Source organism: Bos javanicus, chromosome 12 (assembly GCF_032452875.1).
Source record: "Bos javanicus breed banteng chromosome 12, ARS-OSU_banteng_1.0, whole genome shotgun sequence".
NCBI classification, from domain to species: Eukaryota; Metazoa; Chordata; class Mammalia; order Artiodactyla; family Bovidae; genus Bos; species Bos javanicus.
Genome location: NC_083879.1, coordinates 7604377 through 7676465, shown reverse-complemented (window position 1 = coordinate 7676465; position 72089 = coordinate 7604377). Strand labels below are relative to the sequence as shown.

Sequence of the window (72089 nt, the reverse complement as noted above, 5' to 3'; positions counted from 1 at the left end):
TGATCCTTTGATCATTATGTAGTGACCTTCTTTGTCTCTTTTCACCGCCTTTGTTTTAAAGTCTATTTTATCTGATATGAGTATTGCTACTCCTGCTTTCTTTTGGTCCCTATTTGCATGGAAAATCTTTTTCCAGCCCTTCACTTTCAGTCTGTATGTGTCCCCTGTTTTGAGGTGGGTCTCTTGTAGACAACATATGTAGGGGTCTTGTTTTTGTATCCATTCAGCCAGTCTTTGTCTTTTGGTTGGGGCATTCAACCCATTTACATTTAAGGTAATTACTGATAAGTATGTTCCCGTTGCCATTTACTTTATTGTTTTGGGTTCGAGTTTATACACCGTTTTTGTGTTTCCTGTCTAGAGAATATCCTTTAGTATTTGTTGGAGAGCTGGTTTGGTGGTGCAGAATTCTCTCAGCTTTTGCTTGTCTGAAAAGCTTTTGATTTCTCCTTCATACTTGAATGAGATCCTTGCTGGGTACAATAATCTGGGCTGTAGGTTATTTTCTTTCATCATTTTAAGTATGTCTTGCCATTCCCTCCTGGCTTGAAGAGTTTCTATTGAAAGATCAGCTGTTATCCTTATGGGAATTCCCTTGTGTGTTATTTGTTGTTTTTCCCTTGCTGCTTTTAATATTTGTTCTTTGTGTTTGATCTTTGTTAATTTGATTAATATGTGTCTTGGGGTGTTTCTTCTTGGGTTTATCCTGTTTGGGACTCTCTGGGTTTCTTGGACTTGGGTGATTATTTCCTTCCCCATTTTAGGGAAGTTTTCCACTATTATCTCCTCAAGTATTTTCTCATGGTCTTTCTTTTTGTCTTCTTCTTCTGGAACCCCTATGATTCGAATGTTGTAGCGTTTAATATTGTCCTGGAGGTCTCTGAGATTGTCCTCATTTCTTTTAATTCGTTTTTCTTTTATCCTCTCTGATTCATTTATTTCTACCATTCTATCTTCTAATTCACTAATCCTGTCTTCTGCCTCTGTTATTCTACTATTTGTTGCCTCCAGAGTGTTTTTAATTTCACTTATTGCATTATTCATTATATATTGACTCTTTTTTATTTCTTCTAGGTCCTTGTTAAACCTTTCCTGCATCTTCTCAATCCTTGTCTCCAGGCTATTTATCTGTGATTCCATTTTAGTTTCAAGATTTTGGATCAATTTCACTATCATTATTCGGAATTCTTTATCAGGTAGATTCCCTATCTCTTCCTCTTTTGTTTGGTTTGGTGGGCATTTATCCTGTTCCTTTATCTGCTGAGTATTCCTCTGTCTCTTCATCTTGTTTAAATTGCTGAGTTTGGGGTGTCCTTTCTGTATTCTGGCAGTTTGTGGAGTTCTCTTTATTATGGCGTTTCCTCACTGTGTGTGGGTTTGTACAGGTGGCTTGTCAAGGTTTCCTGGTTAGGGAAGCTTGTGTCGGTGTTCTGGTGGGTGGAGCTGTATTTCTTCTCTCTGGAGTGCAATGAAATGTCCAGTAATGAGTTATGAGATGTCTATAGTTTTGGGGTGACTTTGGGCAGCCTGTATCTTGAAGCTCAGGACTGTGTTCCTTTGCTGCTGGAGAATTTGCTTGGTATGTCTTGCCCTGGAACTTATTGGCCCTTGTGTGGTGCTTGGTTTCAGTGTCGGTATGGAGGCATTTGATGAGCTCCTGTCAATGAATGTTCCTTGGAGTCAGGAGTTCCCTGGAGTCAGGGTTTGGACTTAAGTCTCCTGCTTCCGATTATCGGTCTTATTTTTACAGTAGTTTCAAAACTTCTCCTTCTATACAACACCATTGATAAAACATCTACATTAAAGATGATAAGTTTCTCTACAGTGAGGGTCACTCAGAGAGGTTCACAGGGTTACATGGAGAAGAGAAGAGGGAGGAGGGAGTTAGAGGTGACCCAAATGAGATGAGGTGAATCAATAGTGGAGAGAGTGGGCTAGCCAGTAGTCACTTCCTTATGTGCACTCCACAACTGGACCACTCAGAGATGTTCACGGGGTTATACAGAGAAGAGAAGAAGGAGGAAGGTAACAGAGGTGGCCAGAAGGATAAAAGGGGGAATGAAAAGGAGGGAGACAGATCCAGCCAGTAATCAGTTCCCTAAGTGTTCTCCACCGTCTGGAACACACAGAAATTCACAGAGTTGGGTAGAGTAGAGAGGGGTTAGGGAGGAGACACAGGCGACCTGGTGGAGAAAAAGGAGGGTCCAAAGGGAGAGAGAGCAGTCAAGCCAGTAATCTCACTCCCTAGTGAAAAATGGGTCCTGAAGATTGGGTCCTTAAAGGTACAAAATTGGTAACAAATACATAAAAGCAAAAATTAAAAATCTAGAGTAGAGTTTGGAATTTCAAAAATACGATGTTAAAGAAAAGAAGAAGGAAAAGAAAGAGAGAAAGAACGAACAAACAAAAACAAACAAGGTCGCGAAAATTATAAAGAAAGTACAGGTACAAAATTGATAACTAATACCAGAAAGCGAAAATTAAAAATCTAGAGTAGAGTTTGGAATTTCAAAAATACGATGTTAAAGAAAAGAAGAAGGAAAAGAAAGAGAGAAAGAACGAACAAACAAAAACAAACAAGGTCGCGAAAATTATAAAGAAAGTACAGGTACAAAATTGATAACTAATACCAGAAAGCAAAAATTAAAAATCTAGAGTAGAGTTTGGAATTTCAAAAATACAATGTTAAAAAAAAAAAAAAAAAAGAAGAAAAATAAAGAGAGAAAACAAACAAACGAATACGAACAATGTCACAAAAATTATAAAGAAAATACAGGTACAAAATTGATATCAAATACCAAAAAGCATAAATTGAAAATCTAGAGTAAAGTTTGGAATTTCAGATATACAATGTTATATAAAAGAAGAAGAGAAAGAAACAGAGAAGAAGAAAAAAAAAGAATCACAGAAATTATATAAAAAAAACTATAGGTACAAAATTGATAACATATACCAAAAAACGAAAATTAAAAATCTAGAGTAGAGTTTGGAATTTCAAAAATACAATGTTAAAGAAAAGAAGAAAAAAACAAAAACCACCACCACCAACAACAAAAAAACAACAAGGTCAAAAAATTATAAAAAATATATATATATGAAGTTTGCTGAAGAAGAAAAAAATAGGGTCTTTTTTTTTTTTTTGCAAAGTAATAGGTTATAAAAGTGAAAATTAAAGGAACAATAGAGGACTTAAATTTTTTTTTTAAATTAAACAAAAAAGAAAGAATGATCGTAAAAATAATAAAAATATATCTAGGACTTTTTTGTTTCTTTTTTTGTGGGTGTTGTGGGTTCAGTTCATTTTTGGCTAGTTCCTTGGTCAGATTTATATTTCTCAAGATCTATAGGCCCCTTCCTATGTAGTCCGTAGTAACCACAGGGTTTTGATCTATTGCCTGTAGCTTCCAAGGCGTTTCCCTCCGTTATATCTTCTTCTGTTTGCTAGTCTCTTCAGTATCTGGTTTCCGCCCTGACTCAAAGGGCACGGTGGAGGACACTTTTTTTTTTTTTTTTTTTTAGGCTTACTTGTTCAGTCGCGCTGTGGGGAGGGAGGGAGGGAGGGTGCAAACAAATAACACTGGCGTGGGCTCGCAGTGCCTCAGCCACCCTGGGTCTGCCCCCGCTCACGGCGCGTGTAGCCTCCCTGTCCACACTGCTCGGACTCTAGGTTGTTCCGCCGGGAACAATCCGAGGCTGGCCCTGGGCTGCATGCACCTCCCAGGTCTAAGCCGCTCAGGTTCAGGCACTCGGGTAGTCCTCAGAGGCGCAGACTCAGTTGGGCCTGCGTTTTGTACTCTTCCCAGGTCCGAGCGCCAATTTGCTCTTCCCAGGCGAGCGCCAATGCTGCGACTTACCGCCTCCCCGCCACTCGGTTATCTGGATGTAAAACCGGCGCACCTTCTCAGGCAGATGTTGACCGTCCAGACCCCCAAGAAGTTTTAGTTAGCAAAGAAGCCTGCTTACAATTTTATAGATAATGTCTCTCTGGGGCTGCGATTGCCCCCTTCCGGCTCTGGCTGCCTGTCACCGGAGGGGGCAGATCTGCAGCCGGCTATCTCTGTTCAGTCCTTTGTTCCGTGCGCGGGCCTGGCGGTCTTAGGTTAGGGCTGGCTTTTCGCGTGGTAGGTATCCCACAGTCTGGTTTGCTAGCCCAAATTATTTTGCTCAGATAGCGCTCAGGGTATTCAGGCCAGATTCTTACTCTCAGCGATGCAGCCCACGCGGCGCCTCCCTGCCCAGCCCCGATTCGCTAATGGCGGATGCAGGCGTCTGCGCTGCTTCTCTGCTGGGGGAGTTACCGTAGGGCTCGCAATCTGCGAGTTTTAAATTGTTTATTTATTTTTTCTCCCTGTTATGTTGCCCTCTGTGCTTCCAAAGCTCGGCACAGATTCGGCAGTGAGAAGGTTTCCTGATGTTTGGAAACTCTCTTTTTAAGATTCCCTTCCCGGGACGGAACTCCGTCCCTCCCTCTTTTGTCTCTTTTTTTTTGTTTTAAATATTTTTTCCTACCTCCTTTCGAAGAGTTGGGTTGCTTTTCTGGGTGCCTGATGTCCTCTGCCGGCATTCAGAAGTTGTTTTGTGGAATTTACTCAACGTTTAAATGCTCTTTTGATGAATTTGTGGGGGAGAAAGTGTTCTCCCCGTCCTACTCCTCCGCCATCTTGGCTCCTCCTCCATCTCTTCTTTTTTATGTTCTTTCTCAAACCTTTATCAAGCGTAGGAGAATAACTTTGTATCCATATATTTATATATGGTATGCCTACTATAATATTATATATATATATATATATTTGAAAACTTATAAACATCTGCCTAGCTAAAAAGTTGACACTTTGATTCCACTTGTTTGACTTGTATGAATAGAATACTGGATTTCTAAAATAAAAAGAGAGATACTCAACAAGCAACAAAGAATATATTAAAAAAGAGACATTACTTTGCCAACAAAGGTCCGTCTAGTCAAGGGTATGATTTTTCCAGTGGTCATGTATGGATGTGAGAGTTGGACTATAAAGAAAGCTGAGTGCTAAAGAGTTGACGGTCTTAAACTGTGGTGTTGCAGAAGACTCTTGAGAGTCCTTTGGACTGCAAGGAGATCCAACCAGTCAATCCTAAAGGAAATCAGTACTGAATATTCATTGGAAGGATTAATGCTGAAGCTGAAAGTCCAATACTTTGGCCACCTGATGTGAAGAACTGACTCATTGTAAAAGACCCAGATGCTGGGAAAGATTGAAGGCAGGAAGAGAAGGGGACGGCAGAGGATGAGATGGTTGCATGGCATCACCAACTCAATGGACATGAGATTAAACAAGCTCCAGAAGTTGGTGAAGGACAGGGAAGCCTGGACTGCCGCAGCCCATGGGGTCACAAAGAGTCAGACACGACTGAGCGACTGAGAAAACTGAGCAACTGAAAACAAAAGCAGCAAAGGTTTACAGTATAGCACAGGGCACTACAGTCAGTATCTTGTAATAACCTATAATGGAAAATAATCTGAAAAATAATACATGTGTGTATGTATAACTGAATCACTTTGGTGTGTACCTGAGCTACTTTAAGTCAACTATACTTCAATAAAATAAATATATTAGAATCCACATTTTTTTTTTAAATCTGTGTATTAGTCACTCAGTCATGTCCGATTCTTTGCGACCCCATGGACTGTAGTTCTCCAGGCTCTTTTGTCCATTGTATTCTCCAGGCAAGAATACTGGAAAGGGTGGCCATGTTTCCTCCAGGGGATCTTCCCAACTCAGGATGGCACCTCAGTCTACTGCATTGCAAGCACTCTTTACCATCTGACCCCCCAGAGAATCCCTAAAAAAAAATGAAAAATCTAAGAATATATATAGAATTCACTAAGAAGGGAGTGAGTGGCTTATAACATTTAAAATGTTGCTTTCTCTCAGGCCAAACTTGATAGATAGCTGCAAAGCATTAAGTGATGTAATATCCAGGTAAAGAACATTTCAAATAAAATGGACAGCAACTGCAAATACTCCAAGGAGGGAGAGGGCACGCCTTTGTATTAATCATAAAGGAAACTAGTGTGGCCTTAGAAGAGTAGAGAGGGAGAGAAGAATAAAACAAATATCCAGTGAGGTTTTGGCAGAGAGAATGGATGCTAAAGCTTGTTGCATATGGCTCAGTATTTGTTGTTCAGTTGCTCAATAGTGTCTGACTCTTCGCGACCCCATGGACTGCAGCATGCCAGGCTTCCCTGCCCTACATCATCTCCTGAAGCTTGCTCAAACTCATCCACTGAGTCAGTGATGCCATGCAACCATCTCATCCTCTGTTGTCCCTTTCTCCTCCCACCTTCAATCTTTCCCAGCATCAGAGTCTTTTCTGATGAGTCAGTTTTTCTCATCAGGTGGCCAAAGTATTGGAACTTCAGCTTCAGCATCAGTCCTTCCAATGAATATTCAGGACTGATTTCTTTTAGGATGGACTGGTTTGATCTTGCCTGTCCAAGGGACTCTCAAAAGTCTTCTGCAGTACCACAGTTCAAAAGCATTGATTTTTTGGTGTTCAACCTTCTTTATATATTATGAGGTAATAATCGTTATGAAGCAAAATAAAGTTCGGAAGTAGGATGGGGTTAGTGTTTTCTATAAACTTGAGAACACTCTGCTACATACTACACTTTGTTATCCATTAAATATGGTAATCAATAAGCAATCTGATATGAACATTCTCTACTAAGACTAGTTCTGTACTTATCCACCATTTTTGACTTGATATGCATATTTTTTTTTCCTTGACTTACCTGTTTCAGAGGATCCACAGTGGTAAAGAATCCACCTGCCAATATAGGAGATGCAAGAGATGTGAATGTAATCCCTGGGTCAAAAAGATCCCCTGGAGTAGGAAATGACTACCTATTGCAGTCTTCTTGCCTGGGAAATCCTATGGACAGTGGAGCCTTGCAGAATACAGTGCATGTGGTCACAAAAAGTTGGACATGACTGAGCAACTGATCACACACACACAAGCACGCACAACTCTCAGTAAGCCCTCTATTTCATATCTTTCTACTCCTCACTACGTATCACATGTCTCAGTCTACATGACAATAATTTCTGCCTTTTAAATCCTTTTCCCAAATATTGAAAAGTTGATTTTCATCATTGCTTACTTTTAAAGGCCTCTGGTATGTTTTTATATTTCTATTGAAGCATACCATCTCAACTACAAGCTTGGCAGAAAACAGATTCTTCACTCTAAGAAACACAATCTAGAAATATTATTTTTCTGAAATGTATGTGTAACCAGAAAACTTCGGGCTACATCAGCCAGTGAGAGACATTGTGTTACATTTAAATTGATACCACAATGATTATATATTTGAAATAAGGTCTCTGAAAAATTCTAGAAAATATATAACCACTGTATTTCAATGTTCCCCTATTGCCTGCATTTTAACAGATCTGAAGAACTGCAATTCTTCTGCATTGTCAATGCCGTGTCACTGTAATTCCTGAGACCTTTGATCTCTGAGTAGAAACTCAGATAGTTTAATTGTAACCCTGTAATCTGTCTTCACACTTGCTGCAGTCTTATTTCCAAGCAGGATTTGATCTTTGTGTTTCCAAATGAAAGCTGAGCCAATTTGTGTGTGAACTGATTGTTTAGTACCACAGAAGTGTTGCTTGTCAGACTGAACCCATTCTGTTAGCTGAGTCTGTCAAATTATATAGAAAATCTCCATGGCACGGTGAATGAGAGTACCCAGTTAATTTTGCAGTAAAAAAGCCTGCATCATTAGTAGTTCCTCAATTACTTCCCTACTCAACAGTACACTGACTTAACTTACATTTGTTTTGTTATAGCTTTAGCAAAACTTTAATCTGAGAGTATGCTAGTTCTCCCAGCAGGTGTTCAGAATGGCTTCTACAAATACCTGAGTGACCTTGTTCATTGTTTTTCTCACCTCATCACAGCATTAAGTAAAGTGACTGTGTTCAGAAAAACTTACAGTGTTTTCAAAAAGTGAATAAGACAAAGAAGCAATCAGTAGGAGGATATATTTTTGGATACAACCAGAGGTAATTTTGACAAGTGGACAACACTATTCAAATAATAATGTGATATACTGCCACACACACAAAAAAAAGAAAATGAAATCTTGTTAAGCAAATAGAATATTCCCTTTCACTCGTTCATGTCATGTGTAGACTTACATATCCACATTCAAAACATCGCTGTGATCATGAGGATGTTCTTATTTTTAATTTACTTAGTTTCTCCTTACTTGCTTTCAGGAAATAATTTCACAATATGATCTGGCATCCTTTGATGTTTGCTTCACAAAGCATTTCTGCACAGTGAAGATCATGATGTGTGTGATTTGGTTGCATTCTTTGACTTCAAATGCATGTTTAAAGTTATGTCTCCCATACTCTAGGCACCGTTGAAGTTTTATTTGAGTTCACTTTTGCACAGTTTTCCATCCTGATAGAGCCCTATAAGTGAGTTTTGAAGCAGGAGATTCTTCCTGCCAGCTTTCTTTTGTACCTAATAACTCTCAGACTTCAGACTTTAGCTGGACTGACAATTGCCTCTTATCTGTTCATTTTTTAGCAACAGATAAACTGTACTCTTGTTATCTTACATTATTCTATCAAATTAAATGGATGTGGACAACTTATGAATATTAGTAGATTTGCTTTAGTAGTTCAAGAATATCTCTATTCATTAAAAAATGTTCTACATAGCATCAGCCATGTATTGATCTAAGGGTAGAGCAGAATTTTATCTTTCTTTGAATGTAATTAATATTATTAAAATTTAATTAGAAAAAGAAATTAGATACCATTTAAACATTAAAAATAGATTAGACACCATTCTCAAATTTATATATTATTGGAATATAACACCCCTCCATGTGAACATGAAAATTACAACTTAATATGTTATTCTCTGTAATACAAGCTATTGTATGACTCTGGAGCTACATATTAGGAGGTAATATGAGAAAAAGTGTATCTAAGAAGAAAGTTTTTTTTTTTTTTCACACAGCTTTCATTTCATTTATAGGTCTTTTGCCTACATACATTTTACCCTTACATTTTGGCAAAGTTGAAGAAATTCCATTATCAAAAGAATGGGGAATAAATCATACTCATTTAAGTGATGGTTTCTTTAGAAATTTAGTTTTCATTGATGTTGACCATTTTCCTGTTTGGTCTTGACAATTAGTTCTGATATCCTGTGTCTTTAACATTTTCTGTACATAACATTTTCTGTATCTTCTCATCCTTGTTTTGTGTTCAGAGGCAGAGGAAATAAGAGCAGCAATCTATAAAATTCTGTAATAAAAGGACCTTAAGCTGAATATTTGTTAGTTGCATTTATTGACATATACAATAGAAAGCTATTTTAAAGTGTGTTTCTCCGTATACCCATCAGATAACTCCTGAGTAATCAGAGATTATGCATAAAGGGAAAAAAAGCCTTATTGGAAATTAAAAATAAGGTATCATCTTTTTTTTTTCCAATTCCAGTCATCTAAAGGTATTCCTCTTCAGAAACGGTCTTCTCATAAAGAGATATCATAATTAAATAAATCAATGATACAATTAAAAAGCCTAACTTTAAGTAAGTATTGTAATGGATTTATATTCACTAAACGGGAGTTGATCCCCAATAAATGCTGATAATTTTACCTTCTCTTTCCATAACTTTGAGTGTAATCCCATGGCAAAGCACAGAGAATGTATCCTCAATTCTTTCTTTTTTACTACTTTATTTTTGGAAAGCAGCTTTAGGTTTACAGCCAAAGTCATAGAATATATAAATAATTCTCATATATCCCTTGCTCACACACATTCAAAGCCTCTTCTTTTATCAGCATCTCCCACCAGAGTGGTACATTTGATAAAATTGGTAAACCCACACAGATTCATGACTATCATCCAAATTCCACAGCTTACATTAGGGTTCACTCTTAGCTATTTTACATTATGTGGATCTAAACAAACAGAGTGACATGAATCCACATTATAGTATCATACAAAATATTTTTTTGATCTGTCTGCTTATTGCTTCTTTCCACTTTCACCCCAGCACTGTGAACCATTTATCTTTATTCTGTCTCCATAATTTTGCTTTTACAGGATTTAGTTGGAATATTGTTGTAATCATATATAGGGAGACTTTTCAGATTGCTTTATTTCACTTGAAATATGGATTTAAGATTCTTCCATCCCTTCCATTGCTTGATATTTCATTTATTTTTACTAATAGTGCTGTATCTATTCTCTGTGTGTGCCACTGTCCATCCTTTCACTTACTGGGCATTCATCTACAGCAAATCTTGGTTTCTTCCAAGTTTTGGCAATTATAAATAAATCAGCAATAAAAAAACACGTGCAGGTTTTTGTGTGAACATAAATTTTCATGCCCTTTGGGTAAATACCAAGGAGTTTAATTGGTGAATTGTATAATAAGGGGTATCTAATTTGGTAAGAAATCACTAAACTTTCTTTCAAAGTAGATGTACTGTTTTGCATTCCCATCAACAATGAACGGCTTTACAGTTCTTATAGATAGTAAATTGTGATATTAGAAAGAAGAATCTCAAGCTTAAGTTTGGCAAACATATATTCCCCTCTTTAGTTATGATTTATTCTATTAAGCCCCCAATATGATTCGTAATAGGGCTTCCTTGGTGTCTCAGATGGTAAAGAATCTGCCTGCAATACAGGAGACCCGGGTTTGATCCCTGGATCTAGAAGATCCCTGGATGAAGAAATGACAACTTACTCCAGTATTCTTCCCTGGAGAATCCCATGAACAAAGGACCCCAGGCTACAGATCATGGGGTCACAAACAGTCATACAGGACTAACAGACTAATATTTTTACTTTTCACATGAGCCATAACAGCATAAAACATACTTAAAATTAAATAACAGGCATTTTTGCAGTAAAAGATATTTTTTCCTGAAATACTTGCTTTAGTATATTTAGTAATCACTATACATAATAATCAGAAACTCTTTAGGTAAAAAGGAAAGATATAAAATACTGTTTGTATAGTTATCCAGTTTGTGTACAAATAACAGACAAATATATGTAAATACATATAAAAATAAAGACATGTAACACAATATTAATCAATTGAATTTTCTTTGGGATTAGCCTGAGCTGATCAAATTTCATATTCATTATATTCCCACCTTGTGTGAAATATTTATAAGAATACAGTATATTATTGTGAAAATAATGAGGTTATGTGAAAAATGAGAAAAGTGACTTTATAGTAAGAACATATTTTGTTGATTTATTCCTTCATAATTTCATTAACCAATACCACATGTTCTTAAAATTTCTTAAAATTTTGTATCAACATAAAAATAACATGACTCGTGTGTGTGTGTGTGTTAGTCGCTCAGTCATATCTCACTCTTTGAAACCCCATGAAAGGTAGCCTGCCAAAGTGAAAGTTGCTCAGTCCAGTCCGACTCTCCTATGTACTATATGGTCCATGGAATTCTTCAGGCCAGAATACTGGAGTAGGTAGTGGTCCCCTTCTCCAGGGGACCTTCCCAACCAAGGGATTGAACCCAAGTCTTCTGTACTGCAGGTAGATTCTTTACCAGCTGAGCCACCAGGAAAGCCTCAAGTTAAATTTGTATGACATATGTCAAAATATTTCAGAAAAATAAAATGTATGATTAGGTTATTAAGCAAAGCTGTAATTTTTGTTGAACATGTCTTTATTACTTTCATAGTACATTTGTTAACTTGGATTTTAAAAACATACAAAAAGACATATGTAACTATATTGAAATAGATAAACTAATATTTTGAAGTAGTGTGACTATCTTTTGTGAATTGATATGTTTGACAGATTGTGGCCCACTGGAGAAGGGAATGGCAAACCACTTCAGTATTCTTGACTTGAGAACCCCATGAAAAGTATAAAAAGGCAAAATGATAGGATACTGAAAGAGGAACTCCCTAGGTCAGTAGGTGCCCAATATGCTACTGGAGATCAGTGGAGAAATAACTCCAGAAAGAATGAAGGGATGGAGCCAAAGCAAAAACAATACTCAGTTGTGGAAATGACTGGTGATAGAAGCAAGGTCTGATGCTGTAAAGAACAATATTGCATAGGAACCTGGAATGTCAAGTCCATAAATCAAGGCAAAAGGGAAGTGGGCAAACAGGAGATAGCAAGAGTGAACGTCAACATTCTAGGAATGAGCAAACTAAAATGGACTGGAATGGGTGAATTTAACTCAGATGACCGTTATATCTACTACTGTGGGCTGGAATCCCTTAGAAGAAATGGATTAGCCATCATGGTCAATCTCAACAATGACAGAATGGTCTCTGTTCGTTTCCAAGGCAAACCATTCAATATCACAGTAATCCAAGTCTATGCCCCAACCAGTAATGCTGAAGAAGCTGAAGTTGAACGGTTCTATGAAGACCTACAAGACCTTTTAGAATTAACACCCAAAAAAGATGTCCTTTTCATTATAGGGGACTGGAATGCAGAAGTAGGAAGTCAAGAAACACCTGGAGTAACAGGCAAATTTGGCCTTGGAATATGGAATGAAGCAGGACAAAGGCTAATAGTGTTTTGCCAAGAGAATGCACTGGTCATAGCAAACACCCTCTTCCAACAATATAAGAGAAGACTCTACACATGGACATCACCAGATGGTCAACACCAAAATCAGATTGATTATATTCTTTGCAGCCAAAGATGGAGAAGCTCTATACAGTCAACAAAAACAAGACCGGGAGCTGACTGTGGCTCAGATCATGAGCTCTTCATTTCCAAATTCAGACTTAAATTGAATAAAGTAGGGAAAACCACTAGACCATTCAGGTATGACCTAAATCAAATCCTTTATGAGTATAGAGTGGAAATGAGAAATAGATTTAAGGGACTAGATCTGATAGATAGAGTGCCTGATGAACTATGGACTGAGGTTTGTGAAACTGTACAGGAGACAGGGATCAAGACCATCCCCATGGAAAAGAAATGCAGAAAAGCAAAATGGCTGTCTGGGGAGGTCTTAAAAAAAAAACAAACAAACAAACAAAAAAAAAAACTGTGAAAAGCAAAGGAGAGAGGAAAGATATAAGCATCTGAATGCAGAGTTCCAAAGAATAGCAAGAAGAGATAAGAAAGCCTTCCTCAGCAATCAATGCAAAGAAATAGAGGAAAACAACAGAATGGGAAAGACTAGAGATCTCTTAAAGAAAATGAGAGATACCAAGGGAACATTTCATGCAAAGATGGGCTCGATAAAGGACAGAAATGGTATGGACCTAACAGAAGCAGAAGATATTCAGAAGAGCTGGCAAGAATACAAAGAAGAACTGTACAAAAAAGAGCTTCAGGATCAAGATAATCATGATGGTATGATCACTCACCTAGAACCAGACATCCTGGAATGTGAAGTCAAGTGGGCCTTAGAAAGCATCACTATGAACAAAGCTAGTGGAAGTGATGGAATCCCAGTAGAGCTATTTCAAATCCTGAAAGATGATGCTGTGAAAGTGCTGCACTCAATATGCCAGCAAATTTGGAAAAACTCAGCAATGGCCACAGGACTGGAAAAAGTCAGTTTTCATTCCAATCCCAATGAAAGGTAATGCCAAAGAATGCTCAAACTACCACAAAATTGCACTCATCTCACATGCTACTAAAGTAATGCTCAAAATTCTCCAAGCCAGGCTTCAGCAATATGTGAACCGTGAACTTCCAGATGTTCATGCTGGTTTTAGAAAAGGTAGAGGAACCAGAGATCAACTTGCCAACATCTGCTGGGTCATGGAAAAAGCAAGAGAGTTCCAGAAAAACATCTATTTCTGCTTTATTGACTATGCCAAAGCCTTTGACTGTGTGGATCACAATAAACTGGAAAATTCTGAAAGAGAGGGGAATACCAGACCACCTGACCTGCCTCTTGAGAAACCTATATGCAGGTCAGGAAGCAACAGCTAGAACTGGTCATGGAACAATAGACAGGTTCCAAATAGGAAAAGGAGTACATCAAGGCTGTATATTGTCACCCTGCTTATTTAACTTATATGCAGAATACATCATGAGAAATGCTGGGCTGTAAGAAGCACAAGCTGGAATCAAGATTTCCAGGAGAAAGATCAATAACCTCAGATATGCAGATGGTACCACCCTTATGGCAGAAAGTGAAGAGGAACTAAAAAGCCTCTTGATGAAAGTGAAAGAGGCGAATGAAAAAGTTGGCTTAAAGCTAAACATACAGCAAATGAAGATCATGGCATCTGGTCCCATCACTTCATGAGAAATAGATGGGGAAACAGTGGAAACAGTGTCAGACTTTATTTTGGGGGGCTCCAAAATCACTGCAGATGATGACTGCAGCCATGAAATTAAAAGACGCTTACTCCTTGGAAGAAAAGTTATGACCAACCTAGATAGCATATTGAAAAGCAGACATTACTTTGCCAAAAAGGTCCGTCTAGTCAAGGCTACTGTTTTTCCAGTGGTCATGTACGGATGTGAGAGTTGGACTGTGAAGAAAGCTGAGCACCGAAGAACTGATGCTTTTGAACTGTGGTGTTGGAGAAGACTCCTGAGAGTCCCTTGGACTGCAAGGAGATCCAACCAGTCCATTCTGAAGGAGATCAGCCCTGGGATTTCTTTGGAGGGAATGATCCTGAAGCTGAAGCTCCAGTACTTTGGCCACCTCATGAGAAGTGTTGACTCACTGGAAAAGACTGATGCTGGGAGGGATATGGGTCAGAAGGAGAAGGGGACGACAGAGGATGAGATGGCTGGATGGCATCACCGACTCGATGGACATGAGTTTGAGTGAACTCCGGATTTGGTGATGGACAGGGAGGCCTGGAGTGCTGTGATTCATGGTATCGCAAAGAGAGTCAGACACAACTGAGCGACTGAACTGAACTGAGCTGATGTTTGACAAAAATGTTTTGAGAAAATTTTCCCAAGTTTTCTATTAATCATACAATCTTATACGTTCTTATAGGATAAAATATGAGTGAAATGTTCATTTATTTTACAACTGAGTACTGATTTTCAATCTTTTGTGTATTGTTGCTCTTATCTGAAATAAAATCATAAAAGTTATTTGCTATAAAAATAAAATACGATGTATTGGTAAAACAGTAACCAAGTAGCCAACTTAATTTTACCATATTCCAGAATGCCCTGTATCAAAGCAATACATACAATAATTATTGATTTCCAAATGAAAACAAAATTAGAAATTGTCACTTAAATGCATATGAAATAGAGAAATCCCTAAATATTAAAATTAAAAAAAAGGTTAAAGATAGTTTCCTAAAGGGTAAAAAGTTAGCAAATATATGATTTGTCCTATCTGAGAGAATTTGTCATCTGGATAAAATACCCATGAATTTGTTCAACTCTCTAATAGCAAGAATCAGAGCATAAAATCCAAGAACCCCAATAGGATAAATCAAGTAGACATGACCAGAGGAATAAAAAAAAATTTGGTTGTTTTAGAATTGTAATTTAGATTTGACTATGATCTATATTTTTGCTACTCTGAAATAAAATATGGAAATGCTATAAACAAGTTAAATATAAAATATTGGTACAGGAAATGCTGGATTGTGTGACCCCTCTTTTGTTACACAGAGAAGTTTGTAACTCAGCGTCTTATTTATAAAAAGTCTCCTTTTCAGTGACAGGAAATGGAGAAGGACACATAAAGTACCAAAACCCTATTTACGTTCCTGTCCCTACATTATTATTACCTTGGGAATATTTTCTTCTTTTTTTTTCTAACTCTGGCTGTAATGAATATTTGTTGTGGATGATTCTATGCAAGTTAACCAGAATTACTAGTGAAAATTCAGAGTTTCAAGTTTCTAAGAGTGACACTGACCAGGGTAGAAAATGTATGGAATAATTATTCAAGGCATTCCAAAGGAGATTGCTTAATAACTTATCCCATAACATAAACTCAGGTGTGCCTCATGCTATTACCATCCCTTAATCGTTAAGGATATATTTTCTTTCTTACAAACTAATGGTAATCTCCCTATACCTCTCAGCAACGCTGTAAAGAGAATATGGAATTTTCCTGGAAATTTATTTCCAAACATATTATGTTTTTTGTTGTTTGTTTGTTTGTTTTTAAACAAATATCTTCAACATCCAGATAAAATTGTATCTGGTTACCTTATTGCTGTTTACATCAAAGTTTAAGAACTTTTATCATTAACAGTACTTCATTTTAATTATTTTATGTTAAATTAAATATCTAAAGGCTTCTCTCATAGCTCGGTTGGTAAAGAATCTGCTTGCAATGCAGGAGACCCCAGTTCGATTCCTGGGTCAGAAACATCCGCTGGAGAAGGGATAAGCTACCAACTCCATTATTCTTGGACTTCCCTTGTAGCTTAGCTGGTAAAGAATCCTCCTGCAATATGGGAGACCTGGGTTTGATCCCTGGGATGGGAAGATTCCCTGGAGAAGGGAAAAGCTACTCATTCCAGTATTCTGGCCTGGAGAACTCCATAAACTATATAGTCCGTGTGGTCTCAAAGAGTGGGACACGACTGAGCGACTTTCACTTTCACTTAAATATCTAAAAATCTAACATTTCACAAAAACATATAAAGTAATATCTTTTCTTCATAATTACATGCTGTAGAAGTAAAAAATGTATCAAATTATGCAAACTCTTTCATGGTAGCTATAAACTGAAAATTAAGTAAAGATGAAATAAATGTTGATTGCTATAATGTAAAATAAACCTAATCATTCTTCTTAAATATAGCAATAGAAAAAAATAAATTCCCTAAAATAGGAAGAACTCAGAGTTCTGATTTTTTTAAAAGACAATCTGACCTGAAAACTCTCCAGACTTGAATAATATTAAAAAGACTATATATATTAGCAGTCAGAACCTACCAGATCACTAATTATTCAGTTATTCAACCCAAGTCCTTAGCATCTACTAATTTCTGTTTCTTCTCTCTCCTTGGGCAAACTCTTACATCTCTTTTGAATTTGATTTTGAATGTCACCTCTATACCATAATTTGGTAAGTGTGTTTCTCTCTTAGTGCTTTTCTGAGCTTTAAATATTTCAATATTGATTGCCTATTTTTCAAATGTATTTGTGTACCTAATTCAATCCTAGCACAAACAACTTGATCTCGTCATTTGTAAGAAACGAACTACTTAAGAGGGAATTAAATTTTATTTTTCTTTCATATCTCATACTTGATCTATTACCAAATAGTATCCATTCTACTAGTGATGGAAAACCATTGTCTTTCTGCAAACTATATCGCCATTAGGTTAAACTAAGAAACCACCATAATCTTCTTTCAAGAGTCTATTATATCATAATTGTACATGAGAAAATATATAATAATTCTAAGATATATCACATTTGAAGTGAAATATATTGCCTAGCATATGATTACTTAGGACATATATTTTATTAATACTTATTGCAAATAATCCCCTTGATATTACTAAAATAGAAAAACTATCATGGAAATAAGATAAAAAGAGAGAAAGAAAAATACAAATTGGCCTCAGAGTTTTCTCATTTCATGAAAACTGAGCATGTGCCCTTTAGTGCATGAAGTAATAAAATCACAAGAGAGAAAGATGTGCCAGGTTTTTTTGTTTGTCTGCTTTTCCCCTTTGCTTTTTCTATCTTATTTTGGCCTGGAGCTTTATTTTCTCTGCTTAAGAAGAACTACTGAAGCAAGAAGACTAAAGGGGTTCCAGGGAACCCAGGAGAATCAACAAGGACCAAACTGCTCAGAGCTCAAGACTAGAATTTCAAGTGAAAATTGGTCCATTGGAAATCACCAAGTAGGAATCAAGTCAGGATTTCACAGTAAATTTCTCTGAGAATGTAAGATGTGGATTTTTCCTTCAACCACGTCTGGTTGGCATTTGTAGAACTTCTGAGGACAGAATCATCGTGCAAGACAGAAAGGAACTAACTACTTTACTGAATCATGAATAGTTTTACATAGCTGAAACTTCTGAAAAACATGTTTCACTATCAAGAACCAAAATGTTTATATCTTAAATATATGAATGAATGAATGAATGAGTGTTAGTCATTTAGTCATGTCCTACTCTTTGTGACCCAGTGGACTAGCCTGTCATGTTCCTCTGTCCATGGAATTCTCCAGACAAGAATATTGGAGTGAATAGCTGTTCCCTTCTACAGGGGATCCTCCTATAACCCAGGGATTGAACCCAGGTTTCCTTCATTGCAGGTGATTCTTTATCATTTGAGCCACCAGGGAAGCCCCTTAAATATCTACTGCAGTACTAATTTTATTTTAACTTTGAAATAGGTTAAAAAAGAATCTCAGCACCATTCAAAGAGTGTTAGATTTCTAGCAATCCTCCACATAGTACACTTGTTGCACAGTAAGTTTGCAGAAATGTCCGTTTTTTTTTTTTTTTTTCTCTCTCACTTCTTCAGCCCACTTAGAGAAGCCTCAAAGTTTCCATGCTCTTACACAAGCCACCCAAGTGTTCAGGACTTTGGCTGTAACCAGGAAGTTACATGAAGTTAACCAGGATAAGTGTCTATATTCTGAGTATCTGAAAGGATCTAAACTTGCATTGCCTGAAGTATGCAACACGGCCTCCTCTCTTTGGGTTAGAAGCAGTTACCCCTCTGTTTAGACTATCAAAGTATCTCTTTATCATTTTTAATAGGGGTGATCAATTTCCAGCTGAGCTATTTCAATCCTAAAAGATGATGCTATTAAAGTGCTACACTTAATATGCCAGCAAATTTGGAAAACTCAGCAATGGCATAAGGGCTGGAAAAGGTCAGTTTTCATTCAAATGCTAAAGAAGGGCAATGCTAAAGAATATTCAAACTACCATATAATTGTCCTCATTTCACATGCTAGCTAGGTAATGCTCAAAATACTTCAAGGTAGGCTTCAACAGCATGTAAACAAAGAACTTCTCCATGTACAAAATGGATTTAGAAAAGACAGAGGGAAAGTGAAAATGAAAGTTGCTCAGTCTTATCTGACTCTTTGCAACCCCATGGACGATACAGTCCATGCAATTCTTCAGGGCAGAATGCTGGAGTGTGTAGCCTTTCCCTTCTCCATGGGATCTTCCTAACCAGGGATCAAACCCATGTCTGCTGCATTGTGGATGGAGTCTTTACCAACTGAGCCACAAGACAGACCAGAGATTAAATTGCTAACATCTGGTGGATCATAGAAAAAGCAACAGAATTCCAGAAAAAAAAAAAAAAATCTACTTCTGCTTCACTGACTGTGCCAAAGCCTTTGACTGTGTGGATCATAGCAAACAGGAAAATTCTTAAAGGGATGGGAATACCAGACCACTTTATGCCTCTAGAGAAACCTGTATGCAGGTCAAGAAGCAATGGTTAGAACCAGACATATAACAAAAGACTAGTTCAAAATTGGGAAAGGAGTACAACAAGAATATATTTCATCACTCTTGTTGCTTAACTTCTATGTAGAGTACATCATTTGGAATGCCAGGCTGGATAAATCACAAGCTGGAATCAAGATTGCTCGGAGAAATATCAATAGCCTCATGTATGCAGATGATACCACTATAAGGAAACTATAATAAAGCTGAAACTCCAATACTTTGGCCACCTGATGCGAAGAACTGACTCATTTGAAAAGACTGATGATGAAAAAGATTGAAGATAGGAATAGAAGGGGACAACAGAGGATGAGATGGTTGGATAGCATCACAGACTCAATGGACATGAACTTGAGTAAACTCCAGGAGTTGGTGATGGCATGCTGCAGTCCATTGGGTCACAAAGAGTCAGACAATGACTGAGTGACTGAACTGAACCACAATAATGGCAGAAATGAACAGGAACTTTGAGCCTTTTGATGAAGGTGAAAGAGTAGAGTGAGAAAGCTAGCCTAAAGCTCAACATTAAAAAAACTAAGATCACAGTATCTGGTGCCATCACTTCATGACAAACAGATTGGGCAAAAGTGGAAATAGTCACATATTTTATTTTCTTGGACTCCAAAATCACTAGATGGTAACTGAAGCCATGAAATTAAAAGATGCTTTCCCCTTGGAACCTATGACAAACCTAGACAGTGTATTAAAAAGCAGAGACAGCACTTTGCCAACCAAGGCCCTTACAGTCAAAACTATGGTTTTTCCAGTAGTCATGTACAGATGTGAGAGTTGGGCTCTAAAGAAGGCTGAGTGACAAAGAATTGACACCTTTGGTTGATGGTGCTGGAGAAGACTCTTGTCTGTTTCACGGACTGCAAGGAGATCAAACCAGTCAATCCTAAAATAAGTCAGTCTTGAATGTTCACTGGAAGGACTGATGCTGAAGGTGAAACTCCAATACTTTGGCCACCTGATATGAAGAGGCAACTCACTGGAATGACCCTGATGGTGGGAAAGACTGAAAGTAAAATTCAGTTCCGTTCAGTTCAGTCCCTCAGTTATGTCCGACTCTTTGTGACCCCATGAATAGCAGCATACCAGGCCTCCCTGTCCATCACCAATCCAGGAGTTTACTCAAACTCATGTCCATCGAGTCGGTGATGCCATCCAGCCATCTCATCCTCTATCGGCCCCTTCTCCTCCTGCCTCCAATCCCTCCCAGAATTAGAGTCTTTTCCAATGAGTCAAATCTTTGCATCAGGTGGCCAAAGTATTGGAGTTTCAGCTTTAGCATCAGTTCTTCCAAAGAACACCCAGGACTCATCTCCTTTAGAATGGACTGGTTGGATCTCCTTGCAGTCCAGGGACTCTCAAGAGTCTTCTCCAACACCACAGTTCAAAAGCATCAATTCTTTGGCGCTCAGCTTTCTTCACAGTCCAGCTCTTACATCCATACATGAATACTGGAAAAACCATAGCCTTGACTAGTCGGGCCTTTGTTGGCAAAGTAATGTCTCTGCTTTTGAATACGTGGGTCATAACTTTCCTTCCGAGGAATAAGCGTCTTTTAATTTCATGGCTGCCATCACCATCTGTAGTGATTTTGGAGCCCCAGAAAATAAAGTACTGTTTCCACTGTTTCCCCATCTATTTCCCATGAAGTGATGGGACCAGATGCCATGATCTTCGTTTTCTGAATGTTGAGCTTTAAGCCAACTTTTCACTCTCCTCTTTAACTTTCATCAAGAGGTTTTTTAGTTCCTGTTCACTTTCTGCCATAAGGGTGGTGTCATCTGCATCTCTGAGGTTATTGATACTTCTCCTGGCAATCTTGAAAGTAAAATTACAAAGGGGCAAAAGAGGATGAGATGGTTAAACAGCATCACTGACTCAATGGACATGAATCTGAGCAAACTCCTGGATACCGTGGAGGACAAAGGAGGCTGGTATGGTGCAATCCATGGGGTTGCAGAGTTGGTCATGATATAGCGACTGAACAACAGAAGTAATACAGCTCTATTAAAAATGAATGTAACTATTGAAGAATGTTCTAAGTATATGGAAGTGGGTATAAATGACATGTTTTTTAATCTACTGAATGTAATCAGGCTCTGCCAAATCTCCACATTCATCTGTAAACTGTATCTTGAGCAGATATCAAAATTATCTGATCACTTAGAGGTTATAAAGAAATAATATTTTTCTAATTAATTTTCCTCCTCCTCCTCCAAAGACACAGCCCAATTCTTATTTTTTTCTGAGACTTTAAATGGTGCAAATGAAAAAGGAAGTTTACATTTAACTTTAAATCACTTTTTGTAGTTTTCCTTTTTAAGGCTAGATTTTTCAAACTTATTGAGGAGATTGAAGAGAGCTGGGAAAAGAAGCATCTTTTTATCCAACTGACACTTGCTTTTTTTACTTTGCTATTTGTGACACTTTGGTTGACATTAATTGTCCATGCATGTCCTTTGTGTGGTGCAATCCAAGATTAACATTTAAGTTCTTTGGAGGACCTGGAGAAATTCTAGCTATGTAGACCTAATTTGACTGAGTCCTTTCATAGGAATGCCCTGAACTTCTGCCCTCAGGTATCCACAGTTCATGCTGTTTGTGTTCATGAATTGCCCATAGTCCTCTGGGAGAAATAACAACAGCTCAAGTTCTACTCACTTCTGGGGTATACACTTACCCTGTTGAAATATCCACTTCTTCTGGCCTAGAAACACACAGTGGACGGTTGGTTTTCCTATTGTTTTTATCCCTGCTCTATATTTCTTCAATTCTCTACTCTGTTGGCTCAGAGATGGGCAAGGGAAATGTTGGCAGTTTTTAAATTTCTTTTTAAAAGATACTTATATGGATCAACTTTATTCAAAGAGAATGCATAGAGATATTGCAGCATGCAGAAATTTCCCCAGTGTTAATCCCTGTGTGAGAGCTTTGTTTGTTTGTTTTAATTTATTATGAAGAAAAGAATCTACTTATGGTGCATACATGCTAGTTTGCTTCATTTGGGTCCAACTCTTTGTGACCCTATGGATTGTAGTCCACCGGGCTCCTCTGTCCATGGGATTCTCCAGGAAAGAATACTGGAGTGGGTTGCCATGCCCTCCTCTAGGGCATCTTTCCAAGCCAGGGATCAAACGCATGTCTTTTATATCTCCTGCATTGTCAGGTAGGTTCTTTAACACTAGCAGTATCTGGGAAGCCCAGTTTGTTTGTTTGTTTGTTTGTTTGTTTTTTCCTTTATTTACTATAAAGAAAATAATCTGTTCATAGTATTAGCCACTTATTTTTTTCTGAGAGTTCTTTGCTTTTTTGCATGCTCCACAATCTATTTTTTCCACGTAAAGATGTGCTCTTTCCTTTCCTAAATTAAGGTCTGGACAGAGGGGTCAGGTAATTTAACAGCTTCATTTTTTTGACAAACTGAAACGTTTCACTTGGGTGTTTTGATCCAAGAGCAACCTTCATAATAAGCATGTTTTAAAGTTGAGTGATATAATCGTGGGCAGGATGACAAACTGCACAATGTTGCGGATTTCAGCAGAAAGTCTTAATGGTGTCTTGTAGTACATTTCCAGAAGTCCTTCCCTAGATCTCCCAGCTCCCTTCTGAGAAGAAGACACAGGTTTTATAGATTACAGCATGCCATGTAGGGGGCTGGGGAGGGTCATACCGTGAAGCTGAGAAACCTAAAGTCTGTTGTGGTTGTTTTAGTGGCTAAGCCACGTCTGACTCTTTTGTGACACAATGGACCATAGCCTGTCAGGCTCCTTCTGTTAATGGGGTTTTCCAGGCAAGAATACTGGTGTGGGCTGCTATTACTTTCTCCAGGGGATCTTCCTGACCCAGGGACTGAACTCGAGTCTCCTGCATTGGCAGGTGGATTCTCTACCATGGAGTCCCCAGGAAAGCCCAGACTATAGGTACCACTACAAAAACTCAACATAAATGTATTTGGGCCCCAAGACAAAAAATTTCTTTCCCCTTTGAGCTGTACTAGTGAATAATTGAGCAAATGCAATAGAAGACCATTGTTTCTTTCCTAGAGCACAGGTTTAAGGGTCATATTCTCAATCTCTTGCTCATCAGTTCTTGGCTCTTCTACCTTTGGATTTGCCCATCCTGGGTGTCTCCAAGGAGGCCCACCCACTTGCCACTAGAAGCTTCTTTATGTTCTTTCTACTTGCATGATCAAACATCTGAGCAATTTCATTTTGAATGAAATGTTTTGGCTTATTCTAAGTCAAAGCCTAAGCATCAGCTGCAAATGTTATGGGAACAAAGATAATAACTGAAGCAGTATCTTCACTCACATATTTCATTAAAAAAAAAAAAAACACTTTAGTTGCTTGGGTTTCAGTGAAACAGAGTCAAGCACTTGTGATATTCTGAATCAAACACATCAGATTTTTCTTTATTCTCTCAGCTATGATATCCAGGGGCCAGGAATGGGATATGGGAGCCATTGACTGCAAATGACACTGATTTGAACTTATAAATCAGAATGTCATGCTTCCTGGTCTCCAATTTTTAACCCTACAGGAGTCACTGTTTCATCAATTTTTTCTTTGTCATTTTTTAAAACAGTATAATACAAATTCTTTATATTTTCCTGAATGAAGTTTTCAAATAAAGGTTTTCTTTAAACCTTTTATAAAGGTTTGTTTCCATTTGCCTAAAATTCAGGTGATGAATAAACTTTCAATCTCTCCTTTTGGAGAACATACACACTCACACACATACATATGATGCTAATGGGAGAGCAAACCATGCTTCTCCCCAAATCTTGGACACCAGACCCTGAGCAATTTGACTACACCACCTGTGAACTTGTGTCTCCCTCACTTCCACACTGGCTCTGGCTTTTTTCCTTCCTGGTATTTTTACAGAGCCTGGAAAATTTGGTAATATGTCTTGCTCACTTTAGTCCTAACGAAATCTGATTTTGACTGGTTATCTGTAAATGTGGGTTAGTTTGGGCATTTCTTTGGCCCCAATTCTGATTCAATAGGAAAGGCATTACTAAATATCTTGCTTTCTTATAATGATCAGTAAGTATTCCAGCTTTTACTCTGGACTAAACTAAATTGAGAGCTTCTTTGGTGACTCTCTCTGTCATGTCTGACTCTGTGACCCCGTTGAGTGTAGTCTTCCAGGCTCCTCTGTCCATGGGATCTAGGAAAGAGTACTGGAGTGGGTTGCCACACCTTTCTCCAGGGGATCTTCCTGACCCAGGGATCAAACCTGGGTCTCTAGCATTGCAGACAGATTCTTTATCATTGGGTTTACCTGCTGGCTCAGATGGTAAAAAATCTGCCTGCAATGCAGGAGACCCAGGTTCAATCCCTAGGTATGGAAGATCCCTGTAGAAGGAAAGAGCAATCCACTCCAGTATTCTTGCCTGGAGAATCTCATGGACAGAAGAGCCTGGGTAGCTACAGTCCAAGGGTCACACAAAATAAGACAAAATGGAAATGACTTAGCATGCATGCATGAATAGATTATTATATATATATATATATATTTAGATACTATATAAATGATATCTACATTGAAATTATGTACCTATATTTTTATACATAGTTAATTTTGTGCTGCACTCAATATGCCAGCAAATTTGGAAAACTCAGCAGTGGCCACAGGACTGGAAAAGGCCAGTTTTCACTCCAATCCCAAATAAAGGCAATGCCAAAGAATGCTCAAACTACTGCACAGTTGCACTCATCTCACAAGCTAGTAAAGTAATGTTCAAAATTCTCCAAGACAGAATTCAGCAATATGTGAACTGCGAAATTCCAGATGTTCAAGCTGGTTTTAGAAAAGACAGAGGAACCAGAGATCAAATTGCCAACATCCCCTGGATCATCAAAAAAGCGAGAGTTCCAGAAAAACATCTATTTCTGCTTTATTGACAATGCCAAAGCCTTTGACTGTGTGGATCACAATGAACTCTGGAAAATTCTGAAAGAGAGGGGAATACCAGACCAACTGACTTGCTTCTTGAGAAACCTATATGCAGATCAGGAAGCAACAGTTAGAACTGGACATGGAACAACAGACTGGTTCCAAATAACAAAAGGAGTACATCAAGGCTGTAGATTGTCACCCTGCTTATTTAACTTCTATGCAGAGTACATCATGAGAAACCCTGGACTGGAAGAAGCACAAGCTGGAATCAAGATTGCCAGGAGAAATATCAATAACCTCAGATATGCAGATGACACCACCCTTATGGCAGAAAGTGAACAGGAACTAAAAAGCCTCTTGATGAAAGTGAAAGAGGAGAGTGAAAAAGTTGGCTTAAAGCTCAACATTCAGAAAATGAATTTCATGGAATCTGGTCCCATCATTTCATGGGAAATAGATAGGGAAACAGTAGAAACAGTGTCAGACTTTATTTTTGGGGCTCCAAAATCACTGCAGATGGTGACTGCAGCCATGAAATTAAAAAACGCTTATTCCTTGGAAGGAAAGTTATGACCAACCTATATAGCATATTGAAAAGCAGAGACATTACTTTGCTAACAAAGGTCCGTCTAGTCAAGGCTACTGTTTTTCCAGTGGTCATGTATGGATGTGAGAGCTGGACTGTGAAGAAAGCTGAGCACTGAAGAATTGATGATTTTAAACTGTCGTGTTAGAGAAGACTCTTGAGAGTCATTTGGAATGCAAGGAGATCCAACCAGTCCATTCTGAAGGAGATCAGCCCTGGGTGTTCTTTGGAGGGAATGATGCTAAAGCTGAAGCTCCAGTACTTTGGCCATCTCATGCAAAGAGTTGACTCATTGGAAAAGAGCCTGATGCTGGGAGGGATTGTGGGCTGGGAGGAAAAGGGGACGACAGAGGATGAGATGGCTGGATGGCATCACCAACTCGATGGATGTGAGTTTGAGTGAACTCTGGGAGTTGGTGATGGACAGAAAGGCCTGGTGTGCTGCTCTTCATGGCGTTGCAAAGAGTCGGACACGACTGAGCGACTGAACTGAACTGAATTTTCTTCATGTTGTTGGTTGCTGATTGATCAGAGTGGTGGTTGATAAAGACTGGGTGGTTGTGACAATTTCTTCAAATTAGAAAACAATAAATTTTGCCTCATTAATTGACTTTGTCCTTTTGTAAATTATTTCTCTATAGCACACAGTGCTGTCTGATAGCATATAACCCATGGTAGATCGGTTTCGTTGAAACCCTTTTCTTGAAAATTACAGTCAGTGCTCTCAAAACCTGCTACTTACCATTACTAAGATGAGTAATAGTCTAAATCCTTTGTTGTGATTTCAACAATCTTCACACTGTCTGCACCAGGAGTAGATTCTGTCTCAACAAACAAACAAAAACACATTTTTATTGCTCATTTATAAGAGGCAACTCCTTATCCATTAAAGTTTTATTTTGTCATGAGTTTGTATTCAGAAATTTGGTCATATGTTCAGGTTTGACTTGTAATTCTTTTGTGTGTGTGTATGTTTGCTTTGTCTTCCTTATCTACAGTTATTTCCTCCACCATAATTCTGAGCAGTTCAAAATAATCCATAAGGGTTGGAATCAACTTCTTTCAAATCACTGTTAATGTTGATACTGTGACATTTTCTCATGAATGTTTTTAATCACACTGAGAATGGTGAATTGTCTCCATAAGGTTTTCAATTTACTTTGCCTGGATCCATCTAAAGAATCACTACCTCTGCCACTTATAGGCATATGAAATTCATTTCTTAAATGATAAAACTTGAAAGGCTAATTACTCCTTAATCTGTGGGCTTCAGAATAGATGCTGAATTAGTAAGAATTAAAGTAAAATCTACTTGTACATCTCTATCAGAGCTCTTTGATGACCAGGTATCCTGTCAACATACAGTAGTATGTTAGAGATTTTTTTTTTTCCCTTGAGCAGTAGGTTTCAATGGAGAGCTTAAAATATGTGATAAACCATGTTGTCAATAGATGTACTATTATCCAGGGTTTTTTATTCTGCTTATGGATCACAGGAAAGGTAGATTTAGTATAATGCTCAAGGACACTAAGATTTTTGGAATGGTAATAAATGAGTAGTGATACTAGTGGTAAAGAATCTACCTTCAATGCAAGAGAAGACCTGGGTTGGTTTCCTTAGTTTGGGAAGATCCACTGGAGTAGGACATCACAACTCACTCCAGTATTCTTGCCTGGAGAATCCCATGGACAAAGGAGCCTGGAAGGCTACAGTCCATGGATCCACAGAGAGTTGAACACAACTGAGCAACTAAGCACAAATAAATAGTGTTTTCAAATTAAAGTTACCAACTTCATTAGCAGTCAGACTGGCCTTTGAAACTTTGAAGCTAGGCATTGCTTTATCCTCTCTAGCTATGAAAGTCCTAGATGGAGACTTTTTCTAATATAAAGTAGTTTTATTTACACTGAAAATACATTGCTTAGTGTATTCATCTTAATTATTTTGGCTTGATTGAATAACTTGGTGAGGCTTCTATATCAGTGCTTATTGCTTCACCTTTTACTGTTATTTTTGGAGATGGCTTTTCTTCAATCCCATGAGCCAACCTCTTCCTAGCTTCAAAAATTTCATCTGCAATTTCCTCAGCTATCTCTGCCTTCATACAATTGAAGAGAGTTAGGATCTTGCTTTGGATTCTTTGAGTTAAGGGGAATGTTGCATTTGGTTTAATCTATCCACATCACTAAAACTTTCTCCATATCACCAAGAAGGCTGTTTTACTTTCTTATCATTCACGTCTTTACTGGAGTAGTACTTTTATTTTTCCTTTGAGAAATTTTCCTTTGCAGTCACAACTTGGCCAGCTGTTGTATGTAAAAGGCCTAGATTTTGGCCTGTCTCAGCCTTCAACATGCCTTTATCACTAAACTGAACGCTTTATGGTTTTTCAATTTAAAGTAAGAGATGTATGACTCTTCCTTTCACTTAAAGACCACTGGAGAATTATTAATAGGTCAATTTCAATATTGCTGCATCTCAGGAAGAGGGAGGTCCCAGGAGAGAAAGAAAGTTGGGGAATTGCTGGTAAGTGAGCAGATTGTCCAGAGAAGGCAATGGCATCCCACTCCAGTACTCTTGCCTGGAAAATCCCATGGACGGAGGAGCCTGGTGCACTTCAGTCCATAGGGTCTCTAAGAGTCAGACACGACTAAGCGATTTCACTTTCACTTTCCACTTTCATGCATTGGAGAAGGAACTGGCAACCCACTCCAGTGTTCTTGCCTGAAGAATCCCAGGTACGGGGGAGCCTGGTGGGCTGCTGTCTATGGAGTTCCACAGAGTCGGACACAACTGAAGCGACTTAGCAGCAGCAGCAGTAGCAGCATCAGGAGAAGATTGTCACACACATTTATTAAGTTCAGTGTCATATAGGTCGGAGAAGGCAATGGCACCCCCACTCCACTACTCTTGCCTGGAAAATCCCAAGGATGGAGGAGCCTGGTAGGCTGCAGTCCATGGGGTCACCAAGAATCGGACACGACTGAGTGACTTCACTTTCACTTTTCACTTTCATGCATTGGAGAAGGAAATGGCAACCCACTCCAGTATTCTTGCCTGGAGAACCCCAGGGATGGTGGAGCCTGGTGGTCTGCCATCTATGGGGTCGCACAGAGTCGGACACGACTGAAGTGACTTAGCAGCAGTCTTATAGGTGTGATTCATGACATTTCAAGATAATCAGAATTACTGATTAGAATTACAGTTATAAAAAGATTACTGATCACCATAACAAATATAATAATAATAATAAAGTTTGAACTATTGAGAGTTACCAAATGTGACCATTATCACATGGTCATATGTGATAATGACCATGATATAATACATCATAATATTATATGATATATAATATACCATCATGATATAATATGTCATAGATATATATGAGGAAATATTGCTAGAAAAACGGTACCTATAGACCTGCCCTATATAGGGTTGCCACAAACCTTCAATTTGTATAAAATTCATTATCTGTGAACCTCAACAGAGTGAAGCACAATAAAAAAAGATATGACTATATATCAACTTATCACCTGATATTAATACTGCCCAGATCATATATTACCTTTACGTAATAGGGCTTAAGCTCTCTTAAGCACAGATATGAAATGGAACAATTACTCAGTTATACTTGAACCAAAAAACTGTGAATTTAGCAACTCAATATTCTGCAAATCTTAATTATACTTGCAGAAATGAAATGATGATTATTTCTATGAGTGGAGATGTTAATATTAACAATGTTCAACGTTTTTTCTAATTTTTTTCTCACAAAATTGAAATGTTACTATAAAATAGGATGTTTCAATGAAATTTGATTAATGAATGATTTTGTATATCACAAGGCGTTATATTTTCCCAGTATAAGAATCTGTATAGGCCATATGTATATTTCATTGAATTATTCCCAGTGTAACTGTATACTTAAATATCTGAATAGATTATCTTGTGAGATGAGACAGCATGTTCATGTTATGCTATTTTTTCATTCTGTTAAAATTCTGATATTTGAAAAAAATTAGAAGTCATTTGTTTACATGTCTATAAGATATATTTCTTTATAATCAGAAGCAAGGGTTTTAGTGCAGTATAATTCTGAGTAACACTTTCAGTATTTCTAATTTCTTAATCTCATAAATATATCAATTTTATCATTATATTTAAGGTCCATAGACACAAATTAGAGATATAAGACCTTATTTTTCCTTCCTTTTTTTTAAATTTTGGATTAACAATTTTCAATACACTTTATTTATTCAGCTATTTTACATTGTACAGCAGTAATTTTTACCTGAGATAATCTCTTACTTATATATGAAACCTATATATATATGAATAGAATATCTTGATCATCACATTGTAGATTTTCTATATATGATACACTTAAGTAATACTGAATCTATAATTTAAAAAATTATCACCATATAGAGGGGGAACAAATTATAATAAATATGATAAAAAAAAAAGCAAATAACTTAGAAGCAAAGAATATAATCAACCAGTTAGTGAACACTACTTAGGGAAATTTATATTTGCCAAATATTGTTTTGCCACAATAAGGGAAGTCTGGAATAGCTTAATATCAAACATTCATAATATACCTGACTCTATCATCATCTTTTCATATGGCATCAGCTTATTTAAAATCCACAAAAATGTAATGAGGTAGATATTACTGTCTTCTTTTTATAAATGAGGAAACTGAAATGCAAGATAATGTGTAACTTGTCCATGTTTGTATGTAAGAAAAAAGAAATGAGATTCACACCCAGTTTGTCTTCCTCCTGAACCATTGATCAATATTGTCCTTTCACAAGGTGTCCATTCTATTCCTTGTGTGTTTCTATTAATTTTTAAATTGTCTCTTGGTAAGTGAAAAATGGATTATTCTCAAGTTTGAAGATATATAATGAGTTCACCCACAATTCAAACCAAGTCTATTGATTATTCAAACTCACAGAACAAGCTCATGATCTTAGTAGAAGATATATCAAAATAAACACATACAATTGGGAAGAATTGTTTTCATGTCTATTACTACTCTGTTGGATTTACCTAACATTGCAGTGTAATTGTTAGGGAAACAATTATGTCCTAAATTAAAGCAAGAACATTTTATCAAATTGATACTAAACATCAGTTGATTATTTAACTTTATGTAATTCCATTTTTGTTGTTTCTTTGGGAACTCATAGCAAAACTGTATCTTTTACTCTTACTATTATTATATTATAGTAAAACAACAACAAAGAAAAAACATTTGTTTTTAGTATATTGAGATTGGGGTTCCCTGGTGGCTCAGACAGTAGAGTCTGCAATGACAGTGACAACTGTGACATAAAGTAGCTTACAGCTTTTTTATTTTCTTATTTACTTTATCTCTTGGATAAAGTGTGCAGAACTTACTAATGTGTATATAGCTTGTAATGCACTGGATCATTTCAATGTGAACCTATGAGAAATGCTTCTGCCCAGTGACCCTATGCTTTCAGTCCAGCAGTAGAATTGACTTAGAGCATTTTCTGGGCCTTCTGCAATATCTCTTTCTCTTCCAATTACTCAAATTAAGTTAAGGTTCTTTAGATACATTTCCATGTATCTAAATACATGTAAATAAGTATAAAAAGATTTTTTGATTTTAGATTTCACAGTCCCCAGTTTTAACTATATATAATGAAAATTATATTTTTGTTTTCTAATATGAACATAGAAAGGGGCAACTTTCAGCAGAAAAATAATTCAGTGTACATACCAGACATGTTTGACTAAAAAGTGAAAATAAAAATTGAGTAAAAGAAGACATATTTCTAATCTATTCATGATACAAAAGCAGCATAAACCAATAAAGCATATTCATCATGTTGTGTGAAGCTTTCTTATTTTTTTATTTCTTTTAACTTCTGCTTTGTGGAATATTTTTTTTTTAATACGTAAAATGGCAGTTGAAGCTGATATATTTTTGAAGTGCCATTTAAGAGAGAATTTTTGAAATTTAAGCTCTAAATGTGGTTAGCAGGGTGCATGTGACCAGAATAAAGACACTGGTGAACTTTTAGCTCATGATTAAGTTTTTACCTTCTCCCCTTAAATCTCACAATAAATCCTTTTTTCTTTTCATTCTTCTATAATATGTTTTTTTTTTTTTCCCTCTTGTTTCTGTAAACACCAGTCACTTGAAATTGAATATCCATAGATCAGGCATTTTAAGAATATGTCCTACCTTACTAAATTATACTAATATAGGGCATTCTAAAGGATGTAAGTTTGTGACCAACCTAGACAGCATATTAAATAGCAGAGACATCACTTTGTCAAGAAAAGTCCATGTAGTCAAAGCTATGGTTTTTTCCAAGTAGTCATGTATGGATGTGAGAGTTGGACTATAAAGAAAGCTGAGTGCTGAAGAATTGATGCTTTTGAACAGTGGTGTTGGAGAAGACTCTTCAGAGTCCCTTGGACTGCAAGGAGATCCAATCAGTACATCCTAAAGAAGATCAGTCCTGGGTTTTCATTGGAAGGACCAAAGTTGAAGCTGAAACTCCAATACTTTGGCCACCTGATGCAAAGAGCTGACTCATTGGAAAAGTCCCTGATGCTGGGAAAGATTGAAGGCAGGAGGAGAAGGGGACAACAGAGGATGAGATGGTTGGATGGCATCACTGACTCAATGGACATGGGTTTGGGTGGACTCCAGGAGTTGGTGATAGACAGGGAGGCCTGGCGTGCTGCGGTTCATGGGGTCACAAAGAGTTGGACGTGACTGAGTGACTGAACTGAAATTTTCCATTCAAGGCAAATGTCACCACTAACTACCACTAACTACTAAAGTATTATTACAGGTGTATCTATTCATATAGCAAACATTAAAACCTGTGATTTAGTTGAAATTTTCTTAGTCTCTAAGATTGCCTCTAAAACTCATGTAAAACTAAATCACTTTCATGACAGATTTATTATGGACAGGTGATATATTAAATCCTTGGAAATTATATTTTACAGTAGAGGTAAATTAAAACCTTAAATGTGTGCCTGGATAAGCCCAGTCTCACCAAACAGTAATCAGGTAGTGTTTAATTTTCCAATACTAGATAGATTCATCAAGAACCACTGAGCCTCTCTGGTAATTTTCCTTATCCCCCATATGTCTGACAGTTGCTTCATTAGAATCAGGTCTCCTTACAATCATAAGGCAAACCACATTTTTATATTACAGATAATAGGATGGCATTGCTATCTCAATATTATAATCTGGAAAAATATATCTGCTGTTCTCTATAATGATATATTTGGTAAGTCAAATATCCTTAAAAGAAAAGTTTATTATAATAAATACAGTCTACTCTTTACATACTTAGATAGTGGATAGAGTTTCGTGTGTATACATAAGTTTAAGTTGTTTGTATGGTTTAGTTTAAAATTTATAGATTAACAAAAATATTCAGCTCAAGTACAGTAAATGTATTTTACCAAAAAAAGTTGTTGTCGAGCATTACTGAGCCAATAGGGCATCAAAATAACACATTCTTGACAAACATGATTTGCAGTCACCAAATTATGAAAGCAATTTAGGATGGGGTTAGGGGGAAGGAGAGTTAATACACACTATAGCAGTAGAAGTCTTCAAATTACCTTCTGAACAAGGCTGCTGATTGCTCCTTTCATCTCCTCTTTTGACCTTGTGTTCCCCTAAAAAGAGAATCAATGGAGCATCACAGTTGGCAATTTGATACAAGTTTTTGGACCTACACAATGTATCCTCTGGCTAAATTACATGTTGTTTCCATATATGAACTGCTCTGGTAGCTCAGCTGGTAAAGAATCCACCTGCAATGCAGGAGACCCCTATTTGATTCCTGGGTTGGGAAGATCCACTGCAGAAGGGATAGGCTACCCACTCCAGTATCCATGGACTTTCCTGGTGACTCAGATGGTAAAAAAAATCCACCTGTAATGAGAGAGACCTGGGTTTGACCCCTGGGTTGGAAAGATCCCCTGGAGGAGGGCATGGCAACTCACTCTAGTGTTCTTACCTAGAGAATCCCCATGGACAGAAATGCCTGGAGGGCTACAGTTCATGAGGTCACAAAAAGTCAGACACAACTGAGTGACTAAACACAGTACAGCACTCCTACAAAGTAGGCTCAGCTGCTCCACCAGTCAGTCCCTCAGTACTTATAATTTCCTCCATATCCACCAATGTTCAAAACCTCCATCACTACGCTCAGCAAATTCTCTGCAGCTGCTTGTGGTTGCTTCCACCACCTCCACTCCCGCTGGCACCAAGCTGGAATTGCTGGCAACACGACTATGTTGATAACCTCTGATACAAATCTGCCTCAGAATCTACACTCTTATAATATCCATGGCTGCTACCCTTGTAGAAGTGTTGATATGCCACCTTTTCAAATGATGGGGGCACTTTTTGTTTCAGTTCAGTTCAGTTCAGTTCAGTCACTCAGCCGTGTCCGACTCTTTGCGACCCCATGAATCGCAGCACACCAGGCCTCCCTGTCCATCACCAACTCCTGGAGTTCACCCAGACTCACATCCATCCAGTCAGTGATGCCATGCAGCCATCTCATCCTCTGTCGTCCCCTTCTCCTCCTGCCCCTAATCTCTCCCAGCATTAGAGTCTTTTCCAGTGAGTCAACTCTTCACATGAGGTGGCCAAAGTACTGGAGTTTCAGCTTCAGCATCATTCCCTCCAAAGAAATCCCAGGGCTGATCTTCAGAATAGACTGGTTGGATCTCCTTGCAGTCCAAGGGACTCTCAAGAGTCTTCTCCAACACCACAGTTCAAAAACATCAATTCTTCCATGCTCAGCCGTCTTCACAGTCCAACTCTCACATCCATACATGACCAGAGGAAAAACCATAGCCTTGACTAGACGGACGTTTGTTGGCAAAGTAATGTCTCTGTTTTACAATATGCTATCTAGTTTGGTCACAACTTTCCTTTCATGGCTGCAGTCACCATCTGCAGTGATTTTGGAGCCCCCAAAATAAAGTCTGACACTGTTTCCACTGTTTCCCCATCTATTTCCCATGAAGTAATGGGACCAGATGCCATGATCTTCATTTTCAGATTGTTGAGCTTTAAGCCAACTTTTTCACTCTCCACTTTCACTTTCATCAAGAGACTTTTTAGTTCCTCTTCACTTTCTGCCATAAGGGTGGTGCCATCTGCATATCTGAGGTTATTGATATTTCTTCTGGCAATCTTGTTTCCAGCGTGTGCTTCTTCCAGCCCAGCGTTTCTCATTATGTACTCTGCATATAAGTTAAATAAGCAGGGTGACAATATACAGCCTTGATGTACTCCTTTTGCTATTTGGAACCAGTCTGTTGTCCCATGTCCAGCTCTAACTGTTGCTTCCTAACCTGCATATAGGTTTCTCAAGAGGCAGGTTAGGTAGTCTGGTATTCCCATCTCTTTCAGAATTTTCCACAGTTTATTGTGATCCACACAGTCAAAGGCTTTGGCATAGTCAATAAACCAGAAATAGATGTTTTTCTGGAACTCTCTTGCTTTTTTTGATGATCCAGCGGATGTTGGCAATTTGATCTCTGGTTCCTCTGCCTTTTCTAAAATCAGCTTGAACATCAGGAAGTTCATGGTTCACATATTGCTGAATTCTGTCTTGGAGAATTTTGAGCATTACTTTACTAGCGTGTGAGATGAGTGCAATTGTGCAGTAGTTTGAGCATTCTTTGGCATTGCCTTTCTTTGGGATTGGAGTGAAAACTGACCTTTTCCAGTCCTGTGACCACTGCTGAGTTTTTCAAATTTGCTGGTATATTGAGTGCTACACTTTCATAGCATCATCTTTCAGGATTTGGAATAGCTCAACTGGAATTCCATCACCTCCACTAGCTTTGTTCGTAGTGATGCTTTCTAAGGCCCACTTGACTTCACATTCCAGGATGTCTGTCTCTAGATGAGTGATCACACCATCATGATTATCTGGGTCGTGAATATCTTTTTTGTACAGTTCTTCTGTGTATTCTTGCCACTTCTTCTGAATATCTTCTGCTTCTGTTAGGTGCATACCATTTCTGTCCTTTATTGAGCCCATCTTTGCATGAAATGTTCCCTTGGTATCTCTCATTTTCTTGAAGAGATCTCTAGTCTTTCCCATTCTGTTTTTTTCCTCGATTTCTTTGCATTGATCACTGAGGAAGGCTTTCTTATTTCTTCTTGCTGGTCTTTGGAACTCTGCATTCAGATGCTTATATCTTTCCTTTTCTCCTTGGCTTCTCTTCTTTTCACAGCTATTTGTAAGGCCTCCCCAGACAGCCATTTTGCTTCTTTGTATTTCTTTAGCTTCTGCCAAAAAAGATCTAATGAATCTTTGGTCATATTTATGATTCTTACTTAAAGAACAAGCTGGCAAGGCCAAGATTTCCTACACATCCTGTACAGTCAAGGCGATGCATATTTCTTTCAATGTCATTCTTCTGGGGAGAAAGCAAATTAGCCAAGATGGAGAGTCAGGCTGTCTTCCCCCATGTTTTGTAAATAATGACTATGTAATAGCTGAGAGCACTTGTAGCACTGTGCATGCCCATCACAAGGTACTCACATGGTCAGGAGCTACTTTATGCTGTCCAGATATATGGGCTCCACCTGAAAGTGGTGGCCTTTCTGTTGCATCACAGCTGCGTCTGCTGGGTCAGCCACAAGAGGAGAGAATACAGCATGTATACTGCTACAGCTGCCACCTCAACTAGGTGAGAATGCTGTTATGGCTGCTGCGCCAACCAGGAGAGAGGTTGCTTTATGCTATGGCTGCTGCATCAGCCAGGAGAGAATACGTGTGTCTGCAGTTCCTACAGCTCCTTGAGTCTTCTTCCAGCCTCTTAGATCACACCTTGCCCACCAGCGAGCAGTGCAAATAGTGTGAAAAAAAGATAACTGGCGCTGTGAGGAGGATGAAGAGCAATACAATTCTGAAAATCAAAATTGATAACTTGTTTCCCGTTGAAAATGTCCAGTCCTCTCGCTGCTACTGCTCTGGTCACTAGAATTGGGCTTTTCCCTAAGAGGAATTTGTGAAGTTTTCTTCATCATCTCTTTAAGATCATTTTCCCTGGGTCCTGGTTCAAGCATATTATCCTTCATGGTGTAAAAAATTCTCCAGGGAATCTGTACCCTTTTGGGGCTCCACAAACACTATGGTCAAGAAATTCATTCCTGATGCATTTGCTTATCCGACTCTTTTGATGTGATGTTCTCAAAGGTAGCTTTCCTGGTGGCTCAGATGGTAAAGCATCTGTCTTCAATGCAGGGGACCCGGGTTTGATCCCTGTGTTGGGAAGATCTCCTGGAGAAGGAAATGGCAACTCACTCCAGTATTCTTGCCTGGAGAATCCCACAGAGGGAGGAGCCTGGTGGGCTACAGTCCATGGGGTCGGGTCGCAAAGAGTCGGACATGACTGAGGACTTCACTTTCACTTTCTCAAAGGTAGAGCTGACATTCCTACAACCAAAAAGATGTATTTGTGATTTCATCAAGAAATCATGACCAAGTACCTGTATTTCCTTTGGGAAAGGAGCACTAAACATGTTTTGGTAAACTTCCTTCACTGACATACTATCTTGTTCAAATATTCTATATATCTGAGCTTTATATATCATGTCAGTATCAGATTCACTTTACCCAATACCTGATATTTGTGGAACTTTAATCTTTTCTCTTTCCTTCATGTCTACCATGCCTCCAGGAGTAGCTAACATGTCCCATCCACATTCTAAGTATCAAACCTGATAACCACTATCAGCATCACCATAAATGATGTAAGGACTATCTTCAGACCATTATGAAAAATTTCTGGCTTCCTTATAGATGAGTACTGCCAAATTTCTCTTGTTGGTGCTAATACCAAGGAGACTGGATATTGTTGGCAGAGACCATACTTTGCATTTTCCTTCCTGGCCCTCAAAAACTTTCCTTGACCATATGAATAAATCTGATTCAAGATCAGCAAGAGGAATGCTGCAAGTTTTAGAAATGTTGTTTGAGTAGAAGACATCAAGTGCATGTTTTTTTTTTTTTTTTAATCTTTCATAAAATGAACAGCACAGTTTTGCAATGGAGCCAAGTGAGTATAACAACAAATAAAATTGATATTTCCTATAATAATTTCTCCCGTCTCAAGATCAACAAAACTTTCAATGGGTGGGAGACAACTTTTGCCTCAATTTAAAGGTCATATTTTTCAGTTAATCCCAGTGTTATATTTAGAAAAAAGTTCCTATTAAAAATATTAACTTGGTGGAAATGTTTTTTTTTATTTTATTTTATTTAACTTTACAATATTGTACTGGTTTTGCTATATATCAAGATGAATCTGCCACAGGTATACATGTGTTCCCCATCCTGAACCCTCCTCCCTCCCCATACCATCCCTCTGAGTCATCCCAGTGCACCAGCCCCAAGCATCCAGTATCGTGCATCGAACCTAGACTGGCGACTCGTTTCATATATGATATTATACATATTTCAATGCCATTCTCCCAAATCATCCCACCCTCTCCCTCTCCCACAGAGTCCAAAAGACTGTTCTATACATCAGTGTCTCTTTTGCTGTCTTGTATACAGGGTTATTGTTACCATCTTTCTAAATTCCATATATATGTGTTAGTATACTGTATTGGTGTTTTTCTTTTTGGCTTACTTCACTCTATATAATAGGCTCCAGTTTCATCCACCTCATTAGAACTGATTCAAATGTATTCTTTTTAATGGCTGAGTAATACTCCATTGTGTATATATACCACAGCTTTCTTATCCATTCATCTGCTGATGGACATCTAGGTTGCTTCCATGTCCTGGCTATTATAAACAGTGCTGCAATGAACATTGGGGTACACGTGTCTCTTTCAGTTCTGGTTTCCTCAGTGTGTATGCCGAGCAGTGGGATTGCTGGATCATAAGGCAGTTCTATTTCCAGTTTTTTAAGGATTCTCCACACTGTTCTCCACAGTGGCTGTACTAGTTTGCATTCCCACCAACAGTGTAAGAGGGTTCCCTTTTCTCCACACCCTCTCCAGCATTTATTGCTTGTAGACTTTTGGATGGCAGGCATTCTGACTGGCATGAAATGGTACCTCATAGTGGTTTTGATTTGCTTTTCTCTGATAATGAGTGATGTTGAGCATCTTTTCTTGTGTTTGTAGCTTTCTGTATGTCTTCTTTGGAGAAATATCTATTTAGTTCTTTGGCCCATTTTTTGATTGGGTCATTTATTTTTCTGGAATTGAGCTGTAGGAGTTGCTTGTATATTTTTGAGATTAGTTGTTTGTCTCTTGCTTCATTTGCTATTATTTTCTCCCATTCTGAAGGCTGTCTTTTCACCTTGCTTATAGTTTCCTTTGTTGTGCAGAAGCTTTTAAGTTTAATTAGGTTCCATTTGTTTATTTTTGCTTTTATTTCCAATATTCTGGGAGGTGGGTCATAGAGGATCCTGCTGTGGTGGAAATGGTTTTGACCAAACATCTTCATCTATTTGTCACTCCAGTGATTTTTTCCACCTTATTCAAAATTTTCAAAGCCACATCTGTCACCATGGCAACCACTTTTGTCATAGACACCCCCTTCCTTATCATCAAACTTTCCCTTTAGTCACTTCACAATCACTGAAGGATCTAGACTTGCCTCTTGAATACTGTGAGACTCAAAATACTGTCTGTGTCCTTATCTTTACTAGAACTCTGCCCTGAATTCTCTTTAGAGTGTGTAAGAACCTTGTTAGGCTCATGTTAGGTCCATGTCAAGATAATTTTGAGTGGTCAAACAGGAGATGGCAAGAGTGATCATGGACATTTTAGGAATCAGCGAACTGAAATGGAATGGAATGGGTGACTTTAATTCAGTTCACCATTACATCTACTACTGCGGGCAAGAATCCCTTAGAAGAAATGCAGGAACCTTCATAGTCAACAAAAGAGTCTGAAATGCAGTACTTGGGTGCAATCTCAAAAACGACAGAATGATTTCTGATCTTTTCCAAGGCAAGCCGTTCAGTAGCACAGTAATCCAAGTCTATGCCCCGACCAGTAATGCTGAAGAAGCTGAAGTTGAACAGTTCTGTGAAGACCTACAAGATCTTCTGGAACTAACACTAATGATTTTGAAGCTCAAGAAAATAAAGTCTATCACTGTTTCCATTGTTTCCTCATCTATTTGCCAGGAAGTGATTGGACCAGTTGCCATGATCTTAGTTCTTTTAATGTTGAGTTTTAAGCCAGCTTTTTCACTCTCTTCTTTCACTTCCATCAAGAGGCTCTTTAATTCTTCTTGCTTTTTGCCATAAGGGTGGTGTTATCTGCGTATCTGAAGTTATTGATATTTCTCCCAGCAATCTTGATTCCAGCTTGTGCTTCATCCAGCTCAGCATTTTTCATGATGTAATCTGCATATAAGTTAAATAAGCAGGGTAATAATATACAGTCTTGACATATGCCTTTCCCAATTTGAAACCAGTCCATTGTTCCATGTGTGGTTTTATTTGGTGCCTCTTGACCTGCATACAGATTTCTTAGGAGGCAGGGAGAAGGTAGCCTGATATTCTCATGTCTTTAATAATTTTACTCAGTTTATTGCAATTCATACAGTTAAAGGCTTTGGTTTAGTCAATAAAGCAGAAGTAGATGTTACAGAGTCAGATATGACTGAGTAACTGGACTGAACTGAATTGAACCCTGAACTGTCTTTACCATAGATTTGTTTACTAATTTCTTCATTCCTTGAGTGAGAAGAAATATAATACCCTTTGTGGTTCTACTTCCTTGACTGATATTATCTGTAGAATTCAGGTATGCACAAACTGCTGGCCCAGAGGAAGTGAATTTTCTACCATCACAGGATCCATCCATAAAGAGTACAGAGAATTTGGAATCTCCCTCTGCTGATGAGTATGTTTGATTAACAGTAAAGGTGCTCTCATTTGAGAACGGTGGCTCTCTAACATGTATAGAATTTCCAGATATATAACATCTCCAGATATATAACCATGCTTGAAAGAAATGTCTTGGAATAATTTACAATTCAAAAAAAAGATTATGACATTATCATTCAATGAATATAAGTATGGCTAAAAAAAGCATTTAATAAATGTGTAAGTTAATATTTTATAAATTTTCTAAATAAATTTTAAATTACTTAATCTAAAAAACCTCTTCAAATGTGTTTCATTGATAATTCTCTAATCACAGTATCATTTCTATTAAAGCATTATAAGGTATATTTCAGTCAGAAAAACTGAGATTTTATAATTTGTTTTTTTTGTTTGTTTGTTTATTCTATTCTGAGCTCCAATATGACTTAATTATATATTCTTTGTGATAAGGAGTTAAGTTTTTGGCTGCTAGGCAAAGAACTGTGAATTTCTTAATGGTCTGAATGTAGCATAAAGCCATAATGTAATTGTGCAAAGTGGAAACTATAATTTTAGAGATTGGTTTGGATTTCAATTTTGACTACAAATGGGTTTATGTTGAATATGACATGCAGTTAAAATTACTATAACTATGTGGACTTTGGAGTATATTATATAAATTAATTCACAGATAATGCTTCTTGACATATTCAAGGTTAAATACTGACAAGTGCAGTGCAAACTCTTTACCCTCCTTTTAAGTATTGCAAATATTATACAACAAGTGTAAATGCTACAGGTTAAAAAATTTCCAAAATTTTAAATCTGTAAATATATTTTTTTTTTGGTTTCAAAATGCAATGAAGAAAATCACAAGTCTAATACAGAAGACATTATTTTATTATCGATCTTTCTTGGATTATGAGCAGATGAAGTATAACCAGTACTTGGTGCTTTTTGTTCCTTTGAAATTGATAAAGGATAATACCATTTAATTTTTAGAATGATCTGATTTTTCAAATTGTTAAAGACTTATAAAATACATATCCAGGCTATTACCTTCAGATCATATCAGATCAGTCGCTCAGTCGTGTCTGACTCTTTGCGACCCCATGAATCGCAGCATGCCAGGCCTCCCTGTCCATCACCAACTCCTGGAGTTCACTGAGACTCACGTCCATCGAGTCAGTGATGCCATCCAGCCATCTCATCCTCTGTCGTCCCCTTCTCCTCCTGCCCCCAATCCCTCCCAGCATCAGAGTCTCTTCCAATGAGTCAACTCTTCGCATGAGGTGGCCAAAGTACTGGAGTTTCAGCTTCAGCATCATTCCTTCCAAAGAAATCCCAGGGCTGATCTCCTTCAGAATGGACTGGGTGGATCTCCTTGCAGTCCAAGGGACTCTCAAGAGTCTTCTCCAACACCACAGTTCAAAAACATCAGTTCTTCGGCGCTCAGCTGTCTTCACAGTCCAACTCTCACATCCATACATGACCACTGGAAAAACCATAGCCTTGACTAGATGAACTTTTGTTGGCAAAGTAATGTCTCTGCTTTTGAATATGCTATCTAGGTTGGTCATAACTTTCCTTCCAAGGAGTAAACGTCTTTTAATTTCATGGCTGCAGTCACCATCTGTAGTGATTTTGGAGCCCAGAAAAATAAATTCTGACACTGTTTCCACTGTTTCCCCATCTATTTCCCATGAAGTGATGGGACCAGATGCCATGATCTTCATTTTCAGAATGTTGAGCTTTAAGCCAACTTTTTCACTCTCCTCTTTCACTTTCATCAAGAGGCTTTTTAGTTCCTCTTCACTTTCTGCCATAAGGGTGGTGTCATCTGCATATCTGAGGTTATTGATATTTCTCCCAGCAATCTTGATTCCAGTTTGTGTTTCTTCCAGTCCAGCGCTTCTCATGATGTACTGTGCATATAAGTTAAATAAGCAGGGTGACAATATACAGACTTGACGAACTCCTTTTCCTATTTGGAACCAGTCTGTTGTTCCATGTCCAGTTCTAACTGTTGCTTCCTGACCTGCATACAAATTTCTCAAGAGGCAGACCAGGTGGTCTGGTATTCCCATCTCTCTCAGAATTTTCCAGAGTTTATTGTGATCCACACTGTCAAAGGCTTTGGCATAGTCAATAAACCAGAAATAGATGTTTTTCTGGAACTCTTTTGCTTTTTCTATGAACCAGCAGATGTTTGCAATTTGATCTCTGGTTCCTCTGCCTTTTCTAAAGCCAGCTTGAACATCAGGAAGTTCACGGTTCACATATTGCTGAAGCCTGGCTAGAAGAATTTTGAGCATTACTTTACTAGCGTGTGAGATGAGTGCAATTGTGTGGTAGTTTGAGCATTCTTTGGTGTTGCCTTTCTTTGGGATTGGAATGAAACTGACCTTTTCCAGTCCTGTGGACACTGCTGAGTTTTCCAAATTTGCTGGCATATTGACTGCAGCACTTTCACAGCATCATCTCTCAGGATTTGGAATAGCTCAACTGGAATTCCATCACCTCCACTAGCTTTGTTCGCAGTGATGCTTTCTAAGGCCCACTTGACTTCACATTCCAGGATGTCTAGCTTTAGGTCAGTGATCACACCATCATGATTATCTGGGTCATGAAGATCTTTTTTGTACAGTTCTTCTGTGTATTCTTGCCATCTCTTCTTAATATCTTCTGCTTCTGTTAGGTCCATACCATTTCTGTCCTTTATCGAGCTCATCTTTGCATGAAATGTTCCTTTGGTATCTGATTTTCTTGAAGAGATCCCTAGTCTTTCCCATTCTGTTGTTTTCCTCTATTTCTTTGCATTGATCGCTGAAGAAGGCTTTCTTATATCTTCTTGCTATTCTTTGGAACTCTGCATTCAGATGTTTTTATCTTTCCTTTTCTCCTTTGCTTTTCGCTTCTCTTCTTTTCACAGCTATTTGTAAGGCTATTACCTCATATATAAAGAAATAGGGATCAAGAAGTTAACTGACTTGCCAGTTCCAAGTTTGCAATATAGTACCAAATTTAATAGAATAAGTTCAGAAGCTTAATTCTTATGTCACTGAAACATTCTGTACAAGATACCACCTTTCCTTTTAAATTGACATTAGTTCACAATAAAGAGATGTTTTACATAGATGCTATTATTCCTTTAATGCAGCCTTCTCTTCTTACCATGATCACACCTTCTGGATTAACTGAGAAAATACAAGATTTCTTCTTTATATTCTGAGTACACAGCTTTCCCAGACTCCACCTTATATGAAATTTTCTACCTCTACCAAAACCGAATGAATAAGAGAAAATTAATTTCTTCTTTTTTCCAGTTATTCAGAAATTGCCCAGAAATAATTAAAGCAGAAGGTTTCATGAGAAGATGAGGCATACGCTTAAAAGTTTTGTGTTTTTGGGAATTTAAGCATTCTTGGTAAAGAATATTTAAGTATGGGAATGTACACTATTTCAACATACAGATTTCCTCTGATGAAACAGAATTCCATGAACAGAGGAGTCTGGTGGGCTATAGTCCATGGGGTCACATAAAGTCAGACATATCTGAGGGACTAACACACACAGAATCTAAAACAAGAGGGGATATTTATGTATATATACATAAGTGATTCACTTTGCTGTACTGCAGAAACTTACACAGCATTGTAAATCAACTATACTCCAGTAAAATTTAATTAAAATGTTCAGTTCAGTTCAGTTGCTCAGTCGTGTCCAACACTTTGCAGCTCCATGAACCGCAGCATGCTAGGCCTCCCTGTCCATCACCAAATCCTGGAGTTCACCCATCCAACCATGGTGATACCATCCAACCATCTTATCCTCTGTTGTCCACTTCTCTTCCTTCCCTCAATCTTTTCCAGCATCAGAGTCTTTTCAAATGAGTCAGCTCTTTGCATCAGGTGGCCAAAGTATTGGAGTTTCAGCTTCAACTTCCGTCCTTCCAATGAACACCCAGGACTGATCTCCTTTAGGATGGACTGGTTGGATCTCCTTGCAGTCCAAGGAACTCTCAAGAGTCTTCTCCAACACCACAGTTCAAAAGCATCAATTCTTTGGTGCTCAGTTTTCTTTATAGTCCAACTCTCCCATCCATACATGACTACTGGAAAAACCATAGTAATTGGATTAAATATGGTAGTACATGTTAAAAAGACTATTTTACCCTGATTTTGTATATGCTTCAATATAGCATGATTAAAAATGAATTATCAAAATATTTCATAAGAAAAATGTACTCTGGTAACTACAGAAATTGGCAGATTAACAAATTATTTTTATAATCTTAGAAGAGAAGCTCAAATGAGATAAACTTTAATATGTACTTTAGCTTAATTTTACATTCTGAACCCTAAGTGAAATATCAAAACATTTATCTTTATGAATATTTAAATGGATAGCAAACTTTCCCAAAGCTGTACAGTAAGGGATTTAATTCAGAGAGATTAGTGGTCCCTTGGTCCCTTGAATTGACTAGTTCATTTCCCAAACTTAGATGAAATTTATTTATAAGTCCTCAGGCTTTTATTGTTTAAATTATAAATATCCCCCAAAAAAGCTATTCCCCAAACTAAGTATATAAAAAAATAAATTAGCAGAAACAATACAAGTCTACACATACTTACATTTCTAATTCAGCAGATGATTAGGTACAGGTCCCCATATCTTCACTGAGGCTGAGGTGGATCAGTGAGGAAGTCTTGTAAAGATCTGCATCTTGACAAACTACCATAACTATTTCAAACTATTTTACTATTTTTATTCATAGCCCCATAATTGAAAGCTGTGCCACTAGATTCATATTTTTTAATTATGATTTTCAATCCCTTTAAATTTTTTTACTCCCACAAATAAAAGGAAATGATTTGATTTCCTAGATAATGGCTATGGTGAGTTACTTATGTTATCATTATTATACTTATATTAACATTATTAAGATATAACAGATAGGTTTATGCTGGAGAACTCTTTAATATAAGTGATTCCAGGAAATATCTTACCCAGAGCATAGTCACATCCATCAGTTGACTAGCTTCGGAGGTATCATACTGAGATAGTTTTATCAAGTTTAGTTATCAAAAATCATACAGTAATGTAGGGTATTGTATTTTCTCTTAATTTGTCTATTTCCTTATGTTTGTCATCCTTTTATATTTTTTCCCAAGTTCCAGCTCTTTTGACTGATTAACTGTTTGATTAAGAGGTTCGATGCACGATACTGGATGCTTGGGGCTAGTGCACTGGGGCGACCCAGAGGGATGGTATGGGGAGGGAGGAGGGAGGAGGGTTCAGGATGGGGAACACATGTATACCTGTGGCGGATTCATTTTGATATTTGGCAAAACTAATACAATTATGTAAAGTTTAAAAATAAAATAAAATTAGAAAAAAAAAAAAAGAAAAATCATCAAGCATTTATAGAACCTCAACTGTGTGCTACTCAATATGTTGATGGATTTTTTGAAACATCTCATTTTTTTCAGCTTTACAGTTTTGTGGACTGAAAAATCACTCATCATTTCAAATGAAGAACTTAAAGTTTAAAGTTTAAAGAAATAAAGAGTGTTGTTCAAAGTCAAACACGATAAGTTTTAATTATGGTTTTACTCCAGATATATATATCACAGAAACCTCCTTTCTTGATGAGAAAATAAAATTCCAGAGTTATTTCTACTGTCTTAATGTGATTTTTCTGTCTTCTGAGCATTTAACAGAAATATATTGGCTGAATTATATAAATTGCCTACAGGTGGAGTTAGTATTAATATGCAATTATTATAGGGTAGACAAATATTTTTAAAGTATTAATAGTATTTTTGAGGTCAGACAGAAAGTCTGAATGCCAGTTGCATATGTAGTAAAGATTAAATTTATTTTCTAATCTGACAAAGGTCCATATAGTCAAAGCTATGGTTTTTTGAGTAGTCATGTATGGATGGGAGAGTTGGACTATAAGGAAAGCCTAGTGGCAAAGAATTGATGCTTTTGAACTGTGGTGTTGGAGAAGACTCTTGAGAGGCCCTTGGACTGCAAGGAGATCAAACCAATCAATCCTAAAGGAAATCAATCCTGAATATTCATTGGAAGGACTGATGCTGAAGCTCCAATACTTTGGCCACTTGATGTGAAGAACTGACTCATTTGAAAAGACCCTGATGCTGGGAAAGGTTGAAGGCAGAAAGAAAAGGGGATGTCAGAGGATGAGATGGTAGCATGGCATCACCAGATTGATGCAAATGAGTTTGAGCAAGCTCCAGGAGCTGGTGATAGACAGGGAAGCCTGGTACGCTGCAGTCAGTGGGGTTGCAAAGAGTCAGACATGAATCAGCAACAGAACTGCACTGGATCTTTCTGTTAAGCACTCACTTATGTTTAATATTGATAAACAATTGTTTTAGATTTTCAGGATTCATAGATTATGTGCTAGCCTGAAAAAGACCATACTATTATGACAATTTACTTAAATTTATATAGATTATATACTGTCTTAGTTCCTGAGGTGCTATAACAAAATACCACAAACTAAGTAGCTTATATACAATAAATATTGATTTCTTACAGTTCTGAGATCAGTGTGCCATCATGTTAAGTGAAACTTTTCATTGGGTCCTCACATGGCAGAAAAAGAAAGAAAATGCTAGCTACTCAGTTGTGCCCTACTCTTTGCAACCCCATGGACTGCAGGTCACCAGGCTCCTCTGGCCTTGAGATTTTCTGGGCAAGAATACTGCAGTGAGTTTCCGTTTTCTTCTCAAGGGGATCTTCTTAACCCAGGGATTGAACCCAGGTTTCCTGCACTGAAGGCAGATTATTTACTGACTGAGCTATGAGGGAGGAAGAGTCCTTGTATTTCTCATAATGTTATTTTAAAAATTCAATCCAATTTACTAGATTTCCACCATCATGACTTAAACTCCTCCCAAAGATCCTACTACCATCACCTTTGAAAGTTAAGATTTCAACACATAAATTTTGATGGCACATAAGCATTCAGACCATAGCAAATAGGCTCAAAACAGCTAGAGGTTTTAAGATTTGAATTTTCATTTGGATTATACTTGGTTGCCTATAGGAAAGTTGTTCTGTTTTATTTTCCTTTTGGTATTTTAATTTAATATACTACCATACATTCTTGATATAGTAGAACTACAGTGTTCATAGCAACATTGTTGTGAGATCAGTTAGTTTATATACATACCAGGATTTCAGCCATGTGGAAATTATTTATTCTTTTATAGCAAGATCAGGTTTTGCCTCTCTGTAACAATATGTGCTTCCCTTTTAAGCTCTAATGGAATCAGTTAATATTAAAAGTCTTTTAAAATGTAATTAGTAAATCCTAAGCACCTAAAATATAAATTTTGTCTGTCTTATTTGTGTTTAATCCCCATCTACTGAGTAGATTTCTGGCACACAGTAAAATGTCAATGAAAATTTACTAAATAAATAATAATTCTGGAGTTTCCAGTTCTGCATGTAAGAAGTTTAGAAGCCAGCTCTTTGTTCTACAAGTAAAAGTTAAACAACTGAAAAATCTTCAATTCTTCTAAAATCTCCCAAAGAGATGAGGACACAGGCACAGTAATGCTTACAAGGGAGACCAGATGGACAAATACAGAGAATAGCAACTTACCAAAGCAGAAATTGGCGGAAACTAACATGGGAACCCGTGCCCAAGTAGGAAACCAGAACTGTATTTGCCATATTGCTGGAGGTTAGATATGGAAAGTTCTGAGAGTTAATACTGAATGGGGGAAAAGAAATATACCATGGCTTGCTCTCAGCTAAAACTAGTTCAGCAGAACCTAACCTGCCTGCAGAAGGGTTATCAAATCCTAATTAACTGGGAGAAAGTAAAAAAGCAAACAAACAACTCAAGACCATGGTAGCCAAACTCTCCCACCTAAGGGGAGTAGAAAAAAAAAAAAGAAAAAAAAAATTAAACGTGAGAATTTTACAGTCCAGAGGCAGGGATGGTAAAATAAAGTCTGACACTGTTTCCATTGTTTCCCCATCTATTTCCCATGATGTGATGGGACCAGATGCCATGATCTTCATTTTCAGAATGTTGAGCTTTAAGCCAACTTTTTCACTCTCCTCTTTCACTTTCATCAAGAGGCTTTTGAGTTCCTCTTCACTTTCTGCCATAAGGGTGGTGTGATCTGCATATCTGAGGTTATTGATATTTCTCCTCACTAAAATACTGAGCCTTAATCTCAAGACTCAAAATGCTTCCCCTGTGCCCTCACCAAAACATTAGAGAAGGCCAATTTACACAGTTCCTTTATCCAATCCATCCTGTCTGGCTATCAAGAAAAATTATAAGGTATAACAGAAGGTCTTTACCAATCAGTTGGCTCTTCACATCAGGTGGTCAAAGTACTGGAACTTAGCTTCAGGAACAATACTTCCTGAAAAACAGAACTTGAAGGGGCAGAATAAATCAGAATCAAACATAACAAGGATGTTGAAATTATCCAAAGCATAATTTAAGACAACTGTGATCAATCCCCTTCATGGATCACAAAACCAAAGAGTGTCTCATAACTCAATGAGCTATGAGCCATGCTATGTAGGGCCACCTAAGACAGATGGGTCATACTGAGGAGTTCTGAAAAAAAAAAAAAAAAAGTCTACTTCTGCTTTACTGACTACGCTAAAGCCTTTGACTCTGTGGATCACAACAAACTGTGGAAAGTTTTAAAGAGATGAGAAGACCAGACCACCTTACCTGTCTCCTGAGAAATCTGTATGTGGGTCAAGCAGCAAAAGTTAGGATTGGACATGAGACACCTGACTGAGTCAGTATTAGGAAAGGAGTACTTCAAAGATGTATATTGTCACCCTGCTTATTTAACTTATATGCAGAGTTCATCATGCAAACGCTGGGATGGATGAATCAAAAACTGGAATCAAGTTTGTCAGGAGAAAGAGCAAAAACTTCAGATATGCAAATGACCACTCTAATAGTAGAAAGTGAGAAGGAACTGCATAGCCTCTTGATAGGAGTGAAGAGGAGAGTAAAAAAGCTGGCTTGAAACTCAACATTCAAAAAGGTGATTCATAAGGGAGATTTCATCTGTATATCTGAGGTTATTGACATTTGTCCCAGCAATCTTGATTTCAGCTTGTGCCTCATCCAGTCTGGCATTTCATGTGATGTACTCTGCATATAATTTAAACAAGCAGAGTGACAATACACAGTCTTGACATTCCCCTTTCCCAATTTTGAACCAGTTCATTGTTCCATGCTAACTGTTGGTTCTTGACTTGTGTGCAGGTTTCACTGAGGCAGGCAAAGTGGTCTGGTATTACTGTCTCTTTAAGAATTTTACAGTTTGTTGTGATCCATACAGTCAAAGGCTTTAGCATAGTCGATGAAGCAGATGTTTTTCTGGAATTCTCCTGATTTTCTATGATCCAATGAATGTAGGCAATGTGATCTCTGGATCATCTCTCTTTTCTAAATCCAGATTTAACATCTGGAAGTTCTCAGTTCATGTACTGTTGAAACCTAGCTTGAAGACTTTTGAGCATTACTTTTCTAGCACATGAAATGAGTGAAATTGTGCAGTAGTTTCAGCATTCTTTTGCATTGCTCTTTGCTGGAATTGGAATGAAAATTGTTCTTTTCCAATGCTGTGGCCACTGCTGAGTTTTCCAAATTTGCTGGAAAATTGAGTGTATAACTTTCACAGCGTCATCTTTCAAGATTTGAAATAGCTCAGCTGGAATTCTGTCAACTCCACTAGCTTTGTTCATAGTGATGCTTGCTAAGGCCCACCTGACTGCACTCAAAGATGTGCCGCTCTAGGTGGAGTGATCACACCATCGTGATTATCTGGGTTATTAAGATCCTCCTCATATAAGTCTTCTGTGTATTCTTGCCACCTCTTTTTAATATCTTCTGCTTCTGTTAGGTACATATCGAGACAAATATAGACAGCATATTAAAAAGCAGAGACTTTTCTTTGCTTACAAATGATCATATAGTCAAAGCTATGGTTTTCCCAGTAGTCATCTAAGGATGTGAGAGTTGGATCATAATGATGACTGAGTGTGGAAGAATATATGCTTTGGAATTGTGGTGTTGGAGAAGACTCTTGAGAGTCCCTTGGACTGCAAGGAGATCAAATCAGTCAATCCTAAAGGAAACCAGTCCTGAATATTCATTGGAACGACTAATGCTGAAGCTGAAGGTCCAAAACTTTGGCCACCTGATGTGAAGAGTCAACTTATTGGAAAATACCCTAATGCTGAGAAAGATTGAAGGCAAGATGAGAAGGGGGCAGCAGAGGATGAGAAGTTTAGATAGCATCACCGAATCGATAAACATAAATTTGAGCAAGATCCAGGAGATAAGGAAAACAGTGAAGTCTGGCATGCTGCAGTCCATGGAGTCCCAAAGAGTCAGGCAAACTTAGTGACTGAACAAGAACAAGAACAAATGATTAATATGCTAAATGTTCTCTTGGATAAAATAGATGTCATACAATAGCAGATAGGCAAGGTAAACAGAGAGATGGAAACTCAGAGATTAAAAAAAAAAAAAAAGAAAGAAAGCTAGAAATAAAACTAGTACAACAGAAATGAGAAAAATATCTGATGACCTTACTAGTAGACTGGTCATAGCTGAGGAAAGAGTCTCTGAGCTTAGGGCTAGGGTATCTCAATAGAAACCTCCCAAATTGGAAAGCAAATAGAATAAAAACTTTCCCAAAAAAAAAAAGAAAAGAACATTCAAGTACCGTGGAATAATAATAAAAGGTATATAATATGCATGATGTAAGTGTCAGGACAAAAAGAGAGAAAGAATATTTAAAAGACCAATGAACAGTAATATCTCCAGTATAATGTAAGATACCAAAGCATTAATTCAGAAAGCTCTAGAACATCAGGAGGATAAATGTCAAAAGAACATCCATGTAGGCATGCAATAATCAAATTACAAAAAAAAAAAAAATCAAAGATAATGATTCACAGACTCTAACAAACATCTCACAAGGAAGATAAAGAGTTATGAAATAAGTATATGGAAAAATGCTCCACATCATGGATTAAAACAGCTTAAAATCTGGAACACTGACAAAAACAAATGCTGAGGAGAATGTGGAGATATGGTAGCCCTTGGTGGAAATGAAAAAAGGTTCAAATACTTTGGAAGAGAGTTTGACACTTTCTTATAAAAGTCAACAAGGTTTTACCATATAATTCAGCAATTGTGTTCTTTGATGTTTACCCAGAGAGTGTGAAAACGATGTCCACATAAAACCTGCATATGATGTTTACAACAGTTTATTCATATTTGCCAAAATTTAAAGCAATCAAGATGTCCTTCAGTGGATGAATGCATAAATAAATTGTAGTACATATAGATGAAGGAATTTTATTCAGTGCTAAAAGGAAATGAGCTTTCAAGTCACAAAAATTCAAGGATGAACTTAAATGCATATTACTAACCTAAAGAAGCCAATCTCAAAAGACTACAAACTATATGACATTCTGTAAAAGTAGAATTATGAACCCAGAAAAAGATCAGTGTTTGTCAAGATTCATGGAGGAGTTGATGAGACAGGATGAATGGGCCAAGAACAGATGATATTTAGGGCAGTAAAAATACTCTGCATGATGTTAGGACGATGAATACATGTCATTATACATTGGTCCAAACCTTTAGAATATACAACATTGAATGAACACTAATGTAAACTATGGACTTTGGGGATTATGATATAGCAGTGTCAGTTTATCAACTGTAATAAAAATAATAAATATATTACTCTGGTGGGATAAGTTGGTAATGGAGGTTAATATACATGTGTGAGGACAGAGGATATATGGGAAATCTCTGTGTCTTCCTATCAATTTTTCTGTGAACCTAAAACATTTTTTTTAAGTCCTTTAAAATAACAATCATAATACTTTTGAACTGTGTGAATTTCTTTCTGTATCCTACTGCTTACACTCAACAGATAATAATATTCACAGTAATTTAAAAGTGAATATGATGTTGTAAAAGCTAAAAAGATAAATTTGTTATGCTATCAGATTTAAGGAATTGAAATCAATTGTAAATAAATTCACTTCAGTAAAATATTTAGATATGCATTCAAAATTCACTTTTCCAAAATTATAGATTTATACATTTATAATTATCTCCACTTACAAACATCTGTATGTTTGTAAGATAGAAAAGCAAAAATGTATGAGATAAGATTTAAGCTGTGACTATATGTCCAAACCTTTTGTACCTACTTTCCATAGGAGACTGTGTCCTGCCCACCATATTGCAATGGATTCATTAAGTTGCTGGAACTCATATGTTTGGCCCAAAATATAACCAGCTTTCTTAGCTCCCAGATCAAAGATAAACAATGCCCTCTCTACGGAAGTAAACTTCTATATACTGATACCAGAGTACCAGACCACCTGACCTGCCCCCTGAGAAATCTGTATGCAGGTCAAGAAGCAACAGAACTGGACATGGAACAACAGATTGGTTCCAAAATGGGAAAGGAGTATGTCAAGACTATATGTTGTCACCCTGCTTATTTAACTTATATGCAGAGTACATCATGTGAAATGCCAGGGTGGATGAAGCACAAGCTGGAATCAAGATGGCAGGGAGAACTATCAATAAACTTAGATATGCAGATGACACCACCCTTACGGCAGAAAGCAAAGAACTAAAGAGCCTCTTGATAAAAGAGGAGAGTGAAACAGTTTGCTTAAAACTCATCATTCAGAAAGCTAAGATCATGGCATTCGGTCCCATCACGTAATGGCAAATAGATGGGGAAACAATGGAAACAGTGAGAGACTTTATATTGGGGGGCTCCAAAATCATTGCAGATGTTGTCTGTGGCCATAAAATTAAAAGACACTTGCTCCTTGGAAGAAAAGCTATGACCAACCTGCTGCTGCTGCTGCTAAGTCGCTTCAGTCATGTCCAACTCTGTGCAACCCCATAGACGGCAGCCCACCAGGCTCCCCCATCCCTGGGATTCTCTAGGCAAGAATACTGGAATGGGTTGCCATTTCCTTCTCCAATGCATGAAAGTGAAAAGTCAAGGTGATGTCACTCAGTCGTGTCCGACTCTTAGTGACCCCATGGAATGCAGCCTACCAGGCCCCTCCAACCTAGTTCAGTTAAGTTCAGTTCAGTCACTCAGTCGTGTCCTGCGACCAAACTAGACAGCATATTAAAAAGCAGAGACATTACTTTACCAAAAAATGTCCATCTAGTCAAAGCCATGGTTTTACCAGTAGTCATGTGTGGATGTGAGAGTTGGACTATAAGGAAAGCTGAGCACTGAAGAATTGATGCTTTTGAATGGCGGTGTTGGAGAAGATTTTTGAGAGTTCCTTGAATAGCAAGGAGATCCAACCAGTCCATCCTAAAGGAGATAATTCCTGAATATTCCTTGGAAGGACTGATGCTGAAGCTGAAACTCCAATACTTTGGCCACCTGATGCGAAGAACTGACTCATTGGAAGAGACCCTGATGATGGTAAAGTTGGAAGGCAGGAGGAGAAGGGGATGATAGAAGATGAGATGGTTGGATGGCATCACTGATGTGATGGACATGAGTTTGAGTAGCCTCTGGGAGTTGGTGATGGACAGGGATGGTTGGCATGCTTCAGTCCATGGGGTTGTAAAGAGTCAGACATAAATGAGTGCCTGAACTGAACTGAACTGAAATTTTAATTTTAACTGGATATGATTCTGGGGATTTACCTATGGGAAAACTTATACCTGAACATTTTATTTATGAACCCTGTTTCACCAGAGATTTCATTAACTAGTTGTTCCCTATCTGTCCATACTGTAAGCACTATATCCTGTATGTCAATACACCATAGACTCCATAGAGCAGATTTTAATACAGAATGAATATTTTTGGACTTTTGATACAAGAATAAAAAATTATGTTGAGATCCTGCCTGTAGGATGGGCTTTAGAATGGGTGCTTTGAGAATATGTCATTGTTTTTTATAGTAGCATTGCTGTATTAAAAATAACAAAATATTAAGTAGTGACAGGAACATAATTGGCATGGTTTAAATTACAGTATTTTTTGTGAGACTCTGGATTAATATACTCTGATTACATGTGGCATTTAATTAAATTATTTTATAAATTTCATTTAAATACTGCATTCTATAAATATCATTAACATAACACTTTCATTCAGATCACCAAATATTTGAGTGATATTTGAGAATTCTGATCATATGCAAAGCACTGGAGATTTTAAATGAACGCCATGTTATCTCTCTATTTTTTTCCTTTAGTTGCAGTAAATCTATAGGGGAAGACATGAGGATAAAATTATCATTTAATTTTGGTAAGTAAAATACTATATATTTGAATGTAGATTTTCAGTGGCAGAGAAAGTGATCAAAGCAGCACATATGGGAAAGGAGACATGGACAGAACATATCTGCAAAAGTATCTAGTACAGGATTCTTAATTGTCTTAATCTGAAATCTTGAGCAAATAGTTTTACAGTTGATCAAGTTCCTTTAATTGTTGAATAATTGACTGACATTTAAAACAGCTAATATTTCTTATCAAGCTTCACTTTATTAAAAAAAAAAAAAACTACTCAAGCTTTTCTTAAGTGATTAGCCTCCAATTAAAATAAATAAATTTATAATAAAAAAAGAATATGGAGATCTTACCAAGTAAGAAATGAAGTCTTAGTGGTAGTATATAAAGAGAGCCCAGCATCAAAGAAACATATCACTGAATTCTACCCCCTGCTAGTTAATACATTCAGATCACAGTATTGTTTTCTAAGATCCCAGAGGAAAAAGTAGTATAATTGTCTGAAACATGATGAAAAAATGGAAAAGATGATAGGTGCATTCAGCTACCTACATGAGGAAGACAACACTTTTTTTTTTTTTTTAATTTCATTTATACTAGTTTCTGTTAAGGTAACAACTATCAAAAAGATAAAATACAAATGAGACATTTTGAAGTGTGATTTCACAATAAAAAATCAGATGACCATGCATTATAGTGATGCTTTTGCTTTTGATCTATTTGGGGGTGTTATAATATATGGCAGGGTCTGATGAGAGTAAAGGTGCTAAAGTATTTCCACTGAAGTAACTGAGATTACAGCGTGAAACTACAAAGTTTTCCCCACCACAAGTGAATTCTCTAATTTGTCTCTAATAATAAATTAAAATATATTTCTCCTCAAGGAATATCTCTTCTTTCTAAATTAAATTTCAAATGAATTTGTTGCAAGCTGATCTTTCTTTTACATTTACAAGCAAACATGGGAGAAGAGGGAATTCATGTAGTGTTAGGTATGCTCATAAACACATTCGGTTAATGTAAAAGGGAATTATTTATCTTTCCTGAAAGTTTTCAAAAACTAATACCCTAAGTAGCTAACCTTGTGTCAACAAGATGAAAATTGAATTGCACACAGAACCTGAGATGTATAAAATACATAAGTGCCATACAATCTACAGATTTCTGCACAAATATATTCTCTTCCAAGAAATGATTTTTGCAAGTCCTTGTTCTCCACTGATATTGCTAGATATTATGAGGACATACGAGAAGGGTTATAAGATGTTAAGACATAGAGTTTCAGAAATACGTTTTTTTTTAAAACATCAATCAGTGAAAATATTGACTGCCCACTGTTTAAGAAAGTTAATCCTGAGGATATATAAACCATTAAACCTTGAAAAAAATATGTCTAAAAAACTGTACTGCTACCCCCATGGGTAGCTATATTTTCCATCTGGGTGAATTGAGCTGTGCAAATTAGAGTGCAATCACAAACCAAGACCAAAATAAATCCAAGTCATGAGGGAAAAGTATCAAACAGGGAGGTTGAGAGAAAAGTAAAAAAGAACCCCTGTCTCTTTTTCCAACTGCTTTCCTATTAGGTTTTCAAAGAAATTTGTGTTGGGCGAGAAACACTTTTATTTTCAGAACCACAGACAGATTTTCTTATATATATGGGAAACAGTGGGGGGTAAAAAAAAAATGGCCTCAAGGTAGAATGAGCAAGTCAATAGTATCTGAAAAGATGCAATGAATTGGAAAGAATTGTCTATTCTTAAAGCATCTACAAACTTGAATAAGTTAAGTATATCTAAAGAGAAATCATAATTCTTTCTATTTTGGAAATATTTATGAAAATCAAAACCATTTTATTTCATTTTATTTTAAACCTAGGTAAGAGTTACATTTCTTAGGATCATATTTTTGATTATCTATTATGGGTCATTATGTTACTTTCTACATTTACCCTATATGTGTGTAAATCACTCAGACATAAGATTTTAATACAGATGACAACATATATGCACTGAGAAAGAATAGGAATATTTACTACTAACATACTAAAACTTTCTACAGAGAAGATAGTTGACTCCCAAGCAGGTCCAAAAATGTTTTGAAAAAGGAGTAAATAAAGGTTGGCTTTGGTTTCTCCAGCATAAATCTCCTGAGAGTGCCCAAAGAGGGAGCACTCAGACTTTCTTACCAACCTGCACAGATCAGTTCAGTTTTATGGCCTGAATGTGATGTACTTTTGTAAATATTTCAAGTATGCTTGAGAAGATGTGTTTTCTGCAGTTGGATGGAAAATTCTGTAAAGTTAGTTTGATCAAGTTAGTCAGTCCATAGTCCTGTTCAGGTCAACTCTGTCCTTCCTGGTTTTCTGTTTGCTTAATCTATCAATTTGTAACAGAGAGGTTTCAAATTCTCCAACTTTTTTGTTGATTCTCTTTTTTTCTTAACATTTTTCCTTTGTGTATTATTTAGTTTTTCATTTTTCTTAAAACTATGTTAATAGTTGTCCTAGAATTTACAATATGTGTGTTTACATAATGTATGTGCACCGGCCCTTCTCACTATAACACTTTCTTTGCAACTGTCAGGACCTCAGCTGAGTTGAGCTAAAAAGAACCTAGCTGACAGATGTCGGAGGAGCCAACTAAAACAACAAGCTAACAAAGGAAAGTCTTTAATCATTTACTGCAATGGGGAATAAGCAAGAGGCTAAAACCAAGGTAGTCCAGCTTCCGCCTTTCCTTTCCCCAGGTGGACCCGCTCAGATGTGGGGACTGGCTCACTGCTGAGAGCCTACGAGAAGGACCCTGAGTCAGGGTTTGGTGGTGGGAGAGGGGGGTTGGGGGTGGGGAGCGGACCGGAGTGGAAAGCACCTGGGACTGAGTCCGAAAGTGCCATGGAGAATGTGAAGAACCTGACTGCTCGGGAGCCTCAGACCCTCCTGCAACCCTCTCCAGAGACTGAAATGCAGGAGTTGTGCACCAAGTCCAGGGTGGGGAAGGCAGCTTTAGCCTGTAAGACATGACAGGCAAAGTCTTTATAATTGACTATAATCAAGTCTGAAGATACACACATTGCTTTTTTATCCCAAAGACAATCTGGTGTCTCAGATGGTAAAGAATGTGACTGCAATACAAGAGACCCGTGTTCAGTCCCTGGGTTGGGAAGATCCCCTGGAGAAGGGCATGGCAGCCCACTTGAGTATTCTTGCCTGGAGAATCCCCATGGACAGAGGAGCCTGACCCACTACAGTCTGTGGGATCTCAACGAGTCAGGCACAACTGAGTGACTAAGCACAGCAAAATTTCAATTACGCTTAAGCATTTATCTTCACTTCCTCTGTCCCAGAGCTTGTGATATTGCTGCTGCTGCTGCTGCTAAGTCGCGTCAGTCGTGTCCGACTCTGTGCGACCCCATAGACGGCAGCCCACCAGGCTCCCCCGTCCCTGGGATTCTCCAGGCAAGAATACTCAAGTGGGCTGCCATTTCCTTCTCCAATACATGAAAGTGAAAAGGGAAAGTGAAGCTGCTCAGTAGTGTCCGACTCTTCGCGACCCCATGGACTGTAGCCCACCAGGCTCCTCCATCCATGGGATTTTCCAGGCAAGAGTACTGGAGTGGGGTGCCATTGCCTTCTCTAATATCAATTACGATAGATTCTACATTCTTGATATGTTGTTACTAGATTGCTTTAAACAGGCAGCTGTCTTTTATATCAGTAGAGAATAAGAAAGAAAGGCTTTATTTTGTTTTCATTTATACCTTTGGCAACCCTCTTTTTTATGTAGATCCAAGTTTCTGACATATCTTTTTTTTTTTTTGCCTAAAGAACTTCCTTTCACATTTCTTGCAGAACAAGTCTGCTAGAAGTATTTCTTTCATTTTTTTTCCCCAAGTCTTTATTTCTTCTTCATTTTTGAAGGATAATTTCACTAGATATAGATTGGATATAGATTTCTAGATTTTTTTTTTTAACACTAAATGTTTCAACCCACATTCCTTTTTGTTTTTCTGCATGGTTTTTGATGAAAAGCCTGCAGAAATCCTTATTCTTATTTATCTTTAAATGAGTATCCTAAATGAAAAAAGAATCTGAAAAAAAATACATGTATTACATGTATAACAGAATCATTTCACTATACACCTGAAACTAGCACAACATTGTTAATCAACTATACTCCAATATAAAATAAAAAGTTAAAATAATGAATATTCTATTTTTCTTTATCTTCCTTCAATAATTTCTCTTTCCCCCCCTGCTGTTTAAATATGGTATACCTACTTGTAGCTTTTTTTTTTTTTTTAACACAAATTGGTTTTATTGAATCCTTTTGTAGACTGTTTTCTGATGTCTTTCTATCAGTTCTTGAAAACATTTTGCATTTCTACAAACTTGCAGTACACATTGGAGACAATGTCACTGATATTTTCCATAAATCAATAGAAAGGGAATGATTCTGACATAAAGAATTGTTTTTTGCTTTTTATTAAGTCTTTCTTGTTGTTCTCTTAGATTATTGAATTTATAGCTTAGTGCCTGTCATCAATTAGCAATTACTCAATTACTTATTTACTAATTACTAATTTCTAACTGGATATATGAATCAAAATATTTCTTCCACACTCTCTTTCTGGTATTCCAATTGTATGTTTTGCCTTTTTAATTATTATGATTTTCCCACAGTTCTTGGGTGTTCTGTTCATTATCTTTCCTTATTTAATTTTACTTTTAGTTCATATTTCTCTTTATGTTTCAGTTTGTAAAATTTCTATTACTCTAGCTTCAAGTTCACTTACTGTTTCCTCAGCTATGTAGAATATATTAATGAATCTGTCCAAGGCAATTTCCAGTTCTGTTACTGTATTTTTAATTTCTAAAATTTCCTTTGACACTTTCTTAGTGTTTTCATCTGTTACATTATCAACATTTCATCTGTTACAGTAACAACATCTGTCACGTTGTTTACTTTTTTCCTTTTGAACACTTACCTTAGTAATTTTAATGATCTCTTCTGATAATTCCTACATGTGTCATATCTGAGTCTGGTTCTGATTAGTTGCTTTACTTTTTCAGGATATTTTTTCTTGCCTTTTAGCATGCCTTGAATTTTTCTTCTTTCATTGAAGCTGACATGTTATGTAAAGTAGTGGGGATTTAAATACTTCAGTGTGAGGATTTATGTTAATCTGGCTAAGAATAGGGCTACGTTAGTGTATGCTGTAGGCCCATGTACAACAGATATCAAATTCCTTTAGAGTCCTTGTATTTGTCTCCATACATTTTTAAGGCTTCCCTTTGTACAGATCCTTAAAGAGAGTTTGTGTCTGACATTTCTTTTAGCTACAATTCTTAGTTATAATCCTGGAGGCTCATGGTGTTGTCATAAGAAGTAGGAGGGAATGGTCTATAATCCGTGATTTTGTCTCCATCTTTTTACGGACTGTTTCTCAGGTGTGTGGTTTTTCACTAGGATTTCTGCAGCTCTTCCACATGTACAGGTTTTTATCCCCTGATCTCTGTTCCCTTTCACATCAACTTTCTGTAGAAAGTGAAAGCCTTTTCTTCTGTTGAATGTTCCCTCCTTTGGTGAGATAAGGACTGAGACAGAATCACATTTTCACAGTGCAGTAAGGTTTAAGAATTTCCCTTTGTGGAGGTTTTTCCCCCTCAAGATTAGAACTTTGATAGGGAGAAGAATCTGGGTTGTTTTCCAAATACTACTTTCCCCCTCACCTTGACCAACGTCACAAAGAAATTTTTCTGACATCCTCTTCATGGGAAACTGCTGAGTATCCTTATATAAAATCCACCATGACAGTACAAGAATTTCTCTTTCTCATACTGCTGCTGCTGCTGCTAAGTCGCGTCAGTCATGTCCGACTCTGTGCGACCCCATAGACTGCAGCCCACCAGGCTCCCCGATCCCTGGGATTCTCCAGGCAAGAACACTGAAGTGGGTTGCCATTTCCAGTCTCTAAAATAGACATTTTAGTGACTGCCATCACTATCCTATTGATTCTAGCAGCTTTTGCTGTAGGTAATAAAATTCAGGATCAGTATCTCTCTGAATATGATTATCTTTCAAAATTTTAGTAATAGTGATTTGTTGAGCTACATCAATGATATACTTATCTGATGAGTCTCAGAAAAGCCTGATTTTCAGTTGGTATATCTTTTTCTTGTCATAAGGATGGCAACAACTTTCAAGCACTTTACTTATCAGATCTGATGCTGTCTATCCTGAAGAACAGCTTTTGATTCAGAAAGTTCAAGCAAGTCCAACTAATTGTGACCAAACAAGAATCATACATCAAACTCACATCACTCCAAACATAGCAGTGCTTCTAGTCAATTTAATTACAAGTCTTTGACTTTCAGATCATTTTGCCCTGGAAAATGTATTATAATAGTAGTTATTTTTAATTTAAAATGTATTTTAGCTACAATATGGTAGTTGAACATGGAAGATTGACTTGGGAAATTAACCATTGTAAAATGCCACTCTTCATATGGTGAAAATGTGTTTCAGGTTTCTCATAAGTAGTGATAAAGAAGTCTTGGAATAAAAGAAAGTTAAGTGGCTCAGTCATGTCTGACTCTTTGTGATCCTGTGGACTGTAGCCCACCAGGCTCCTCCGTCCGTGGGATTCTCCAGGCAAGAACACTGGGGTGGGTTGCCATTTCCTTCTCCAGGGGATCTTCCCGACCCAGGGATTGAACTCAGGTCTTCCGCATTGCAGGCAGAGGCTTTAACCTCTGAGCCATCAGGGAAGCCCCAATAAATAAAACTAGACTGTAAATTATAGCCTGCTTTCAAAAGGTAGATATATCTGAAACCTGAATAAACTTCTATAGATTAATACTAGGATTAAAGTTTTTAAGACAAAACAACAACAAAAAACTTACTTTTTAAATGTGCACTTATTACTTTGATGCTCTGTTTACTTCTATTTATTAAACATATAAGTTTTCACTTCCATAGAGATGGAGCATGGAGGTACACTGTTTATAAGTAAGTGTTGTGCTTGATTGAGGCTTCATTATTTCAAAGAAATCAATAAAGTTTACTGTGGGAAGGGGAAAAAGAAGAAAAAGAGAATAATAATAAATTGTTTTATAGTGATATGAGTAGCTAAATCAATGGGAATAAGTAATTATATATTAATATTCAGAAAAAGGCAAAATATTTTAGCAATAGTGTCTCCCATTACTCAAAAGCAGAGTTTGGTTTTCATCAATAATTCCCAGTAGAATAAATAACTATACATTCAAAATGAATTTTAGAATGTTGTAATCTGTCTTATGTTGATTGTGTGAAAGAAAATCCTTAAAATACAAAGAAGCACTTTCACCAAAATAGTTTTGGTGAGTTATATACATAACATGCCAAGGGTGAATTTACTATTTGAGTCACATAATCATCACTGCCGAATTACATGGAGGAGCATGCGTGACAAATTGCAAGGATAAACTGTGTGATATTTTTTCCCTGTGTTCAGGGATGGAGAGTTTAGTAATATATCCTTCTTATTCCCTCTGTTTTCTCACCGACTTAAATGCCATCAAAGAAAACTAGCTTATTTAGTCTCAGCAGCTTCTGATCTTGCGAGGATTCAAGTTACCATAAGAGATTATTCTAAAGTAGATTTATTTCTTCCCCAGTGACTGAACTTTCTGAAAATGAACCCCAATTAGGCATGAATCATGTCTCCCAGAAAAGACTGAGTTCCATCCTTGCCTTTCAAGACTTTCAAATAAATAAAATCAGATAGTATAACATTCTCATTCTTCCATCATGCAAATTTCTGAACCTATCTATTTCCTTTTCCAGAAGAGAGAAAGGTGGGGTGTTTTACCAATAGTTCATGCTGAATAATAATTAAAGCTACACATTATATTTGTCTGGGAAGTTCAAACTCAATAAGACAGTGATGGGAAAATTCTCAAGCTAGCTCTTTTAATGGGTTTAATTGAAACATTTCAACTATATGTTAATGTAATTATGGTTTCTACCTCATGGTAGTCCAGATTTTATGCCCCAGTGACTTTTAATTTCAGAGAGTCTAGAGAAATAAGGTTTTTAAGTTGTTGATGATATCAAACACTACAATTTAGTTTCATCTCATTTGTAAAACTATAAGGTTGGATTAAATGCTATTATTATCTCACCATCTATTTCTTTTGTTCCATTAAAGCAATTATATTATGTCTTGTTGAAGAATGAAGATGTGCCTCTATAGCACCAAAATAAACCTTTATTAACAACCTACTATATTCTTATAGCTTACATGTGATTTAAGGAGGAGATAACAAAACAAAGTTGTCATAAATGAAATAGTCCTGTCCTTGGGCCATTATGGAGACTGCTGATACTAGCTAACTTATAAAAATATACATTTTTTTAAAAGTCCAAACTTCTGGAAAGAGTAATCTTAACCTCTAACCACCTTATAAATACAAACACTGATATTGACTTTCTGGGCAATTAAATCAATCCAATGAAACTGTCCCAAGTAATTTTACCTGAAAGAGAAATAATAGATGATAACTATAATAAAAGCTTAAAATGAGTTGAGGAATTGAGACAAATGATAATAGAATAGGACATATGAAAGAAGACTGAATTTTAGTTGTTTACTCTGTCCTTAAAACATATAGGTAATTTTTAACATGTGGTATTAGCTTTAGATACACTGAGTTTGAAGTAATGGAAGCAATTTTAGTACAGAATTTATAAGCAGAAATAGATATGGAATAGATTGGTATGGAGCTGGTGGTTCAAGATATTTAAATAAGTACATTTGCTTTGCCATCATCATAGAAAATTAAATATATATTTATTGGTCACTCCTCTACATTTATGCAAGAGTCCTTTCTATTCTGTGAACAAATCAGAAATGGCATTGAGGGATTCTGTGCTTGCTATTCCCTCTACAAGGACTGTTACTTCTCAATACTTTTTTTTTTTTTTTTTTTTGGTGGGGGGGTGCAATTTTCTCAAGTTCTTCCATTTTTGGCTCATGTGTCATGAAATACACAACGACCACCTTCATAAAATGTATATGACATTTGCAGGATGTAAATGTAGTATTGGCAGCTCCATAAATTCTGTTCCCACTCAGACAACCATAATTTGTTTTTAAAAATCACTTCAAAAGGCAAAATTTAGTCTCTGAAAATTATGTTAAGATTTATATGTCTAAGATAATGAGTAAAATAAATGATAAATAAATTGAGAAATATTTATTCTGGAAAATCTCCTACATCTTGATAAAAAGAGTGAAAGTTCTTGCCATTTGACTCAAGACCCACGTACTCTCTGCTCCTACATTTATGCTGTAGAACTTTCAGAGCACAATAAGACAGGGCTCCATCTTCATTCAACACTGATCTCTTTCCAGGAAGAGAGAATGAAAGAGGTGAGGCTTCACTCCTTCACCCACCTTTCATCAGTAGGGCAGAATGCAATGATTTTTCAAGGAATGAAACTGTTAGTCACTCAGTCATGTCCGACTTTTTGCAATCCCACAGACTGTAGCATATGTTCTTCTGTCCATGGAATTCTCCAGGCAAGTACACCCGAGAAGGGGCTGCCACTCCCTTCTCCAGGAGATCTTCCTGACCCTGGGATCAAACTGGGGTCTGCTGTACTACAGAAGGATGCTCTATCATCTGAGCCACCAGGGAAGCTCAAGGAGAGAAGACTGAAAATATTTCACCCTGATTTCTCATGCTTCAGCTTCAGATGAAATAGAGGTTCCATGGTGTATGGAGCAAGTCAAGAATCCCAGACACTATCACTGTATCCAGGGCACCGAAAAGGGTATCACTTCAAGAATAGCAGTCTCTGCTCCTAGGCCTGGAGACTAGTAAAGACATCTTTTCCATAGGGAGAAGCCAACCATAAAAATAACTATGTCTATAGCTCTCCCAGGAACAAACTTCTTTAGGGACAGAGTTTGGGGGAAATTCAATAATATGAATATTGTTGAAAACAATAGCTATATTGGTGATAAACAACTAAGGCGAAGCTGGTAGTTTCATGAGAACCAAAATTGAAACCAGAGAACATTTATAAATTTAGCAAAGATAACAAGGAAAAGAAATTACTAGAAGATGAGTTTGGATCAAGTTTTAAATATTGACCTCAAATACTACCCTTGGGAAGGAGCCTGGATTCAACTGTATTAATAAATATATAATACTATAAATTATATCATATTATATATGATGCAGTATATGTTATACATAATACTATGTACTATACTATGTATAATACATTATAAAGTGATTCATTATTGAGGGCATTTAGAAAATAAACAGCAACAAAACATATGACAAGCAGCAAGCAATTAGTAGATGTAAACAACTGGATGTAAGGGCAACAAGCAGGCACCTTAACAGAACAACTGATGAAAGAGACATTCCAAGAGAATTGTGGAAAAAGCCAATATTATTCTAGAGTAGCTATGCACACATCCACAGCTGAACCTTTTGAGAAGCAACATTGGAGACTCTACACTATGGGGATAATATATACCATTAATACAATCAACTAAATCACCAAAGAATATAAACATGCAAACCACAAGAATAAGCCAAAGAGTTTGTGAGTGATTTCCAGACTTACTTCTAAACATTAATTAAAACATCCATTTTCAACCAAAAATTCATGAGAAATTCAAAGGAACAGGAGAGTATGACCCATAAACAGTGACAAAAGCATGCAACTGAAATTGCCTTTAAGAAAGCAATATTGTAAAGTTATTAGCCTCCAATTATAATAAATAAATTTAAATTAAAAAAAAAGAAAGCATACAAAACATGCTTTGTTCTAGCAGATAAAATACCGACATCACTATTATAAATATATTCAAAAAAACTAAAAGAACCTTTGTGTACAAGTGTATAGAAAGGTATAATGACCATGTTTTATCAAATAGAAAATGTCAGTAAAGAGAAAGAAATATGAAAGAGAACCAAATGGAAATTCTGAAATTTAAAGAGTGTATTTGTGTCAACAGGAGAAAGAAACAGCAAATACGAAAATATATCAATAGAGATTTTGCAAAGTGAATAAAAGTAAGCAATATAACAATTACTCAGAAAACCTCAGAGAAATCTTACCAGATGCAGAGGAGAGAAACAGGAGCAGAAAAAGAAGAATAAATAATAACAGAAAGTTTCCAAAATTATATGAAAATCATTAATCCACACATTAAGGAATCTCAACTAACTCTAAACAGGATAAATGAAAGAGATTCTAGTCTAAACTAATAATAGTAAAAATGTTGAAAGACAAAGAAAAAATCCTGAAACAAGAGAAAAACAACTCATTGAAGGAAGCCACATTAAATTAGCAGCTTATCTCTCACACAAAAAGGAGGCCAGAAGGCATATTAAAAGTACTGAAAGGAAAAACAAAACCAACCAACCAAACAAAAAACCTCATGTAACCTTATGTAGTGTAAATCACTGTTTCAATAATAATAGAAAAGTAAAGACCTTCCCAAATAAACAGAAATTGAGAAAATGTAACACTAGAAAAGATTCATTAGCCAAAATAAATAAATAAATAAAGTTTAAGAATGAAAAAGTGACACCAGATAGCAATTCAAATCCACATTAAATTCAAATCCACATTAAAAATAGAGGACAAGTAAATATGATCGTGGAGATAAGTATAAAACAATATGCTTACATATTTCCACTCTTTCACATTTTAAAGGAGTGGGAGTGGGTATTCATCTCACACACTAGCAAAGTAATGTTCAAAACTCTTCAAGCCAGGCTTCAACATTACGTGAACTGTAAATTTACAGATGTTCAAGCTGGATTTAGAAAAGGCAGAGGAATCAGAGACCAAATTGCCAACATCCGCTGGATCATTGAAAAAGTGAGAGTTCCAGAAAAACATTCACTTTTGCTTTATTGACTATGCCAAAGTCTTTGACTATTTGGATCACAACAAACTGTGGAAAATACTTCAAGACATGGGAATAGCAGACCACCTGACCTGCCTCCTAAGAAATCTGTATGCAGGTCAAGAAGCAACAGTTAGAACTGGACATGGAACAACAGACTGGTTCCAAATCAGAAAAGAAGTACATCAAGGCCATATATTGTCACCCTACTTATTTAACTTATATGCAGAGTACATCATGAGAAATTCTGGGCTGGATGAAGCAAAAGCTGTAATCAAGATTGCCAGGAGAAATATCAATAACCTTAAATATGCAGATGACATCACCTTTATGTCAGAAAGTGAAGAACTAAAGAGCCTCTTGATGAAAGTGAAAGAGGAGACTGAAAAAGTTGGCTGTAAACTCAACATTCAGAAAACTAAGATCATGGCATCTGGTCCCATCACTTCATGGCAAATATATGGGGAGACAATGGAAACAGTGACACTTTATTTTTGGGGGCTCCAAAATCACTACAGACGGTGACTGCAGCCATGAAATTAAAAGACATTTGCTGCTTGGAAGAAAAGCTATGACCAATCTAGACAGCATATTAAAAAGCACATACATTACTTTGCCAACAAGGTCTGTCTAGTCAAAGCATTCTTTTTTCCATTAGTCATGTACAGATATGAGGATTGGACTATAAAGAAAGCTGAGTGCCAAAGAATTGATGCTTCTGAATGTGGTGTTGCAGAAAACTCTTGAGAGTCCCTTGGACACCAAGGAGATTCAACCAGTCCATCCTAAAGGAAATCAGTCCTGAATATTCAATGGAACGACTGATGCTGAAGCTGAAACTCCAATGCTTTGGCCATCTGATGTGAAGAACTGACTCTTGAAAAGACCCTGATGCTAGGAAAGATTGAAAGCAGGAGGAGAAGGGGATGACAGAGGATGAGATGGTTGGATGGCATCAGTGACCTAATGGACATGAGTTTGAATTAGCTCCGGAAGTTGGTGATGGACAAGGAGGTCTGGTGTGCTGCGGGCCATGGGGTCGCAAAGAGTCAGACACGACTGAGTGACTGAACTGATTGAACTGATAGTATGGTATGTAACTATGGTATATATCTCAATGAACATACTTTAAAATACAAACAAAGTAAAAACAAATCAAGTTAACCCTTAACCCCATCATTTTTACTTATTTTGGCTTTTTATTTTGTACTTAAAAAAAATCCTAGAATGGAGGAGAAAAGATACCTTTTTTGGGAAAGCAGGTATAACTTAAATGAGATTTGGGATGTTGGCTTTCTGATGGAGAGTTTTGCATCATAATAAGATGAGCAGATCCCCTGGTTTTTAGAGTAGGCAATGCATACAGTATATAGATGTGATAAAGTATCATATTTAAATTATGAATTTCACTTCCAGAACAACTCATTCTGTGTCTGTACCATGAAGGGAGGGAGAAGAGAGGAGAAAGAGAAAGGTGGGAGGGGAGAGATATAAAATCATATGGTAACATTTGTGGTATCTGGGATAAAAGGTTTGAGACTATTCTTTGTAAGGTTCTTGCATCTGTTTTACAAGTTTGAATCCATTTCAAGTGAAAGTAATAGAAGGAAATAATAAAATAAACACATTAATGAGTAATTTTAATGCATGGAATACATATATGGGACAGAAAATACTAGAGGGAATGTCCATGTTTAAAAGAAAAGTTGGAAAATAGGTAAAAATAAGAAATTACACAAGTGAGAATATTTATCAAATTGAAGACTGCAAAAATTTTTCCAGTACATGAGGTAATCAAAGTCACCAAATTCCACTATGATTTCAAAGAAAACATTTGCAGGTAATACCATGGTAATGTTCATCTGCATTTCTATTTTATCAGCTGAGCCCTTAAGGTGTTTTACACACAGGGATCTAGGGAAAGAGATAAATGAAAGGAAATTCTCTAATACTTCATCAGAGCAGAAATTTATCTGACAAGGGCTCACAAAAAGCAGTATGACCGTGTGACATCTTTTATTTAAAAAGGAATATGACATGAATATTCATAAAAATTGGTTATAAGACATAATTTATCCATTTTTGTCACATCATCTATTTAATTAGATTAGTTTTCTGTGATCAGAAATATAAGAAATAGGAGTTTCTTCACATTTTTTAAGAGGCATAGAAGCAAAGATGTAGTCCCTCTCCCTTTTCTTTCTCTGATGAACTCTTAGTCATTTCTTAATATATACCTAGTGTGTCTCTTTCTAAGAATTTGCTGGTACAATCTGAGTTTTCCATGTTCTGCCCTGCGGTACATCCCTATGTATATCTGTAGTGTACCACATACTGCACTGTGCTGACAACATTCCCGTACTTCTAATTGCAAGGTTTCAATGACAGATAACAGAGATAAGGTCAGACTTTAGAATATGACAGGTGCACAGCAGATATTGAAAGCTTGAGATATGAATGAATAAAAAAAAGTGAATAATTCTAGTGTAATACTCCATTCTTAAGTCTTTAAAACAGTGAAAAATATTAACTGATGATAAATTGAAATGTCAGCTGGCAACATCCCCAAAAGAGTAGACGTTATCAACAGCTCAGTACTCCCTTCATTAAACAGCTCTTTTGTTCTGTGAATGAGAGCATACTTGAGTTTTTTAACTTCTCAGAAAAACACCATCCTACTGCATGACTAAGAGACTAAACAATAGCAACAACTTCCTTGATTTGTGGTTTTGTTTCTTGGTTTCTGTTGCTCAAATACTGATTTTTTTAAAATGTAAGACAGAGAAAGGCTAGTGGTGTAAAAATAATAATAATAACTGGAATACACTTTAAATATCTTATTGACTTTATTCAGTGATTCATAAATTGGACAGCAACCTAGAAAAACACTCTTAGAAACTGTATGAAATGAGAGAATTTTATACACAGAGGAAGGAACAAAGAAGCCACACTAAGAAAACAAATTGGTTTGTTATGGCAAGGTTAGTTTTCTTTAGGAGAGGGCTGGAGTCTATCCCGCAAATGACACAACCCCTGCTGATTAGGTAATTGATTGGTTTAAGATGCTATTTCCAGGAGACCTGAAACTGCAGTTAGCTTAAGTTTTCGGATATGGGACTTAGAGTAAGAAACTTCATCTGGGGCCTGTCATTTTCTTTTTGCTAATAGTGAGTCATGAAAATTAACTAACTTATGCATTGCTTACCAATTAAGGAATGGAATTTTCTAGAAAGTGATAAAATTTTAATAGATATTAAACTATTATGTCAAGGAAAAAATGGTGCAATTTTTTGAAAACATTTTTTAGCTATTCCAAAAAATTGCAGAAGAAGGAATATACCCCAACTCATACTATGAGACCACCAGCAGCTTGATAACAAAATTAGACAAAACATATACCACATAAAAAATAAAACTTCAAACCAATATCACTGATGAACAGAAACACAATAATTCAGTGTAAATTTAATCTCCATTAAGATTTAGAATAAGTAATCATTGGTTAAAAATGCAATTGAATCTTGTTTAAACAACAAACATCTACTGGTAGTCTAGTCATACCTAATAATATTTTCTATCCATGTAAATATCACTGCATTTACATTTCCTAGAGATGAAGGGAACTTAGGATTACTCTTGAGTATTATACTTTTAATAAATAAGGTGGTTTTCCTATGCAGAAAGAAGCTTTATTCATATAGTTATTTTTTAATTTATAACAATTTGTATTGCTTATTGTTAGAAATGTTAGAACCAGGGTGAATCTTGAGGATACAGGTGTTGACTTTATTAATGTGTGATAAATGTGAAAGATGAAATGCCAATATGCTTAATCAGTTCCTAGATGTACGGCTGTTGTTCACACTCAGTCATATCCAACTCTTTATGACTCCATGGACTGCAGCACACCAGGATTCCCTGTCCTTCACCATCTCCCAGAGCTTGCTCAAACTCATGTCTGTTGACATCCAACCATCTCATCCTCTGTTGTTCCTTTTAACAGAGGACAGTGTTCTTCTGCCTTCAATCTTTCCCACCATCAGGGTCTTTTCCAATGAGTTTGCTTTTCGAATCAGGTGCTCAAGTATTGGAGCTTCAAATTCAACATCAGTCCTTCAAATGAATATTCAGCATTGAATTCCTTTAGGATTGAATGGTTTGATTTCCTTGCTGTTCAGGGGACTTCAAGAGTCTTCTCCAGCACAATAGTTCAAAAGCATCAATTCTTCAGTGCTCAGCTTTCTTTATGGTCCTACTCTCACATCTATACATGACAACTGGAGAAAAAATAGCTTTGAATATATGGATCTTTGTTGGCAAAATAATGTCTCTGCTTTTTAATATGCTGTCTAGGTTGGTCTTAGCTCTTCTTCCAAGGAGCAAGTCTCTTTTAATTTCATGGCTGCAGTTACCATCTACAGTGATTTTTGAGCTCAAGAAAATAAAGCCTGTTACTTTTTGCATAGTTTCCCCATCTATTTGTCATGAAGTGATGGGAACATGGATGCCATGATCTTAGTTTTTTGAATGTTGAGTTTTAAGCCAGCTTTTTCACTCTCCATTTTCACTTTCAAGAGGCTCTTATTATCTGCATTTTTGCAGTTTTGGATATTCTCCCAGCAATCTTGATTCAAATAACATAGTGGTTCAAAATTGGGAAAGATGTAATGGCTATGTATTATCACACTGCTCATTTAGCTTTTATGCAGAGTATATAATGTGAAATGCCAGACTGGATGAATCACAAGTTGGAATCAAGACTGTGGGAGAATGTCAACAACTGCAAAAATGCAGATGATTCCACTCTAATGGCAGAAAGTGAAGAGGAATTTAAGAGCCTCTTGATGAGGATGAAAGAAGAGAGTAAAAAAGCTGGCTTAAAACTCAACATTCAAAAACTAAGGCCATGACATCTGGTTCCATCACTTTGTGGCAAATAGATGGGAGAAAATGTGGAAACATTAGCATATTTTATTTTCTTGGGCTCTAAAATCACTGAGGATGGTGACTTCAGCCACAAAATTAAATGATG

The 72089-nt window shown here is 36.9% G+C and overlaps 1 pseudogene; it reads right to left on the bottom strand.

Moving 5' to 3' along the window:
• Nucleotides 1-22882: 22882 nt before the first annotated feature.
• LOC133258121 (putative ATP-dependent RNA helicase Pl10) lies at nucleotides 22883-48507 on the bottom strand (annotated as a pseudogene).
• Nucleotides 48508-72089: the final 23582 nt, after the last annotated feature.